At 39.6% G+C, this 72,089-nt stretch overlaps 1 protein-coding gene, 1 long non-coding RNA gene and 1 pseudogene across 2 annotated transcripts; 1 reads left to right on the plus strand and 2 right to left on the minus strand.

Annotated features, from left to right (window-relative positions):
* Nucleotides 1–15,612: 15,612 nt before the first annotated feature.
* LOC126613764 (DNA damage-binding protein 1-like) lies at nucleotides 15,613–19,560 on the minus strand (annotated as a pseudogene).
* A 4,075-nt stretch (nucleotides 19,561–23,635) lies between these two features.
* LOC126613765 (LRR receptor-like serine/threonine-protein kinase HSL2) lies at nucleotides 23,636–28,094 on the minus strand. Its single transcript, XM_050281354.1, has 2 exons — nucleotides 25,127–28,094; nucleotides 23,636–24,424 (listed from the first exon to the last, which is right to left on the minus strand). Exons 1-2 carry the CDS (start codon nucleotides 27,708–27,710, stop codon nucleotides 24,045–24,047), a joined length of 2,964 nt encoding a protein of 987 aa, XP_050137311.1. The 5' UTR covers nucleotides 27,711–28,094; the 3' UTR covers nucleotides 23,636–24,044.
* A 41,724-nt stretch (nucleotides 28,095–69,818) lies between these two features.
* On the plus strand, nucleotides 69,819–71,134 carry LOC126613766 (uncharacterized). Its single transcript, XR_007620186.1, has 2 exons — nucleotides 69,819–70,219; nucleotides 70,688–71,134. It is a non-coding gene; the product is annotated as an uncharacterized LOC126613766 (long non-coding RNA).
* Nucleotides 71,135–72,089: the final 955 nt, after the last annotated feature.

Here is a 72,089-nt window from a genome sequence, read left to right on the forward strand (position 1 = left end):
CCATTAAAGAGAGAGAGATTCATTTCTGCAAGTCAGTCTTTAGCCCAACAATGCAATGTGTGCATTTTAGAATGTGATCAACACTCTCTGTAAATCTTCAAATGCAGACTGCTTCAAGGCAAAAGAAAGATGGCTTCAAGCCAAAAGAAAGTGTGTTTGCTACTTTGTGTACAACTCTAAGCTAGACAGAGCTACCGAATAAGAAAATTGTAGGCAAACTTCAAGTCAAAAGAAAAAAAAAAACTGTATTGCTTCCATAACTAGTTTGATAATGGTGTAACATCGTTCTTGAACCAGAACAACTTTGTGCCCAATCCTCTAATTGACATAAGCAAGAAATATGACACCATTTTGCCGAGAAAAATGCATGCTAATGAAATCTCAAAACATGAACCAAGAGAGAAAACGAGCAGCAAAACATCAAAGATGCAGAACCTAGAGAGAATAAAGAACTATCTTGTATGGAGCAATTAGTCAAAACCATTAACAACCACAAAAAAAAACCTAGAAAAGATTCATTCTAATTGTTCAAGAATTTGGAGAAAAAGGACTGAAAACATAACCTTCACATGAAACTTTTAAGTTGGGCATTTCGACAAACACCTGGACTGCACCCATTGTTGTGTTCCTTTCAAGTGCAAATATAAGGATAGTATAATGGCACAAGTAAGGGTGTCGAACCACAGAGACTGATTAGAACTCTACAAATTACTAGCTTTATGAGAACTTTAACTACACAATGAAAATGCAAACTGAATTTAGACTTTTCAATTGAAAACTAAAATAACTTAAAAATGCAAGAAAGATAAAGATAAAGATAAAGATAAATGATAGGCTGATTAAGAAACGATGGGAATGGAACTAGAGATACCGATTTCACCATTAGAAGTCAATTCCATGAAAATTAAGTCAAAACGTATTTAACTCTCCAATCTACAACTAGGTTCATTTATTTATTTATGATCATCCATTTGATGTGTGGTTTTAATCAAGTACTCCTAATCTGCAACCTAGTTGTGATGTTCAACTTAGATTACCAAATAAGAATCCATTAAGAACAAGAAAACTTCCAAGAACCAAAGAAATCACATGACGGGATGTATGCATAGCAGTTTCTTCATTCATTCACATGTCCATCAAGATTAAGCATGATGTGTACTATAACCTTGATCAAATAATTCATAAGCAACCCTAATGGTGATCAAACATAAAGATTAACAAACAAATTATACTATAAAATCAATGAATGAAACAAGAACACAGATTGGTAGTTTGAATACTTTAACTTAATAACATAGAGTAGTTTTGCAAGGCTACATTGAAATCCCCAGCTATGAACTTAATTACACAACATGATTACAGAATATATAAATATCAAGAACAACATGAGTGAAATTAAAGTTCATAGAAGAAACCCTCTCGAAGCAATTCTGATGTTGAACTTCTCCAAGAACAGCGCGGCTACGTGGTTTCTTCGATGGCTGCAGATGGTGAATGGAAATAAGGTTTTGTTTCTGGAAGAAAGGCCAAAGAAAGAGATGAGAGAGAGCTCTGGGTGACCTCAAGGGGAAGCTTGTGTAAAAGTGGCTAAAACTCTCAGTTTTATAAGGTTAAAGAGGTTATTACAGATTGCCAATACATCCCAGTAATTAGGCATTTACCTCCCACATTGTTTTGCTATTATTGGTCTTATAAAGAGTCATATTCATCACCATATTCAGTTTCCACTTTTAATTCTTTGTCTACATCAGCATCCTTATTCAAATCTCTACTTTTAGCACCATTTTGCCTTATTTGTCCTCAACTGAGCTCCAAAATACGATTAGCTGCACACTAACACAAAAGAGGGTAAAATGTAACTAGTTTAACTCAAAAATATCACAAAGGGACTAAGGATGAATGGTATAAATGTATGAAATATATGAGTTATCACTTATGTCTGATTTTTCTTCCATACCAGAGAACAGGGTAGAGATCAAAGAATTCACTGACCCATTCTTTCAAATAGTTGGAATGCACATAATCATAACCTGAAGAGCTCCCAAGATTTGCAATCTTGAACAAACAACCACTAACTCCCGGTTTCTTCCTCCTCTGTTTTTCTCTCTGGATCCGATTTCGTCCAAGTTTTTCCCGATTTCAGCCAATGGTGATCTTCGAATGGCCTCGTTGTCCATAAGTCGACCCAAGTCCAAAGCTCACATGTGATGTGACAAAAAACTTGATTCCAAATCCTCCAAATGGGCAAGAACTTTCTCTAATTTCCAATTCTCTAAACATTCTAAGAGTCACAGAAAATCAAACCCAAAGAGAGAGAGAGAAAGAGAGAGATTCATATCTGTTTGGGCCCAAAATAATAGTTTGGGCCGAGTATAGAATCATTCTCGGCCCGGAAGGCCTTGCGACAAGAATACCATGGATCGTTTAGTACGTGGGCCTCCAAACCTAGGTCGGCTAGGTCATAACGCAAGAAGTCGAGTCTTAGTGCAATGAGGAGTCTCGGCAGGACCCGGAAGCGAATCCGGCTCGGTTAAGGACTAGGTTCACAATTCTAGTGAAAGTAGGACTGGTCGAGTTGGTGCTAATCAGGAGAAGAAGACCTAGTCCGAGTAGGTTTTTAACTCGACCTTGGGGGGAGCCGTTGCTATAAATAGAAGAGGCTGCGCATCATTCAAGAGCTCCAATTCAACACACAACTGCCCTGCGCAAACTCTCTCAACAACTGAGATTTTTATTTTCTCTTTTCGCTGACACATCTTCCGTTGGCATTAACAGCACTGTGAAAGCAATCGGTGATATCTTAAGTCGGCATAGATAGCTCTGTCACCGTAGAATCAGCTGGTCTCGCAGCATCTTCCGTTGGCATCAACAGCACTGCGGCGAGGACGGTTGATTACCTATCCAAGTCTCGGTCGAGAAGGATTTCTGAATCCTTATTGGTCGAGGTCATCTCATCAGCCTTCTCGGCAAAGTGAGGTGTTACAGTTATTACATTCGGCACATTGAAAGTTGAATTTGATATTGAACTTCGTAAGAATAGTAACCTTGTCTTTAGGTTCGAGAGCCCAAGAGGCCGAGACGTGTTCCTTTCTCGGCCGCAATCGCAAGACGTAGAAGTCAGCCGCGCACCCAACGTAATATCAACAAAATTTACTCCTCGGCCGAGCTCGACCGACGAGTTGGCACGCCCCGCATTCACCGAAAGACGTAGTTAGCTTATAGATTACTCGGCCTGCGCGCCACGTAGGCTTGGTAGTTTTTAGGGTCAACATTTTGGCACGCCCGGTGGGATCCAGTGCTAGACTACGAAGTTCATGCCAATTGAAACACGATCGGTAAAAAAGAAAACAGCTATGAGAAAGTTGACAGCCGATCTACCAAATCAGAACGCAAGACACCATGTGCCACAAGCGCAGAATCCCATCAGCGCCGTGACACCTGAGTCCACGAGCGCAACTCACCGAGAGAGGGAAGTTAATCTCGGCGGTCAGGTTTGCAGTCTTGAAATTCCCGACAGGAACACTTGCGTTCTCAATGAAAGAGTAATAGAAGATTGTGATGAAGATGGTGGCGAAGGATTCGATCCACCCACAAGGTCGTTTCTTCGAAAATGGCTTGACGAGCAATCTCGGACAGTTGAACAGACATTGAGTCGAGGAATCGATAAGCTTCATGACGTGATACGCAATTCCAGTGAAGCACAAACCAGATTACTCGAAATACTGGTTAGTAAGGTCAGCGATGGTAGAATTTTTGATCTTGCCCAGCATTTACCGCCAAAGAATAATCTATTATCAAGTGCACTGGCCGAGCCAATTCCTGCTCGGCTTAGGCCACTTCAATTGGAAAGAGGAGGAGGGTCGAATAGTAGGTCAGACAGATCCGACCAGAGAGCGGAAGTAACGCCCGTCGATATGACCGAAGTTCAACGGATGATCGATTCGGCCATGAAGAAAGGGCCGAAGTTCCCTAAGTTTATACACCCGTATCCAGCTTACGTGGAACAGGTCGAATACCCTAGAGGTTTCAAGATCCTGAATTTTAACCTTTTTGCCGGAGAATCATCCTTATCCTCGTTAGAACATGTAGCTCGCTTCACCGCACAGTGCGGAGACGTTAATAGTGACTTTCACAAGCTGCGACTTTTCAATTTTTCATTGACCGGCTCAGCGTTCGCTTGGTATATTAACCTCCCACCGAACTCCGTCCAGAGTTGGGAGGAGTTGGTCGAGAAATTTCATGAGTAGTTTTATCGGCCGGGAATGGAAATGTCAGTATCCTCACTAGCAAGGATGGCTCAGGCGTCCGACGAGTCACCAATGGATTATCTTACTAGATTCAAATCAGCTAGGAATTGGTGCCGAGTGCCTCTCCCCGAAGTTGAATTCGTCAGACTTGCTCTGAACGGTCTTGACGTCTAATACAAAAAGAAATTCTTGGGGGCAAACTTTCGGGATATGTACAAATTAGCCCAGCATGTCGAGCAATATGATTATTTGCTCCGCGAGGAAAAGATTTCGAAAGCTCAATCTCGGGGGACGATTTACAAGAATCCTACTGTCAGTTATGCATCAACCGAGGATGAATGCGTTAGTGTGGATGCAGCTGAGATAGTGATAGATAAGCCATACGTCTGCAAGGCACTGACTCAAGTTGATTCTAAGGAAGTCAAAACCCGCTCGGCTACTGAAGGAGCACTGAAACAGTCGAAAGTTTATACTTTTGAATTACAAAAGCCGATGCAAGTTTTGATCAACTCTTATCAGCAAGGATCATCAAACTTCGGCCTGGGCACAACATTCCCAAGGCCGAAGAGCTTAAAGGGAAGATATATTGCAAATACCACAATTCAAGCAAACACACGACAAACAATTGTGTCGTGTTTCGAGACAACGTCCAAAGCTGGATTGATAATGGCAAACTGAAATTTCCGGAGAAGAAGATGAGTGTTGATACTGACCCGTTCCCCACGACAACAGTAAATATGGTCGATGCGTGCCTACCTAAAGACAAAGGGAAATGGAAGGCCGAAGATGTTGCGACGCAACGCTTTCGGAATCAGAATTCTCGGCCACGTTTCATGGTCGATTTTCTTTCAAACAAACCGCCTACAGCTTTAACGGGACCCGCTATTGTCAAACCCATGATAGATTATACCACTGATGAAGACAGTGGGACAGCGGTTTTGTGCAGTAAATGTAGAGCAAAGGTCGGCAGTGAGTCAGAGGAGAAGCCCTCTTCGCTTATAACGGAACGACCTACGGCCGCAACCCAGCAGAAGGTTGCCGACGTAGGCCAACATCAAGGGGTTTTTGATAGGCTCGATCCCAAAGTGAGGATGGAAGAGGCACCCTCAGTCAGGCGGTGTCTTGATTTTAATGCTTCATTTTACGACGAGGACTACTATAAACGTAATTCTAGCAGTTCGGAGTCATCGCGGAGCCAAAAAACTTTCAAACCTCCCAAACCTAGCGATCAACGTTGGTATACATATCATTCTTCGAAAGGCGTTTACACCGCACTGTCCAAATCCCAGAAACGCCGGCACCAAAGGATAGATTGCATGGCCCGCCGACAAGCGGCCCAAGAAACTTCGGCTCCTCAATGGCGGCCGAAGGACACAATTGTTGCTGATGATGAACGACCACCTCTAGCTATTATGACAGAGTTGGTTCAAGGGAAACGGCTGGTCAACCGAGATATCGAAACCACGTTCGAAGAGGCTGATAAATGGATCAAACTTCTTCTTCGGCCGGGGGAGATGAAGGCACGCCTCGAGCATTTCAGGCAAGAGGCCGAAAGCAAATTACCCCCGTCGGCCATACAAGAACCTTTGATTAAAATTCGACGGAATTTGCACCCACCGTTCCTCGGGGAGGCTTTGGAGTACATGCAAGAATTCCATAAGAAACATTCGGCCAATGATTTGTATGGCTTGCCGAAGGCATGTCGGGATACAATTGATCTAGTCCTGATTTGTCCTGATGCCGAGCGAATCATTCAGAAGACCTCAGACCCAGGATTGAAAGCAAGATTCCAGCACATACGAGAAGCTCGTGTCCTTGGATTTGAAGTCGACCCATACACTGATATCGATGCAGCCGACCTTCCTTTCTCAATGGAGGACCTTCAGTATTTACGATATCACTTCGAAGTATTTTCGGTTGTTTCTCTCTTCGGCCTTACAACCGATGAAATAGCACGTGTTGCATGATTGGATGCTTATCTCGACACCAGGGATGCCTGGATACACTACCAGAAGCAGGTTCGGATCTTGACCCCAAGCACACTGTCGACCTCAACCTCACTTGAGGCAATCACGCAGAACCAACAAGCTGCCGAAGCAACAACACAGGATCAAACCCTTGAAGAATGAGCAGAAAAGTTTATTTGTCCAACTCTGACAACAACGGAAGCTGTAGTCGCCGACCAGACGAGAGATGAGGTTAACGAGGAGGATCCTAACCTGATGGGCCCATCCATCTTGGATAACATGGAAATCAGTATGGTCCATGTGTTACCCGCTGCTTTTCAATCCAGCACAGCTCAACCAAATTTCCTCGATGGTGATGTAGTCGCCGAGGAAGCCGGCCATGTTGATTTCGTATCCGTTGTTGAAGTTGACTCGACAACAAAAGATGACAATATCAAAGCAGCTTTGGCGGAATTATTTCATCGTTCACCATCGGCCAACCTCCATCATTTAAAGCCATTGTATGTGACGGCCCATATCGAGGGATATCCAGTTTCTAAAGTTTTTGTCGACTGTGAAGCTACCGTCAATATCATGCCTATGAACATCATAAAGGCCTTACGTCACTTTAATGACGAACTTATTCCGTCAGGGATCACAATGAGTAGTTTCGTCGGCGACAAATCCCAAACCAAAGGTGTCCTCCCGCTAACAGTGAATATTGCTGGCATTCACATGACCGCCTTTTTCGTGGTTGATTCTAAAATCGAGTATAATGCACTACTCGGTCGAGATTGGATTCACCAAACCAGCTGTATTCCTTCCTCATTGTATCAAGTGCTCATTTTTTGGGACGGCAAATTGGTCACTGTTCACCCGGCCGATAGCCAACCCTTCGAAACCAACATGATCCAAGCACGGTACTATGATGACCACGTCGGCTACATTACTTTGCAAGGCTTCAATGATGAAGGACGGCCGACTCGGATTTCTGTTCAGAAAGCTATCGAGGTTGGCGCCGAGACTGTCCACCAGGATTCGGCGAGACTCGGATTAGCCAACTTTCTCCCCGAAGCCGATGTTTGACACCGATCGGGAGGAACGTAGGGCCGCGGTTTCATCTACTATGGAACGACTGCTGGCCCATTGGTATACTATATGTCAACAACCGAATTCAGGCGTTAACCTCGTCGAGTTCCTTGCCGAAAGAAATAATGGTCCTGTCTTATCCCTTGACAAAGTTCGAGTCGCCCCGACCGAGCTCGAAGATCATCAGTGTTGGGACGGCCGACGACCCACGGCCTTTGTTTATTAGTGCATTACTTCCCCAACAAATGAAGGACAAACTTCGTGCCTTGCTTACAAAGTTCAAAGATTGTTTTGCTTGGAGCTACCATGAAATGCCGGGCTTAGATCGCACTCTTGTCGAGCATGAATTACGTATTAAGCCCGGATGTAAACCTTTTCGGCAACCACCTCGTCGATTCTCGACCGAAGTGCAACTCGGCATCAAGGACGAACTGGTTCGACTTTTGAAAGCCGGGTTCATTCGGACAGCTCGATATGTGGAATGGTTGGCGAATATCGTTCCTGTCTTAAAGAAGAATGGTGCACTGCGCATCTGCATCGATTTCAGAAATCTGAATCTGGCAACTCCCAAAGATGAGTATACAATGCCGATTTCAGATCTATTAATCGATGCCGCGGTGAATCATGCGATCTTATCCTTTATGGATGGACATGCAGGGTACAACCAAATTTTCATTGCCGAAGCCGATGTGCACAAAACTGCTTTCCGCTGCCCGGGGGCATTCGGCACTTACGAATGGGTTGTTATGCCATTCGGCCTCAAAAATGCCGGCGCCACATACCAACGGGCAATGAACACCATATTTCATGACTTAATTGGAACCATCGTCGAAGTCTATATTGACGATGTTGTAATTAAATCCAAATAACAGCGGACTCATGTGGATGATCTCCGACAGGCTTTCTTTCGTATGCGCCAACACAATCTCAAAATGAATCCTGCCAAATGTGCATTCGGTGTGTCAGCCGGTAATTTTCTCGGTTTCCTGGTACATCACCGTGGGATTGAAGTGGATGAAAATAAAGCACGTGCAATCATCAGTGCTCCACCCCCGACTACGAAGAATCAGCTGCAGTCCTTACTCGGCAAGATAAATTTTCCCCGCCGATTTATAGCTAACTCGGCAGGGAAAATGAAAGCGTTTTCAACGCTTTTGAAACTTAAGGACTCGGATACATTTACGTGGACGAACGAGCATCAGGCGGCGTTTACACAAATCAAAGTCTCCCTCACGACACCACCTGTTCTTGTTCCACCTCGGTGCGGTAAACCCCTCAAACTATATATCTCGGCGGCTGAAGAGTCCATCGGCTGCCTCCTTGCCCAAGACAATGATACCGGGAGAGAGCAGGCTATTTTTTTACCTCAGTCGAAATCTTAATCCACTGGAGATCAATTATTCCGCCGTTGAGAAGCTCTGTCTTGCCGTGTTCTTCGTCGCCTCCAAGCTCCGGCATTACATGCTTCCGTCAGTCACACAAGTCATTGCCCAGACCGACATTATCCGGTACATGCTTACCCGGCCAATCGTAAAAGGGAGAATTGGGAAGTGGACGATGGCGTTGTCCGAGTTTAGCCTGCAATACGTGCCCCAGAAAGCTGTCAAAGGCCAAGCATTGGCCGATTTCCTTGCTCACCACCCCTCCCCCTATGGTTTTGGGGACACTGATGTCGAAATCGGCATAGTTGAAACACGCGACAACTATTAGACGATGTATTTTGACGGGTCCAGTACTTCATCCTCGGCCGGCGTTGGAGTTGTCATTCAATCTCCCAATCACGATTGTTGGTATTTTTTGCTTAAGTTGGATTTTGACTGCACCAATAATCAGGCCGAATATGAAGGCCTAATCATCGGCCTTGGCCTCCTTCATGACTTGCGGGCCACCCGTGCCCTCGTCCTCGGCGACTCTGAGCTTGTGATTAACCAACTTAATGGGTCTTTCCGCTGCATGAGTTGTACCCTGGCACCCTACCACATGGTTGCCAGCTATTTGGCCGAGTCCTTCGACGGTATTACGTTCGAACATATTTCCCGGATCCATAATACCGACGCGGACGAGTTGGCTCAAATTGCCTCTGGTGCACAACTCCTGGGGGGCAAGCTAGGCCGGGAAATACCGGTGTTACGACAACTATACCCGACCTTGGTCAACCAGCAAATCCTCCGGCGCGACGATGTAATACGCACTCAGGTCATGTCTTTACCTTCGTTGCTAGACCGACAAGATACTATAGAGGTTTGTACCGTCAAGGCAACACCAGATGATTGGAGAAAACCCATTATGCAATACCTTGACAATCCCAATGGAAAACATAGTCGCAAGACACGAGTCCACGCCACGAACTATGTCACGTACCAAAACGAGTTATACCGAAAAGGGGAGGATGGATTGCTACTGCTATTCCTCGGCCCCCGAGAGGGTGCTCGGGCGATCATAGAAGTCCATGAAGGGGTTTGCGAAGCTCATCAATCCGGATGAAAAATACGATGGCTACTTTGACGACACGGTTACTTTTGGCCAAGAATACTAAAGGATTGTATCGAGTTTGCACGAGGATGCGTACAGTGCCAAATCCACGGACCTATACAAAGGGTCCCGGCCGAATCATTGCATTCGGTCATTATGGGCATTATGGGCATATCGAACATCGCCCCGATCGGCGACTGCGACAACCCCGTATGCATTAACCTACAGACACGATGCAATGTTACCAGTCGAGTTAAGCATAAATTCGTTGCGATTAATTGAACAAAGTAGTTTGTTTAGCGCCGAATACAATCAGTCCATGAGACAGGAATTAGAAGATTTGGAAGAAGCACGACTTGACGCTTATAACTTACTGGTGGCACAAAAACGTATTGCCGAGCGAGCCTATAATCAAAAGGTGCGTCAGAAAACATTCGGCGAGGGTGAATTGGTTTGGCAAACGGTGTTACCCGTAGGACTAAAAGACCCTAGGTTCGGCAAGTGGTCGCCAAATTGGGAGGGGTCGTTCGTTGTGCATAAAGTATACGGAAAAAGGGCATATCATCTCAAAGACCGGACCGGTGTAGTGCACAGATTACCAATCAATGGGAAGTTTTTAAAGAAATACTGTCCGGTCACATGGGAAATGCGGGAATAGAAAACCAATTCATTAAGATTGATAAGCATGTACAAAATGAGTAAGTCGATCGGTTTACATTCAAGTACATTCAAGGTGAAGAGGGTAGAAGAGTGCTGAGCAGGGCCTTCAACTCCAACCACCGCACCTCGCCCATGATAACCTCGGCTTGCCGGTTCCTCTTATCCAGCTTTAACCGCTCGACCCGTTTTGTGTTCGCCGCATACTTGGGTAGGCAATCTTTTCCGCCCGACTCGAAGTCCTTAGCAAGCTCGGAGGCAATGGCCGACCTACGTTTCGCTAGTTTGGCCATTTGACGGTCGAGCTCGGTCAGTGCTTCTCCTTTTACCTTTAAAGCGTCGATTTTCGGACGGAGAGTGTCTTGGACGGCCGTGGCAGCTTGCAGGTCTTGTTCGGCCTTTAGAGCGGTCTGGAAGATACTAAATGTCTCCCGAACCCACTCCAAGGTAGACGATGCCCGAACGATAGCATCTCCGCTCAGACGACCGTCAGCTCCGAGGTCGTTCAGACATGCACCGAGCAAATCAAGACCGTTGCGCTCGAGTACTTGCGACGCCGAAAGCGACAAGACTTCTCGCAACTGAGTTAGAGCGGTTGAATCGGCAGCTTCAGTCGCGGCGGCCGAAGGACCAGACCCTGCAGTTGTGCTGGAGAGGAGGGCTTTAAATTCGACCTCCCACAAAGCCTGCACACACAAATCAGGTTAAGCTCAAAAGAAGTCATGAAAAGGATAGCAAGAAGGTTTCATTTTTTTTTAACCTACCGAGAGGAGACCTCGGACATGTCTCCAGGATCGTTGCTCGAACCTAAATAACTCAATTACCGAGCCCAGTGTCTTAGACTGCTTCTCAGTTCACGCGGCCGATGGAGGTTATCTACGTTCGATGGCCACTGAGGCGGCCAAGAAATATAGATAACGCCCTTTAGCGTATAGAATTTTCGATGAAAATAGTGTATAGGCACCTGACATTTAGTATTTTCCTCGTTTAGAATTCTAAAGCAGAAAAGTTATCAAGGAAATACGGTGGAAGGTACTTACGAAGGCCGAAGTGGCTTCCTGGGAAGGAATATTGAGGTCCTGGTCCTGAGGATGAACGGGCGTTTTCGCCGTCGCCTCTAGCTCCTCGGCAGGTCGCTTGCCACGGTCGGCCGTGGAAGGGCCGACCGAGACAGCCGCTTCGAGTGCGAGATTGAGGTCTTGGTCCTGCGGAGGAGCATGCGTTTCCGTCACCGTTGTTGGCTCTCCGACCGGTCGTTTACCACGGTCGGCCGTGGAAGGACCGACTGGAACGGCCACCTTGGACGCAGGTAGAGGTCGACGATGGGGATAAGGGCGACTTGCCAATGGAATTTCATCGCTCCCCTCGCTCTCTTCCAGGATGAAAATCGAAGGTTTTGGATGTACGGGAGAAGTCCCCTCGGTCGCAGGGACTGCCTTTTCTAGGACAGGCGCAGTCTCGACCGATGGAGCTACAACGGGTGCCCCGACCTCAGAAACAGGTCGGGCTTGGACTGTTTCTGTGGTCGGAGTTGGCTGTTTCTCGACCAAGGTTTGGCCGACGGTGGGAGAAGAAGAAACACCGGGAGTCGTCTCCGTAGTGTGACTGGAGATGACGTGGATCTCCCGTGCTCCTTTCTTTGCCAGCTTTTTAACCCACTTGGCAGGCGGTGGAGGTTCGATGATCGGCTCGGCCTCTTAACGAGGCCGTTTGCGCAGCACAGCAGTTTTGGCCCTCTTAGCAACGACCGATTTCTTCTCGGCCGCAGCTGCAGCGACCACCTCCACCTTTCTCAACGGCCGACTACCTGAGAAAGTAAAAGCAAATCAGCAAGGCAAATTAACAAAAAAAAAAATTACCTTGAGCTTGGGGGGCCGAGGCCTTCTTAGGCCGGTCACCAAAGAGTTTGTTCAACTCACCTTCGACCGGAGCCCCAAAGAACTCCTGGGTATACTGTTCCCACCAGTCGCCGAAGGTGTCAGTGCAGAGGGTTTCAGGGGTGGCCGGTCGAAGGCGGAGACTTTGGCATTGCTCTTGGAATTCCCTCTTGGCGATGGTGCATTCCTTCTCCGAGGAGCCCGGTTCGCGCCCACGGCTTAAGACGGTGCAGGAGGAGAGAAGGGGGACCGGGCAGCCTTGGAGGTAGCCGAGCTGTCAAGCAAGGAAGTTAGGATGGTACACTTCCCAACCCGCTCGTTTCCCATCACAGCCGAGAGGAAGGTCGCGAGTGAGCACGAATGACCCCCAGGACTGACGAAGGTCGGCATCTTCGTCCGCGCCCCACATGGATATGGGTAGCCTGATGGAAGAAGGATAGTCTCGATGACGACATATCAGGAATTCGTCGTTGGAAATGTCATTAAGGGTGAAAAAGTACTTAAATACCTCTTCGGCTTGGTGAGGGGGTATCGGTCTGGAGGCCAGCTGAGGTCCGAGCGTTTCTGTTGGCGAGAAATCAACGATGGCCGGCCGAAGGGAGGCGAAGTAAACTTGCAGCCAAAGTTGGAAGACCCAGAGGGGACCATTCTGGTGTGGGTCGAAGTGACAGGAAGTGACCACTAGCCAGGGCCTCGGCTACCGGCATGTTCTCGACCAAGCATTTGTTCGACTTGGTACAACAAATGTACTTATTGTACCAATAGAAGAGGAAAGCTTCATGTTCCCCTTCTCGCAGGGCCTCTTCTCCTTGGCCGGCGAAATGGAGATAGAGGGTGTTGTAATTGAAGAAGTTCTTGTGGAGTTTCTGAACGTCTTCTTTCGACGGGATTTGACCCTCACGGCTCAACGTCTCAAAAGCCCGTCGATCAAAAAGCGTCTTCAGGTCAAGATTCGACGGGTACCCGGAGAGGGCCGCATCGATGGGGATTCCAGTTGCCGAGGTGCCCAAGATGGCGATGACATCAAGAATGGTGGGGCCGATGGGACTAATGGGGAGAACCATGGCATTGGTGGCCGAACACCAGAAGCACAGGGCGGCTAGGAGAAGCTCCTTGTCGAGAACGACATCCATAGATGAGAGGAGGATGGCATCGTAGATGCCGATGGCCTTCCATTGCTCGCCGAAGAGCTTTTCCATTCGAACAACCCAGGCTGCCTAGGTTGTAGTGGTCGAAGGCCAGGAGCCTTGAGGTTTCGCCGCATCCCATCTCGACCATTCAAACCCTTGGAGCAAGGGTGATAGGCAATGTTCCTGGAGAAGTCCAGTAATGGCTGACGGTACTGTCGCTTTGAAAAGAGGACCCAAGATTTGGTGAGAAGTGCTCATGTCACTTTCAAACCGTATGGTTTTGATTGAGCTTCGATCAAGAATCTTCTGACACTGATCACATTCCCTGGAAAGCTTAGAAATGAAGGAGGCCATTGTAGGAGGTTTAAAAGGTACGGTGGAAATGGGGTTTTTCTGGGTTGGGAGATTTGGAGACGAAGACCTGGAAAAAGAACTACGCTGGAAAACAAGGGCAAGAAATTTCAGAGAGATTTTGAAAGCGTAAAGTATGAATGAGGGATTCTCAGTATTTATAGGATTTTGGAAGGAAGGGCAATCGTTCGAATTTCAAAAACAAAGGGCAAAATCGACCGAAGGAATCGCTAATCATGATGAACATTTAGGAAATGCAGTTGAGAAGACCGAGGGTCTCAGGTTTTAGGGGCGCACGATTGCGTGTGATGGCGAGATTAATGGCGAAAGATGTTTCGACGTCTGCACGATGACAAGCGGCTCGTGGATTGAGGTAGAGTGGCTAGGTTCAGCCATAAGGTCATGATGGCACGACGGTTCAGGTAGCCACACGCCTTAGACGTCATTATTGGGGATTGGTCGTGTTAGAAGACGCCACGTGGCGAGTTGGTTAGCAGGATCAAGATCGTGCAATCGTGCTCAACAAATGAGCCTTGGAAATAGAACACTAGGGTTCTGAGGATTACATTTGCTTCTTCAAGGTCGAACCTCGGCCAACGAATTCAGGCCGAGAACCTCAGAAGCGAAGGGGCAATGTTTGGGCCCAAAATAATAGTTTGGGCCGAGTATAGAATCATTCTCGATTTCATCCAAGTTTTTCCCGATTTCAGCCAATGGTGATCTTCGAATGGCCTCGTTGTCCATAAGTCGACCCAAGTCCAAAGCTCACATGTGATGTGACAAAAAACTTGATTCCAAATCCTCCAAATGGGCAAGAACTTTCTCTAATTTCCAATTCTCCAAACATTCTAAGAGTCACAGAAAATCAAACCCAAAGAGAGAGAGAGAAAGAGAGAGATTCATATCTGTTTGGGCCCAAAATAATAGTTTGGGCCGAGTATAGAATCATTCTCGGCCCGGAAGGCCTTGCGACAAGAATACCATGGATCGTTTAGTACGTGGGCCTCCAAACCTAGGTCGGCTAGGTCATAACGCAAGAAGTCGAGTCTTAATGCAATGAGGAGTCTCGGCAGGACCCGGAAGCGAATCCGGCTCGGTTAAGGACTAGGTTCACAATTCTAGTGAAAGTATGACTGGTCGAGTTGGTGCTAATCAGGAGAAGAAGACCTAGTCCGAGTAGGTTTTTAACTCGACCTTGGGGGGAGCCGTTGCTATAAATAGAAGAGGTTGCGCATCATTCAAGAGCTCCAATTCAACACACAACTGCCCTGCGCAAACTCTCTCAACAACTGAGATTTTTATTTTCTCTTTTCGCTGACACATCTTCCGTTGGCATCAACAGCACTGTGAAAGCAATCAGTGATATCTTAAGTCGGCATAGATAGCTCTGTCACCGTAGAATCAGCCAGTCTCGCAGCATCTTCCGTTGGCATCAACAGCACTGCGGCGAGGACGGTTGATTACCTATCCAAGTCTCGGTCGAGAAGGATTTCTGAATCCTTATTGGTCGAGGTCATCTCATCAGCCTCTCGGCAAAGTGAGGTGTTACAGTTATTACATTCGGCACATTGAAAGCCGAATTTGATATTGAACTTCGTAAGAATAGTAACCTTGTCTTCAGGTTCGAGAGCCCAAGAGGCCGAGACGTGTTCCTTTCTCGACCGCAATCGCAAGACGCAGAAGTCAGTCGCGCACCCAACGCAACATCAACAAAATTTACTCCTCGGCCGAGCTCGACCGACGAGTTGGCACGCCCCGCATTCACCGAAGGACGTAGTTAGCTTATAGATTACTCGGCCTGCGCGCCACGTAGGCTTGGTAGTTTTTAGGGTCAACAATATCTTTAAGTAAATCTTCAGCAATAGTGATAACCATGGTGATTGCCATCCCCAGTGAAGAGAACTCAACCTCATTGTACTGTGTTATGTACCTCTTAGCAAGATTGACGTAGAAGAAGAGCGATTTCTTAGTGTTGGAGACCTAAATTATGTTCTTCGGTGCCTCAACTGATAACGGTGGTGGAGATATGACTCTTTGCATTTGCTCTACTGCCATTTTTCTCTGAAATTTTCTCTAACTTTCGATCTCTCTCTTTTGATCGGGAACGGGGAAACTCATAAATTTGATCGAAAAGAAATCAACCCAGAAGTCAAAGAACAATCGCGAAAGCACCTAGAAACTTATCCTAACATCTAATGAAAATTTGGAAATAAACTAAGTTAGAAACAGATGTAAAATAATGGAAAGTGGAACCACCAGAATCCATGGCGTAAGCTTGGTGGCTCTAATACCATGTTAGCTATATTGCAATATTTGGGAATTGAAGGGAAAATTAAGAAGAAATGATGAACACAAAGATATTAGAGAGAAAGAGTTTAGAGAGAAATAGGATTTGTATTGACTGACTAAATGAAGGTTACACACACTGTTTTTATAAGAGAAATCCTAACTACTCTCACCAAATACTAACAAACTTACTAACTGTATTGTTAACTGTATTACTGACTTGTACCCTTAATACCAAGAACTTCGTAGATGACAATCTACTTAAATACTTCCTTGATCTCAGCTACGAGAATATGAGTGAGATTCCATCCCTAATGGGTATTTCAAAGCACGAGCTGCACAATAAAGTGGTCGAGTTGGGACAACGCATCAATCAACTAATTGGCATCTAACCCTTCTCAAAATTTTTGGACTTTGCGTTTTTTACCAAAGGTAAACAACTTTTAGGGTTACATACAGTATTCTAAAAAGAGGGCTAGGCGGCTCCTAGGCGCTGGGCTGCCACGACCATTATTCCAAAAACGTTCAACAAATCAGCAAGGCGGCCTTGGTGGCGGACTAGACAGTTCTGTTAAAAAGTATATATACATACCTTTGTTTCACAGCATCACCTAAAAGAAGAGGCGTTCACATAATATTGAAGAGAGAGAGCGAGATAGCGAGAGAGTGAGAAAACATCATGGAAGAGAGAGCGATGCTAAATTAGAATAACAGATCTGCAATTGCAGGGATAAACAAGAAATTGACTTAGATAGTTGGGATTTCTTCGACTAAGCATGCAATTTTCTTCGATGCGCTTGAGGTTTTGGGAAATTTTACAAAGGAAAAAGAAGATGGGCGAAGCAGGGAAATTTTGCAAAGGAAGAAGAAGATGGGCAGAGCAATCGAAGGCGAGGAAGAGGAAACGGAAAAGATAAAGGCCTTCGCGTTTTCCAAGGCCTCAATAACCCATCTCATCTTTTTGACCGGTGTCCACTACTTTCCACTATTAATTACCCACCTTTAGTCTCTAATTAATTACCCACTACCAACTTATAATTATAATAAAGTAAAATAAAAATAGTTACCCTTTCCACTGGTAAATATGTTGTATATTGGTAATGTTAGAGAGACTAAATCTTATCCATAAATTTCATACAAGTATAATTTTTTGTAAGTGTCAATATGCACTTATTTACAAGATATACAAGAAAATTACCTAAATCCGCCTAGACCCCTCCGCCTAGCCGCCTAGGCGGAAGACGCCAGCCCGTTGCCCGACTAGCGCCTAACGTTTTTTAGAACCTTGGTTACATATGATGTTATTGAATTGAGTTCTATGTATTAAGGCTTTAACCTTTCATTGAGCTCTATTTTTTAAGGAAAACTAATAAAAATGGTTAAAAACTTTGAGTTTTAATGATAAGGACAAAATAAATGGTAAAGTGAATAGTACCAGGATTGACTTTTTAGTGTAAAAATGTGGTTTTTCGTTAAAATGAACAGTAGGATGAGCTTTTCGTTAAGGTTCCTTATTTTTTAAGGCTTTAACCTACAATTGATACAAGTGTGCTTCAATAGCAGTTGTCAATAAAACATGTCATATAAGTAATTAAAACATCAACAGGCCCTACCATTTTTGTAGGTGGTGCTATACAAGACCAACTTTTCCACATCTTTCTCAATTTTCGGTCATTGGATTGAATAAATTGGAAATGAGCAGAGAACAAGAATTAACGAGTGTATGAAATGTAAACATGGGTGTGTGGATAACACCACATTTTTTAATGATGGCATCTCTAAGACATGGAAAATTACGAGGGAAAAGAAAACCTTGGAAAGAGTTGCCGTGACAACGTGAATCTTACGGCCTGCTGCTGCTGGGAGAACCCATTCTTGATTTAGCTCCCCAAATGAACTGACGAGTCTTACAGAACGTTCAGTGAGCTGAAATGTTATTTAATCAACCAGCATGAACTTAGAATCCAAATGAATCATTATAACCAGAAAGTATTGAATTCAGGACTAAACGATCTAACAGTTTAACACTGAACCCATTTCTAACGCAACATACCCCAAATCGACCAGACTAGTTGGTTCATCATGACTACCATGTAAGGGCCTAGACATGTCGAATTGAAATTTAAATTAGAAAGCGAGGATAAATTCGATAACTTACTTGCACAACTTGATCCGCAATAGCATTATGGCAAAGGAAATCTCTCCAGAACCCAATCTCTTATCTTATATTCTTCTACGTTACCTTGAGAATCTATTTCAAAAACTTGTGCTGTCCTATGTAGCAGCTTACAACCAGGACTGTGTCATACGGATCGATTGTGACATAGGACCACATCCCTACAATGTCTCCCAACCCACGATACAAAGCCTAGCCAGAGGCATATGATAAAGAACAAGTAATTTGTATCAGTGTGGGAACAAAATGCAGATGTTCAAAAGAAATTAAATGCTAAAATAAGACAAACCAGTTCTTTTACTTCAATTTGATCTCGAACTAGGCGTAAAGAACTATCCTTTTGAGCTCCTGAGCAAGTTACAACCCGACATCGACCTTCCATCCCAACATAACGACACAGATTGGCATAGGTTTTTACAATTGTTATACATACAGCAATTGCATCCGTCCTTTGATGTAGCTCTACAAGCTGTGTTTGCATAACAATGGGACGTCAACATCTATTACTGCAAATTAACTTTTAATACCAAAAAAAAAAAAAAAAAAAATTAGAATCAATGTGCTTAATTCAGTTAAAACCTCATAAATAATGGAAATAAAAACATACAACAAGTATGAATGTAATACCTGTGAGCCCCCAGAACTTGATCCCACATAGACAAGCCCACTGTCTAGGCATCAAATTGAAGATGCAGCAGATATCTCCCCCAAAGGCTCAGTATGGAGTCCACTACATCATACGAAAGTGAATCTTTGAGATGATCAAAGCATCAAACAAGATCCACAACACAATAATTTTTTTTTTTCTACTCACGTTTCATTTTCATGCTCTAATCTTACGCGTATAAGTTGGCCACATGTGGTACCAATCATGTACGCATATCCATCTCCATTCACTTTTTGCAAACGCCGTCCCATAATACTATAATTAAATGAAATACATAATTAACTAATTCTAACATGAATTTCTAATTCAAACCAATATTTGTAACTTACAGGTTTCTGGTTTTCCGTATTATCTCTGGTTCGACGACGGTAAAGGATTTTGCTTTGTCCCTAAACAATAACTCCATAAAGTGGCCCAGAAACTGGAATCAGAAACTGAGCTCCGTCAAGCTTATTCCAGGACCAAAGAGTGTTAGAAAATTTGTTCTCATCCTGAGTAAACTCGTATGTTCTGAACTTGATACCATCGTGCATCATTGTTGCTATCACCATTACAGTCCTGCATTAATCAATTAGAAGGCTATTAAAATCAAGGACTTTATCCAGAAATAACTCAAACACCAAACGGAACAAATAATTAATTATTTCCCTAATCAATTATTTCAAATATAAGTTAAAAGCATATCATTACAACAAACCTAATAATGTTTAAAAAAGGCGAAAAACTCTCTTAATCATATACCCAACTATGAAATTGAAACAATCTTAATTCTTAATAGCATTCAACCTAGAAAAACAATATTAAAAAGATTACATTTTTTAATAATTTTTTTCTATTTTCCTTATTTTTTCTATTTTTTTATAATTTTTTAATGTTGGATTAATTATATCCGTTGATTATCAAATTGATTTGGAATCGGACGCACCAGATTGGGTCACGTGGCGCAATGTTAATAATTTTAAATTTTTGCCGTTGAAAAACCAATGGTTTACAATTCGCCATTTCAGCAAGCCGTTTGAGGGTTCTATTTTGTCTCCCACTCTCCTTGCCCAATGGCAATAGGCCAGGCTTAAGAAGGCTGGGCACTTGGGCTAGCAGTAGTTGGCCCACCACTTGCTTTTGGTTTATTGGACTATTGGAAAGGGTTTTTTGGGTTAGACGGCAACATTGTTGCCTTTGCCCCTCCCTGCCACCGACTAGTGGAGATGCTCTAAAATTGGTTTGCAGCAGTACCTCAAAGAGACACCTATGTACCTAAATTATGTATTTCAACAACTTGATGAAGTTTTGCATGAATCTAAACCCTTACACTATGTTTGGATGAGGGAAATAAATTTGAAATTTTGACAAAAGTCAGAATTTATAAATTGACATGCACCAATTTCCTTATTTAGATTCATAGAAATAGAAATTTACAATTTCCTCGTGAAAAAACAAAAAAAAAAACTTAGAATTTGGGACCTCCAATTTTCAAGTTTAAATTATATGGAAATAAGTCTCATTTCCAAATTTTTATGAGTGTGAGTTCAAAATATCAAATTTCATACTCAACTTCCATTGTTTTTCAGGTTAACCACATAAGAAAATTTAAAAATTCTAGAAATTAAAATTCTATCATTTTAAAATTCCTCAGTAATTTTAAATATTTTCATCCAAACAAAGTGTTAAAGAACCTGAAAATTTTGTTGAATTTCAAATCTCAAAATTCAAAATTCAAACTTTCAAAATTTCAAAAGTATAATGATACAGTGTAGTGTGATCCACACAAACTTACACTATCAAGTTGACTACTACTTTTGTGAATCAAATCCAAACACTTTCTCTAACTCATAAAGAACATGATGAACATGAAGAACACTCATAGGAAAACCCATAAGAGTCTCATGACATTTTAACTCATATTTTGACCATTTTAACACGTTTAACAAAACTACCAACTAAGTAGCTACCTTAGGGGTTCTTATGTCAACTTAATTCTCAATTAACAAGACAATAGGAGCCCAAATTTAAGCAAAAGAAGTGGAGAACCTTATATAGTTTGGAATTGCAATGCAATAGGGTTCTTTTGTATATCATTACTCTTGATCACATTGTTTAGTTACTAGTTTATTCATATTTGCAATCCAATGTGATTCTCTTGTCGATATGATTACTTTGAATGTGATTTGGAACGTATTTCCTAAATCGTATTCATATATTTTGGCAAGAGATTCTTACTCATATCATAGAGTATTCTCCGTCAACTGTTTGATTGTTAAATATCCCTTGTTGTACACTCATATACCTCCATGATTAGGTAGCTTAACCCCAACGATATCGTGGACACCCTCGCAATGAATGAATATAGCAAGATATATATATAATTTGATAATGTAAAAGCAATGAACAAAATGTATCTAAAACTAACAATAAAATACAAAAGCTGATTACAAAATACAGTATATTTAGCAAATAACTTTAAAAAAATAAAAAAAACATCTGGAATTTTTTATCGAAATAAGTTCAGAAAATTTCGAATCAGAAATTCAAAATTTTTGGAATTCTAAATTCTAATTTTCATTCCACCTTTTTAGAAAAATTCCGATTCATAAATTTTCAGGTTTAGATCAAGAAAGTTTAATGTCGGAATCAGAAACACCATTCTGACTTGCGCACTTAAATATATAGACAATGAGATTTTGCATACAAATTCTTTAGAGCACTTCAGTGTGTAAGAGCCCCTTTGGTAATAGGTAATTCAATTCCTTCAAGTAAATAATAACCATCTTTAATAACTCTCCCCTCAGGCACTCGAGCCTTAGACTTCCGCTTGACCTCTCCCAAGGGCTCCCTTCAGCCCAATTGCCCGACTGGGCTGGCATGACTGTAGGGGGCATTCGGCTTGCAATTGTTGCCCCCAGGTCTATTGCCCACAGTGGACTTGCTAGCAGATGTGATGGAAAGAAAGTGGGACAACCACATCCAAAATCACTATTAAAAGAAAAATATACGGACACAAAGTTTGTTGGAAGTTAGAAAATGTAACTTTGAAAAGGGTTGGAAAAAATTCTCGAAAATCCCAAACCAAACCAAAAAAATTCCGATTTCAAACCAAAATTCCTAAAATTTTCGAGATGAAATACCAAATTGATCCTGAAATTTCGATACAAGATTCGGTATTGTCTACTCAATCTTTCGGTAATCCCATATTGAACCGAAAATAAATAATATAATTATATATATATATATATATATATATATATTTATATATTATATACATTTGAATTGTTGCTAAGTACTAGTAGCAATATAATTGGTGTGGTCTACAAATAGTAATCATAACCCTTTATGGCCACATCTGCCGGTACGAACCTTCCACAAATGTGTCTATTTCTTCAACACGAAATCAAAAAATTGTATTGTTAGTTTTCAAACTTATTAGGTTTGTTACTTATTTTATTTTGGTTGCATGTTAATTTAACTTGGTATGAATGATTGTTATTTCAATTTGTATGAAATTTGGGAATACCAAACCATCCCGAAATATCGAAAATATTTCGGGAATCCCGAAATTGGGAATACCGAAATTTCAGTTTGGTATTGATCTTCAAATTCCCATCCCAAAAATTTTCGATTAGGAATTCAGGATCCCATTTTCGATTTCGGATCCCATACCAAACAACCCCTACCTTTCAATATGAGCATATGGAGGACTAAACTCAAACCGTACAAACTTCACTGAGAAAAATTCCATCTGATTGTATTTGTGGAGCCTACTTAAGCTTCTTTGAGTGTTCTTTAAATTTCTCCCACATCTAAAAGGAGGAAGAAAAGAAACATACATAACACAAAAGAGTAGGTTTTATAGCCAACTCGACTAAACTCGTATTTATTGTTGCTAAAGTAATGATACTATTATATCTAATTTGACTAAACTCATGTTTGTCTAGAATGGCAAGCAAGACTAATTTTTTTTTTTTCAAAACATCCGTGGTACAAGAGGCAAAAACTTGATAAAAATAAATATGTGATCTTTCTTTTTTTCTAGTTCATACATTATAAGGGATGACCAACGGTTACGGCAGGGTAACCGTGGTTATTTATCCATAACCGTTTATATTCATACCTGAATAGCTGTTTATACAATGGGTGTTTGCATAAACGGTTATACACATACCCATAACCGTTTATAAACGGTTAATCATGTACATAACCGCATACCTATTTAACCGTAACCGTTTAGTACCCGTTTACCCATTTACCCTTTTTAACCTGCTTATCCTTTCTTTTTTACTACTTACCCCTTTTTCATCTGTCTATATGTTTTTTTTTTAACAAATTGAAAATTAAAAAAGAAAAATTTGTCATTTGACAATTGAGGAGTCTACATGTATTTTCAACACAAATATAATATGTTCCACTTTGCTGCAGAAAATCTCATCTAACTGTTATGTTGGTGTATGGATCTAATGAATCAGACCCATCTGCATCATATATTAATTGTAACCAAAATTTGAACAACTGAATTAAACAAAAATCTTAGAGAGAGAGAGAGAGAGAGAGATAGCTTGTTGCTTACATGATAATATGAAGGAGTTGATGAGAGAGAAGATGAAAAGCAAGAGCTGTTTCATCTTTTCTCCAAATTAAAAATTTCCAAATTGCACTACACTAGCATATATCCAGACACTTGTAGTGAGATGATATATTCTCAAACTGTGCTGAGTCTATATTATATTAGCTACAGAAACCATGCACTACAGTCAATAGCATTGATTTAAGTTTTGTTTGATAGAGAACATAATTTGTGTTAATTTTACATATATAAAATAAACGGGTAAACGGTTATCCATTTATAATTGCAGCTAATACCCATAATCACCTATTTAAATTTCACAGATAAACGGTTATACCCATAACCGTTTATTTATTTAAACGGTTACTCATAACCGTAACCATGAAATTTAAATGGACGGATAACTGCAGTTACCCATAAGCTATGGATATTTGCCCATCCCTAATTATAACTGCTGAAAACGACCCATAATCTAAACCAGGGTGAATAATTTTTGATCCACCAATCCGGTAATACACTTATCACAATGATTGCTGAAAATTTCCCCATAGACTGAGTTACTGAGCTATGCAACAATGAATCAAAGGCTTATCATTTTGGACGGTCGGAGGGTTTCTGATCTCTAAGCAATTCAACCACCCTTCTCATGGAGGGCCTGTTGATGGGGAATGCAGAGGTACAAAGAAGAGCCACCTTCAAAACCTTCTCAATCTTTTCGTAATCACGCGTCGACAGATCAATCCTTGGATCAATAATCTGGCAGAGATTGGCGCCGGAGAAACCGTTGTCATTGCTGCTTTCTTCTTCTCCTTCAGGAGTAGACATGGCAGCCTCTCTAACCCACTTGACAATGTCTGTGTTCTCACCAAAGGACGCGTCATTCGGACTCTTGCCGGTTATCAGTTCCAACAGCACCACACCGAAGCTGTAGACATCACTCTTCTCAGTGACTTTAAGAGTGTATGCGTACTCTGCAAACCAAACACAATGTGATTTAGTATACATGTTCATATAATGTTCCTTTAAACCTAAACAATCAAATTACAATTAGTCCCAACATATGTGATCATGAACTAAACGAAACAAACTAAAATACATCAACAGTTAACAATTGTTCACGTCAACATTTCTAATGAAAGCATACAGTAAGAATAAATGCAAAGTAAAAACATTTTTTTTTGCCGAAAAAACAAAAACCAAGTCATGATCATGTTGGTTGAGAAGCAATTAACTGTAACTCGGTGGATTAAAAGCATTAAACCGTACTCCCGAGATCTCAAATCCAGTGCCATAACACATAGCGGGAAAAGTAAAACTACCACAGTGATATAGAAATATATTTAGTTGACTATAAGTCAGCAAAGGGCAGTCACCAACCAAAGCTGTATATCCATGTTGGAAGCTAGTGTTTGTTGGCTCCCCCTAGCAATTTAGCCACTTGTATATATGCACAAGAAAGACTAGACACTAACGAAGACGACGGCCACAGGAACTTGGAGTGTGACTTTCAAATTCAGACAATCTAAACCATACTTTTTCTAAGTTCAATCTTAACGTAAAAAACTATTTGGGTTGCCATCACGGATAGTGAGACACTCGGAGAATCTATCAAGACACCCAAAAAGAAAAATTTAGCAACCAACCAATTTGTTTTTTTTTTTGAAAAAACTCACCCGGCGCGATATATCCGTAGGACCCAGCAATCTGTGACATGGTACCACATCCGGCCGCCACGTCACGCTGCAAAGTCTTGGCGAGTCCGAAATCAGCCACCCGTGGGGTCCAGTCCTCGTCCAACAGTATGTTATTACTCTTTACGTCCCGGTGAACGATGGGCGGAGCACAGTCGTGGTGGAGGTAGGCCAAGCCGTAGGCCGACCCGACCGCGATGTTGAATCTTTTGGCCCAATCCTCCAAAGGCCCAACCTTTTCTCCATGCAAACAATCACCCAAGCTCCCATTCTCCATGTACTCATAACCCAAAATTCTACTTTCCTCACCACTACAACAAAACACCAATTTTACAATATTGCCATGTCGGATCCGACCCAACGTCTCCACTTCGGAGCTAAAAACGGATTCAGTTTCGGGTTTTCTTGCCCCGCCCCATAGCTTCTTAACCGCCACGGTCTGCCCTGTCTTCAGTTGCACTTTGTACACATGACCCGACCCACCCGTTGCAATCAGATTCTCCTCCGATAATGATTGCATCACCTCCTCTTCGTTAAACCCGACCCGCTGGAATGTGGTGAGCCTGTAGAGCCGCTTCGTTTTACCGCCAAGTGCTTTGGATCGATATTTCAAAAACGAAAGAACCGACCCGACGACCAGAACAACACAAACGGATAAAATGACTATCAAAATTGGGGTAGGAGATTTGGGTTTGGAGCAGGTTGGGAAGTGATCCAGATCCGGACTGCACAAGTTCGGGTTACCCAGTAGACCCGAGCTGAAGGGACTGTAATCGAAACCCGTAGGTATTTTTCCGTACAGTTTATTATTCGAGACGTTGAACTGATTGAGCCTGAGCTTGGTCAACTCCGCCGGAATCTCACCGGTGAGTAAATTTTCCGAGAGATCCAAGTAATTCAATACCGGCAAGTAGCCGAGTTGCGGTGGGATCCCACCCGATAAGCGGTTGTGAGATAGGTTCAGCTCCGTCAACTGGGTCCACGAACTCACTGAACTCGGAATCTGACCGGAGAACATGTTCTCCTCCAGTTTTAGCTTCTGCAAAATCTTCAGCTCCGTCATGCACGACGGCAAGTCGCCGGAGAATTGGTTGTTGCTCACGTCGAGGGTCGAGAGGTTCGTAAGCTTACAAATCGCCGACGGAAGTGCGCCGGAAAATTCATTGCTGGAGATCGTAAGCGTCGAGAATCTCGTAGCCGCCGAAATCGACGGAGAGACGCTGCCGTTGAATCTGTTGTTATTCATCGTCAGGAAATATAGCCCAGGCAGACCCCAAAACATGCCCGAAACGACGCCGTCGAGCTCATTGAATTCGATTCGAACGTATTCCAGAGAATGACACTTGTTTAACGTATCGGGTAAATTTCCGGAGAACTGGTTCTCCATAACTATCAAATTCCAGAGCTTTTTCCGGTAACAGAGGAACTTCGGCAGCTCGCCGGAAAACTTGTTCGTCGATACATCGAGGTCTGCCAAATCGGAATATCGGCCGAGATTTTCCGGGAGGGAGCCGGAGAAGCTGTTGTTGAAGATTTTGAACTGCTGCAAGTTGGGATTGGAAGCCAAGATCGGAGGAAGCTCGCCGGAGAAGAAATTGTCGTTGAGATTCAGAGACTCCAATTGCAATTGTGCAATTTTTTCTGGGAATTTTCCGGTGAAGCCGTTCATAGAGAGATCTAAGTACTGGAGAAAAGTCAGGTTTCCTATGCTCTCGGGCAGTTCGCCGAACATCTGGTTTGCGAATAGCTCGATCTGCGTCACGCTTGCCAATCCGCCGATGCTCGCCGGAATCGGACCGGATAGCGAATTCGTAGACAAATCGAGGTTCGTAAGAGACGCCAGGTTTCCGATGGAGTCCGGTATACGGCCTCTGAGGTTGCATTGGGGGGCAAAGAGGTTCTGGAGCTTCGTCAAGTTTCCGATTTCGGAAGGTAGCTCGCCGGGCTTCATCAATGGATTGATAGCGAGTTCCAAGTGAGTCAACTCACTGAGATTGCCCAAGAACTTGGGGATTGTGCCGGTGAGCAAGTTCCCGGAAAGCATCAGGACCTGCAAGGCGGGAAACCGGCCGAAACTCGCCGGAATGTCGCCGGTGAAGTTGTTGTCCATGAAGTTCAGGATTCGCAAGTCGGTGAACTCCGGCTGAAACTCCGGCAATGTTCCGACGAAGAGGTTGTTGTCGAGCTCGAGAACATGGAGGTGGGAGCAGAGAGAGAGGGTGTGGGTTTGGAGAGAGCCGCCGATGGAGTTGACGGACAGAGAGAGGTTCTGGAGGGTCCGAATGCTACAAAACCCGAACGGAAACCCGCCGGAAACGTTAAGCCCGGATAAGTTTACAGCAAGAACAGAGTCGATCTTCGGGTCGCATGTAATTCCCGTCCAGTTGCATGGATTGGGATCCGTGCTCGGGACCCAGTCGTCGAGATTTCCGTCCGGGTCGGACAGTTGGGCCTTGACCTGAATCAAGTGCTGAGTATCGCCGGCCAAAGAGGCAGCGACGGTTAAAACGCATGCCAGCGCGGAAAATAATACTAAAACGGGCTTTACAGCTGCTAATTGTGTCATCCTAATAAATTTTTGGATACAGAAGTTAAGGTTTGAAGAGTGAGGAAATGAAATTCATGCTCTAAGCACAGGTAACGGTTTGAGAGAATGAGAGGGAGATATAATTTTCAAAGGGCTTCACGTGGAAGGTGCTTCATTTCTTCATCTTTTGGGATATTGTGAGAGAAAGTAGGTTTTGATTGGTGAATCGAAACTGTGAGCGATAGATTTTGAGATTTTTCAATGTATCGAAAACAGTTGAAGAGGCGGTTTAATTATATTTGGGAGGATATTATCGCTAAGTGGAGCAAATGAAACGTGATTCGATTTGGCTTTTTTAGGAGACGGTGACAACATTTAGTGTTGAGTTGGAACTTGGCAAAGTGTATTTAAAAGTGGAAGAGCAAGATTGATAGGCGATTGATGGGGCCATTGTATTTGTTCTAGAAGATGGAGAGATTTATTGGCTAGTTTGGTTTCTTAATTCTGTTTTGGGAGGGACATTGGATTTGGAGCAGAGGACGAAAGGAAATTAGGAATGGGAATCAAATAGGGAGAATTTTCCATATTTTCGTGGCTCGGAAAATAATGTGATGTTTGTGGAGGATGGGAATTGATGCTTTTTGGTAAAGCCAATTAAGCATCAAGGACTACTATTTGGAATTTGTTAAGCATCAAGGACTAGTATTTGGAATTTGAGACGAACAATGTGTGATATTTGTGAAGGATAAAGCCAGCTTCAGCAGCAAGCATGGCAAGAAGTTTTGGTTGAAGTCACTTATAGAATCCACACTACTCGTGGATGCTACTTAGTATTACGGTAAATAAAAGTTTATTTGCCGAAGTCAAAGGTATTTCACACCCTAGAGAATAGGACTAATTTTTAGTAGGGTCCAGAAAGGCTAAAGGCATTTCAATTCATTATTGATCATGGTCAAATGACATACGTCCTCTCAAATCTTTCAATCAAAAAATCATTTGTGTTTTTGTCAGTTTCGTGTCTCAAACTCTAGAATAGAGAGCAAACCTGACTTGGAATTCGAACGCAATTCCACTGGACCACTAAGAGGTCACCAACCTTATTGATGTATCAACAAAAAAAAAAGTGCGTGTAGTCACATTAACCAGAGCAAATGTGCTTCCCGTAAGAATTAATCTCATGATTAAGTAGTGCTTAATCTGTCAATGTGAACACTTATATAGATGGAGGAGGAATAGTGGAGGATCTTCTTAGAAGAATAACCTTTCGTTGGATGACAGTAGTGAGTTTCTTTGACTGAATTCCAAAAACAAGTGGTTGTGTCTAAAGGTAGCAGACTTGAATTATGGTGGTGGTTGCAATAATTAATTGCTTCTAAGAAAAACACGACAACAAATAGTTACAACATCAAAGAATGAAAGCTAGTATATCGAGACAATGAGTAGTATTTCTATTAATTAATGAAATTTTTTTGTCAATCAAAAGAGAGTGAAAAGACTACTTAGTCTTCTATTAAAAAAAATAATGGGTAATAATGTAATTTCACAGGTCCAAATTTTACTATTTTTTATTGAAGCCTCACCTACAGGTTGTAACATCTCACATTGACCAACGAAGAGGAGGTGATGTACCTTATATGTACATGCCCACCTCCTATAGCACGAGACCTTTTGGGAACTCACTGGCTTCGGGTTCCATCGGAACTCTGAAGTTAAGCAAGTTCGGGCGAGAGCAATCCTAGGATGTGTGCCCCACTAGGAAGTTCTCGTCTAAGTTCTTAGAAACAAAACCGTGAGAACGTGACCGGGGCCCACAGCAGACAATATCGTATTACGACGGAGTTGAGACTGAGATGTGACAGAATGGTATCAGAGCCACTCTGCCGTTCAGTGCAAGTGTGCCGACGAGGATGTCGGGCCCTTAAGGGGGGTGGATTGTGACATCCCACATCAACCAACGGAGAGGGGGTGATGTGCCTTATATGTACATGCCCACCTCTTATAGCACGAGGCTTTTTAGAAACTCACTGGCTTCATATTCCATCGGAACTCCGAAGTTAAGTGAGTTCGGGTAAGAGCAATCCCAGGATGGGTGATCCACTATGAAGTTCTCGTTTGAGTTCCCACAAACAAAATCATAAGAGCGTGGTCGGGGCCCAAAGCGGACAATATCTTGTTACGGCGGAGCCAATCTGGAATGTGACACAGGTGATGTTAAAATACCTCCAATATTAAAAAAAATAAAAAAAAAATAAAAAAACCAAAACCTCTCACTCCCCCCACGTTCTCTCTCTCCTTCTCATTTTCTAAAAAAATATGTTTTGTGTGTAGGAAAATGCTAGTGTTAATAATTAAAAGCGCTTTTAGAGAATATTTTTTAGTTTCAAAATTACTTAAAGTACTTCATTCAAGAGGCGTCAGCTATGTGATTCTTATAGGAAACAGTTCAAATGTTTTTTCAGGTTCACTTGCATTTTTACTAAAGATTAGTTCTAGTAATATTTTCACAAAAACTCATTTTAAAAACAGTTCCAAACGAGCCTATAACAATTAGAAATGTTTTTATGGTTCACTTTCATTTTTATTAAAAATTGGTTCCAAAAACGTTTTTACAAAAAACACTTTCATTCATTTTAAAAGTAGTTCTAAACGAGCTCTATAACAATTAAAAATGCTCTTATGGTCACTAGCTGACTAAGGAACTCATTATCACTTATCATTAAATTTAATATCAATAATAGATAATAATTGGATGTGTTTTTAAAGTTTTAATCTCAACATTTGATATCAAATTCAAGTATGAGTGACAAAAATTCTTCAGTTACTAGGTGACAAAGAGAACGAAACTCCCCTATTAGTGTGGTAAAATATAAAATTAAACCGACAAATTATGTATGATATTTGTATTGTAGGAGTTATTAAAAATGGTTGTTTCTAAAATATTTAACGAGCGAGTTATATTTGTTGTCACATTATCATGTAGAAATGTATTATCAAAATGTGTTACACATATACATCTCTTATTAAGTAGAAAACTTTCTTAGGCAATTTTATTAAGAAATGAAAATTTAAAATGTAAAAATTATATTTACATCCATTTCCTTTAAAGCATATCCAATGAAAAGATGCAATTTTGAAATGTTAAAATTATATTTACATCCATTTACATAACATTTACATTTTCTGGAAGTTCCAAGGATTGGAATTTCCTGGACGTGCCTCAACTCAAGTTGTGTCTCAACTCAATGGGTGGAGAGATTCTTTTCTGTACACCCAAAGCACAAGTCAGTAGTCAACATATCATGATATAATCGGAGAAAAAATATATTTTTCAACATCCTTTCACTTGTATTATAACACATACGCAATGTACCGATCGACTCGTGTTTTGAATACCTTGAAAAATCTCTCCACAAGTGAAGCCTAAACAACTAGGAACCTGTGTCCCGAGTCCTTCGTGACTTTAATGTTTGCTCAATTCTCAAAACCTAATGGATAGGGATCCCATAACGCATGCACATTGTGCATGGAGCTAATTATAATTAACAAATTTTTGTGGTTCCAACTATTTACATTTCAGGGAGCACATATAGCATTTTTTGGTCAAAGGGCATATATATATAGCGGAGTGAGGTTACATTTGGATGAAAAATGTAAGGAAAACTATATTTTTAGACTATATTTTGTAAACAAAATAATGCGGCGGATGATGGTTAATTTAGGTACATATTTTATCAACCGTCACATGATGTGATTTACAAATATGATCTAAGATGATCTCTCTAACATTACTCTGTTTGAATGTACGTACATACTTGTTGGATAAATTAGACATGGTTGATGCATGGGAAGTTGCAGACACCAGCAGCCATGCAGTGAAACAGGATCTATAATGTCGCCGTGAAGACTCGGTTGTTTGGGTTCGAAGCTGTCGAAACTTTATGTTTCCCAAAGTCACCCCCACGTTGAATTATTTGATGTAAGAAATCAAACCCAAGAATTTGCCAACAGTTGTGCAAATTATGCGTGCCTTCAGAGTGACCTGAGTGAATCTGATGGCTCATCTGCAGCATTCCTCAAATTTACACACACGAATTAGGGTTGATGCAGCTCATCTGAAGGCTCATATTACCAGTATAATATTTTAATAAAAACAACTTCAAACGATTGGTGCGACTAGAAACCAAACTGAGGACCCAATTGTATTGAAATTTGAAGCTTATATAAACCGCTAATTAGATCGCCATTTGTACTACAATACATTTATCTTCTTCGGTAAATGAGATGTCTTATAGTCGATTTTGATGAATGATAAATTCATTACTAATCTATTATGTTGATTCATTATTTGACTTAAGTCAAATCTCCTTCTCCTATAGTATAGAATATCATTATATATAAAAAAAAAACTGATAATTAAATTATATCCATCGGTTGGTTATTATGTAGAATTCAATAAAAAAGACTTTCATTATTTTGGTATGTTACTAAATATAATTTAGTTGAACATACATGAATGTAGAGTAATATTTTTTTGTCAAATTAATTATATTCTTAAGATGTGAATTTAATTACTAGTTGCATATACAACCGTTAAACAATGAATAAATTAAATAAATGTATGTATTCTAGCTAGGTTCGTGAATATATACAGGTTAAGATGTGAATTTATTTCCTAACGAACATATATATAGGTGGACCAATTTTGTTGGTGATCTATATAATTATATTGTATTTATCGTTATACATGAGCCATCACATTCTAGTGCCTAGCAGTGGGGGACTGATTCCTGGTGACAAAGCCAGGGTAGTTGAGCTAACACACCCATTTGGGTCTTATCCATTTCACTGTTAGGGTCCAAGTTTCCAAATCACGTTATAGCTTCAGCTAATCATATTTTAATTGCATCCATCATAATGTAAATTATCATATTACTATTGCTGCTACAAACAAATATTACGTGGACAATGACGGAGGCAGATAAGGCCCACCTGGAGCAGTTGTCCCCATTGAAGTTTTGTGTAGAGGAAAAAAATCACGATGCTTATTGAAGTTAAATTTATGATATTTAAGTACTTTAACCGATCAAAGGAAATTTTCAAATATGCATAATAAGCTTGAAAAAATATTTACAAGTTGGCTGAACGAAATTTGAGAAGAAAAAGAAAAATAATAAAATTATAGAAGAAATTTTACTATTATGAATTTTTTTCTCTCAATTATAATTGAAGGTTAAAATCGCTTATACTATAAGAAATTTTTAACTCTGTCGTTGTATGTGTGCTCTTTTTATTGCAACATTTTTTTCCTACGTTTTGCGTATATGTCCTCCTTGTTTGGACTCCTCTTTTTTCCTTTTTAATAAATTTTGGTAAGTTTGTTGTTTAGGTCTTACCTCTAGCTCATGCCTGTGCCGGATTAAAAAAATAAATAGTAAAAAAAAGGGAAAACTAATGAAAATAAATTGAAAACTTTGAGTTTTAATTATAAGGAAAAAATAAAGGGTAAAGTGAATAGTACCAGGATTGATTTTTTAGTGTAAAAATATGATTTTTCGTTAAAATGAACAGTACCGAGTGCTTTTCGTTAAAGTTCCAAAAAAAAAAAGATCACTTGGACTCTCTAGTCAAGCAGTCCAACTGTAAGCAGTAGGGTGGTGACCCATTTGACTTCTATGCAGAAAATGATCGATCGTGTGTACTTTATGGACTGCTTTAGCATATTTGACTGATTAATTGGGCCGGCAGCAGACAAGAGGTGTGTGGTGTCAGATGCAATAAGGTAGATAATCATTATCAATTTTTGTAATTTATGGTCGTCCTCGTACCATTTCTAATAGTTGAACTAAAAGTCAAATATTTTAGCTTAGAAAATTTAACTTTAAGCCAAGAAATGATTTTTCTGTTTCAACCGTTCTAGTTTAAAATTTTAGCCCATAATTATTAAAGAATGAACTTAAGTGATTTTTTTTCTTAAATTAAATTTAAAAAAATAAATAAATATGTAGACTATCGTAAATTAATTTTATAAACATTTTAATCTAAAAAATTTTTAATTCCGATAAATATTGAAAAATCACTAAATTTTTCACAAAGCAAGCCTTCAACTTTCACCAATTTTTCAACCTTGTGCTAACTTTCAATTCACCAACCATTTAACACCAAATTTTCAATTCACCAACCATGCCAACCACGGCTCTCTCCAAGCTCCATTTCATAAAGTGCATGCTTTGTTCATAGTCTTCCACTAATCATAAACACCACCATCATCCCGTCCGCCGCCATTACATTTTTCTTGAAACTTTGCAATGATTTTATCCCACAAAACCTTCTTATTTTGATTTGTGCCAACTGTACCATCTTCGCTAACAGAAACTCATGCCAAGCATAAAGCAACATCTTCTTCACATGTCCAATTACGACCTCTAATATGCTCTCTTGCCATGTTGAACAATTTGGAAATGGAAAGAAATGGTAGAAAGATAAATTGGAAGAATTGTAGGAGAAAATTGAGTTTTGTGTGGATGTTTGAACAAATACATAGGTATTTATAGAGTTTTTGGGTTAATTTTGAGTTAAATAATTTAAAAAAATTATTTTACCCATTAGATTTAAATTTGGGCCGTTAGATCTTTTTTTTTACCATGAGATTTTATTATATTCGATATCAGCATTTGGATTCAATGTATTTTAAAATAACATATTTAAAAAAAATTAAATTTGAATCTGGACCGTTGGTCCATTAAACCAAGCCCTTGGATTCAAATTATAGCCGTTGGGATTTTTGGGTGGCCGACAAACGACTGACAGCGGGGCCCACCCCTGTCGGGAAAGGTTTGCAAGCGCACCGCGTGGGGCCCATTAGAGCATGATCGGGCCTAAACTGGCCCAATTGCCAACGAGTCTAGTCGCACCGGGGGGGGGATTTTAGTGGGTATTTGGCACAGCTTTAACATTTGACATTTAACCCAATGTTTTAGCATGGGTTGAAGATTGTTTGGGAGGGAATTTGGGGGGTAATTTAGCATTTAGTTCATCATTGGAGATGATCACATAGAGTGTAATTTTTGACACCTGTATCTAGGCCTTTGGCTAGCCATGATGTGGTCAATGCTGCCGAACTGACGACGTATTTACCGGCACATTTGCATTCATCCATATAATTGTTGTTATTATTGTTAAAGTAAACTGCCGATTTTTTTTTTTGAATTTTTATTTAACTTTTGATTTTTCTTTAAACATTTTAATTGAAAAATTAAGTACTTAAATTAAATTTTTTTTTGTCGATTTCCCCCTAATGTTAGCTTTTCATTCATTTCATCCAAATTTCTGTTAAATAGAAGCAGGTTCATAACATAGGAGGGTAGTTCGGTTGCTTTATTCTTTAAAATAATTGAACACCCTAGATTTCTAAGATGCCGACTTGTGCAAATCTGTGTGATTCTATAGTTTTGATGTTTGAAGGTCTAGCAAAATGACACTTTTGTCCTTAAATGAGTGTCACGTGGTGTGCATGTGATAAGAGTTAACGTTAATTTAGATGAAATCTATGAAAACCTAACGGTAAAGGGAAATTGGCCAAAAAATTAGTTTAAGTCCTTAGTTTTCGAATCCAAAAGTTTAGGAGGGAAATTTGGTGTGAAAATTAACTTGACACACAAATTAAACCCTATTGATGACAATTGTAGTAATGATGCAAGTAGGGATCGTTCTAGACCGGGGATTAACTAAGGATGCTAATCAACACAAATAAGACTCAAAAACACTAAACTAGACTCTATAGACTCAAAACTAACTCAAAACACTCAAAACAGCAAATAACAATAAAAAAAGACTCAATTCTGGACCTAACAAGTGATTTGGACGAAAATAGAACTTCAAAGACTCAAAAGACTTAAAGGAAACAAGTTTTGACTCTAAAAACAAGACTTAAAAGCAAGGGGTTTGGTTTTGACGAATTTGAACTTTTAAAACATAAACTTTGAAATCAAACTTAAAGACTCACGAAATTGATGAAATAGAATGGTGAAAGGCTAGTTAGAGGGTTCCTTCTCCACACATGAAGCATATGCATACGATTCGATTTCCAGTTACTCTTTCAACAAACCATGAATGACAATGCCCCAAATTAACTAGATTGCACCAATTAATTCTCAGATTTCCTTAGATTCATTAAATTGAATGGAATACGCATTACAACCAAATTATTCTTATCAAGGACCCTAACTATGGAATACGCATGATAGAGACAGATATCAAAGATCATTAAGTTCCATGGAAATCATAAGCATTGACAAGGCATTCATAACTATGGAATACGCATGTTACTCTTGCCAATGATTTACTTAACACAATCGTGACTAGCGACTTTTACTACTCATGAATATAAGTTCATAACGATTAGGTGAAATTCCCTTATACTCTAGCATCAAATTCATGCATGCAAACTAAGTGTCGACCCTCAATCAACATACATAAACATGTTATCAATCAAATAGATAAGTAAACCACATTCACGATTTATGAAATCATAACTGGAGGAAATCAAGTCATATAAAACATATGATCATGGCTTTGAATTCCCCTCTAACTATAAAGGAATTAGTTCCTCATGTTCGCAAATAAACAAAGATAAATAAATTTAAACATTGACATAAAGATAGAAAACACCTAGAAACGCTCCAACAATCCAAGCTCCTTGAATGGCATGCACGGCTCCAAGAGTCTCATTCCTTCTCCTTTGCAAACTCACGGCACAAGAGGGATGTTTGGGTGAATGGTGTAGTGAAAATATGGTAGAGGGTGGTGACTAAATGGTGCAGCAAAGGATGGTATTTATTGGCTGAAATTCGCAGCCCCTATGTAGCAAAGGAAAAGGATTTAAAGGCCTAATTTGTATAGGATAATAACACACAATCCTTGAAGGAAAAGGCTAAGGCTTTTAGATACCAAGGGGGAAAGGAATAATCAGGTTTCTAGAAGTTCTAGAAAGGTTTGGGGCGTCACTTTTGTAGGACAAGGGATAAGGCCTTCTAGAAAGGTTGTTTTGTGGCTGATTTCTAGAAAAACAAGGGATAAGGTGTGACACCTTTGTAGGAAGGGATAAGGCTTCTAGAAATCAGGTTTTAAGTCTCCAAATAGGAAAAGAAATCCCTTTTGTAGCTGAAATATAGGTCGATTAGGATTAGGATAAGATAGGATAGGATAAGGTTATGGATAATGTTTTGGATAAGGTTTCTTCACTTGAGCTGATTCTTTGGCTTTTAACTTTCCTTCTTCAAGTAGGAAACCTTGTTTGAGTAGGAATCTTTAATCTTCTAGAAATCCAACTTCAACTAGGAATCATTCTTCAACTAGGAATCCATTGTTGACTAGGATTTCATCTTCAATTAGGCACTTTCCTACTTCAATTAGGAAACTTTGCATCTTCAATTCTTCAACTTTGAAACACATTCCTAGCTTCTTCAATCCTTCAAATTCGTCCATTCTTTGTGCTCCACATGCATGAGCTCCATTCTAGCTCAATTTTGCTCCAAAATGCTCCAAATTGCATCTTTTTGCTTACTTTGTCCTTAAAACCTGAAAACACATGAAAATAGCTTAAAAGACTAACTTAACTAAGAAAACACAACATAAATGCATAAGAACTAGCTAACTAAGGCGCATAAATATGCTCCTATCAAAATTGAAAGCTAAGTAAAAGTTCAGCGGAAAATTAGTAGTTTACTCTTATTATTATTAGAGTTTTTATTACAAATGATCTTTAAAATTGATCTAATTCATCATTTTTTTAATACATCGATATTTTTACACTAGGGGATGGGGAGTTCGGCTAAGCCACACAATGGGCAGCCTAATTTGGTATCAAATTCGCCATCTACGAGATTCGAACCTAAAACCTCTTATTTCTAAGCGAAGAGGAATATCACCAGACCGTAGTACTGGGTGACTATCTAATTCATCATTTTGGTCACTTAATTTGAAAATCGATAATTTCGTCTCTAAAATTCACTTAACATGTCAATTTGGTCTCTTCTGTCTAATTTCATTAAATTTCTGTTAGTTTGTTGATGTGGCATGATGTGAGAACCACAATAAAACTCATATCGACACATGGATTAAACTAAAAAATTTATTTTTTCATCCAATTTTAAATACCATAGTTTACTAAATAAAAAAGAAGAAAGGAAAGACAAATAAAATCCAACAAAAATGACGAGAAAAACTAGTGTAGGACTTGACTTGCCACTATATCATATTGAGTGGCACTACTGCGTATTCAAAACTTGTCATCTGTTAAACCAAATTAATGGAGGACGCTCCTTATTAAATTTAGTTTTAAAATAAAAAAAATTAAAAATTACAGCATAATTGATTAGTTAATTAAAATCGAAAAACAAAAGTAAAGAGCCTTTCTCAAGTGCACCGCATCTCTATCCTTCTCGTCCTCACCCACCTACCCCCATGATTTACATCAATCAATACCCAGATACCCAGAAATATATATCTTCGATTCATTAAACCTATAAAACCTGTTAAAAAAACCTTAGAAATCATACCCAAATTAAACATATTAAATCCCTAATCTTGATGCACGTAATTGTCTGTATATTTGATGAAATTTTTTTTCTAGTTAATCTCTCCCCCCTCTCTCTTCTTCTTCCTCTTCCTATCGCCGATTGATTCGTAGAGACGCTCGCTGGCCATTTTCGATCCCACAGAAAATGCAAGAGCTTGGACGGAGGGGGTGGCTCAGGTGGGATTTTTGGGCATGGCGGCGGTCTCCGGGAAGGTGGGAGTGGGGTGGGGGGGGTTGCGTGGCTTGGGTGGGATTTCCCTTCTGTAAGTTGCTTGTAGCATGAATTATCGTTTCGATTGCAGATTTTTGGGTCTCTATTGAATTGAAATCAAATTCTAGTTTTTGTTGAGTGGATGCAAAAGGGTTCTGTTAAAGCTCCAGTTTGCACCTTTGTACCTTTTCAACGGATATGATAAACGGTTAAAATTTTGTGGGGTGGGATGTGATGGGATGGGCTGTCTGGGTTGTAAGGAAGGGGGAGGGTCGGAGGGTTGTGGGTTTGTTTGGTTTTTTCCTTTTTTTTATATTTTTAAATAGGATAAATATTATTATATTTTAAATGCTTAAAAATTATTATTTTTGTCACATGGCATAAATTTGACAGCCACGTCAGTACAAATGTGGATCCCATATTTGCCACGTCATCATTTAACGGTTTACTTAATGGATTTTGTAACAAATGTATGAAATTGAAATAAAATGATAAGTAAATGTATGAAATTGAAATGTTTGAAAGATGATGTAAGAAATTGAAATTGAACCCAAACCTGGGGGGTAAAATGTAATTAACCCTAAAATAAAAAACAAAATTAATCAAAACAATAATAGGTCCTCAAAGCTTGGTTTGGTTTGAACTGAGATGTAAACTGGGAATTTGGTTTCTGGGTTTTCAACGAAGAACTCAAGCGATTCAAAGTTGCGAGATGGCTGGATCTCAAGCTGATCTTTGAGCTCCTACAGGGCCGACCCTGAGAATTTGGGGACCCTAGGTGAGCCTTCGAAATGGGACCTTAGAGTTCTTTGACTCCTGACCCTTTGTACATTGACATATGTAAAAAAAAAAAATTCACTAAATACATCAAAATTCTATTTCTACATCAAATATCATTAAAACTAACATAAAAAGAAGAAAGATATACAAATATTACTCAAATATTACCCGTCTCACGTTTTGAGATGCAAATGCACTTATTAAGTTTACATAATCTAATTTTTCAACCAATTCAAACCGAAAGAGAAGTCCCTACCCAATACACCAAATTCCAATTATTTTTCTATTGTTACAATGTTACTTATTACATTCAATAAATGAATGAATGATTGGATTACAGAGACAAAATCTTACAACCAGGAAAAATACTAGAGTGAAGAGGATAATAGTTTCCGTATATGCGCCTAGGCGGACGAAACGGATTTGAATAATTTATTATATATTATATAAACTAATTAATTTGAACATTAAATAATGTCATTTTTCAAACAGGAGCCTTTTAGGTACATAATAAAGATATATGTGGTGTGATCTTAAAATAGGGTAATAAAACCCCATAAAAATAAACATAAAGGTGATATTTAAGAGAGAAGCAAAAAAGTAAAAATAAGATGGTAGAGACTATTTAAAAGGGAGAAGATGTGCATCTATAAAAAAAAGGATGGTGGGACCATCTTAAGTAAAATCGTACAATTAAAATGATGTTGGGAATAAGGTTGTTTTCTTCCTCGAGCGAGGCCGACCCTGCAACAAAAGATTTCTAAATTCCGGCATTTACATATAAGCCCGCATAGCTCCCATCCATCCTCGTCCAGACCCGCCTAGCTCCGCCTAAAAATTGGGGGCCCTAGGCGGGCACCTACTCCAGCTACCCTCAAGGCTGGCTCTGAGCTATTGTGTGCACTAGAGTGAACTACAATTTCTGGTGTAGTGGTGTAACACAATGGGAACAAGGAAAATTCAAAAAGCTTGTAAGTATTGTGACAAGTTGCATTATAGTACTTGTTGGTTCAACAACAACTCTAAATGTCGTAGGTGTAAGCTTCAATGTTCTATGCATGAAATTCTGCAAAAGTGATGAAAAACAAGCCTAGTGTCTAGTATATTGAAAGTGGGCGTATTAGCCAGACAACAGTTCAAAAGTCTCTTTAGATCAATGTTGACAAGTCTGTAACATTCAAGGTGAAAATGAGAAATGGGGAACTAGTGCAAGCTACTAGTAAAGGAACCTTGGTGATTGAAACCAAGAATGAGACTAGATACTTCAAGGAACTATGGCTAGTGCCAGGTTTAGAAGAAAATTTGTTGGGTATATATAGTGTAGGACATATGATTCAACATGGATATTTTCTTTTGTTTGGTGATTGTGGAGCCAAAAATTATGGAGCTGACATGTGGATTATTTCCCAAGAAAGACAAGACTGCCTCTATTAAATGAGCAGGGAGCAGCCTCATTCACCACGTGCAGCTGAGGCAGAACATGCAAAAATCGACGACTGCTCAAAGCACCCTTGCCCGTAGGAAAAGTCAAAGGTATTTATGATAAAATAATCCCTTATTCTTATCATAAATACATTCCTAATCAGAAAAGACCTATTTCAAGTAAGTTATCATAATTCCATTTATTTAGGATATTTACGTATTTATTCTAAGATATTTATTTACACAAATATCTTAGAATATTCTCACCCAAATGCCACCCTGGTCACCTCTAAACCATAGAGGGCCGACCCATCTCCTAATTTTCTCTTACAAATACTCCATTTATCTCCAAAATTCAGTAAGCTTTAGCTACCCCTAAAGAGGCTTTTTGCTTCCCACAAACACTAAAACACATTATTTACATAATTCTAACTTTGACATTGGAGATTTTTCGGCCAACGTTGTCGCTCATTGAGGCTTACCATGGCAAAAACTTCACCTTTGCCACCATGAGGTACTGTGGCCATGCCAGCAGCAGCAACCTCAATTATAATGGCCTAAAGGGTAGCCTCCACTCGACGTGAGGAAACCCTAGGGCAGGAAGCCCACGGTGCAAGCAGTCAGTAGGTGCAGACCCATGTAGATGCTCGCTCTCGACAGTAGCCTTTGGTGCCTGCCACCTTCACTTGGACGCGAGCTACCCATACTGAGGTAGCCCAAGCCATGCCAACCAAGGTGGGCCAGCGTCTATGCGCCTGACCTTAAACCAAGGGTATTTTCACCTACCTTACTGCAGATTGGACCCATTCTGGCTCAAGCTTTACACCCGGAGTCCATTACACTTCCACAACTTAAGCAGATGTCTACCATCCTAACTCTTCTACTTCAAATGACGAACAACATCTATCCCGATAGGTTGTCAAACTGACAAGTACCTTCGCACAATAGACTACCTTGGTGAATCAGCTCATGCAGTGCACCAAGATGCAGCATGCCCCAGACGAGGTGTCTCGAAGTAGGACAAAGGCAAGCAATAATGTTTCTCTCTAACGCATCCCGGTAAGTAACCCCTTGACTAGTGACGAATCGAGCATTCTGGCAATGTACACTCCCGTCTGGGCCCCCGAGATAACGTAGACTCTCGTCTTAGAGCGCGAAGAAGTGTGCATTCTCAATTATGCCCCTGGATGAGCATACATTCATGGTTGGGGCCATACTCCGATAATCAACATGGACAACCTTCCAGGCAAAGTGTTCATACATGACTAGGCCCACAAGAAGCATCATTGACCTCACATTGAAGTAGGCAGCATGATGAACGGGGAGAAGCAGTCGCACAATTCGGCTCAAGTTAAACGGGCAGCCTACAAGTAATCCGCTCGCCTGCCAAGAATATACTACATGCATAACAGCCGCGATATAGACGAGCCAAGCATATGGAAGAGTAACCGAGACTAGTAAGTCATGATTGGAGGCAGCCGGAAGCCCCGCTGCTCTAATAAAAGCAAATTTAAGAAGAAGTAGAGAGGCTTTTAACTGAGCGATTGCGTGAATTCCAATGCATCGAGACCATAAAAGAAGCCCTTCGTAGTGACGTAATTCACATAGGCAAATCACATTTCATAGACGAGATTGAGTAGACGGAGCCCCTATGTAAGTATAATACGCTATATTTCACCCTATTCAAGGGAGATGAAGACTCGAAAAGGTACTTGAAGCACTACTGCAGTGCGATCATTCTCTACAGGGCAAACGATGCCTTAATGTGTAAGATATTCTCCACTACTTTGTAGGGCGAGTAGCATGATTGGTTCCATACCATGCCTCCATAGTCAAGAAGAAGTTTGATCATCTCTTCAACATCAAGAAGAATCCAAATGAGACACCTCCAAGCTGGATCACACCAAATATTGTGCGTTCCACTGAGGTCCTAGTCACATGACCAACACTTGCTATACCTAAAGGGACTACCTAGAGAATATGGTGAAATAGGGTAAATGAGATATATACTTAGACAAGCTAGCTGCGTAGCCTAGAAGGAATACAGACGCAGATAAGGAACCGTTTGCCAAGACTATAAGAATCAATGGCATCATCGCTGAGTCCGAATACTTGGGGGCCACAAACAACTAGCGCACGTTATAGTCGACATAGTGATAATGGAAAATGGCAGCACAGTAAATCTACTTCAGTTATCCGTCATTCAGAACATGGGCCTGGAAAACACGATAATACACCGAGTAGAGGTACTCACCGGATTCAATGAATACACCTCAACTGCTATTGGTAACATAACACTCGATGTGAGAACACCACTAGTAGTCTAAAAGCATACATTCATTATAGTCAGCGACTCGTCTCCTTATAACATGATTATGGGAAGGCCCTGGCTAGTGAAACTGGGTGCCATAACCTCTATTGAGTACCAGAAAATCTAATTCTGCATCCTGAGATGAGGACTCAAAGAGATCAAGACTGACCAGACCACATCCCGACGATGCATGGTGCAAATGCTGAATAAGTCAAAGAAGAAGTTCTTCACCCCCGTAGGAACTACTGAACGAGCGTGAGAAAGCATTTCAAGATTATAAGAGATATTTGACATCCCCTCTGTTACTATTTAAGCCGGAAGCAGCCGAGGAATTATACATCTACTTGGCAGTCTCAAAAGTAGCAGTAAGCTCCGTCCTTATACGAGAAGAGCTGGGGGCCCAACTGTCAATATTCTACATTTCTAAAGCTTTCCTCGATGCGGAAACAAGATACCTGAGGATTGAAAAGCTAATTTTGGCGCTAATTGTTACAGTTCGGAACCTCAGACAATACTTTTGGGTGCATACGGTCGTTATCATGACTCGGTTTCCCTTACGATCTATCCTACATGGTCCAGAAGCTTCTCAATGAATGAGGAAGTGGGCGTTGGAACTCGGCCAATACGGCTTGGTTTGCTGACCCCGTAAGACTATAAAAGCTCAAGCCTTGGCAGACATCATGGCAGAGTTCAATCCCGACCTAGAAAACGTAACAGCATAGCCCAAAGGCACCCCTGAAGCAGCCGAGCATACCCTGGCTGCACTAACCCTTTCTGACAAAGACTTTTGGCACTTGCACGTCGACGATTCATCTAATTGCAATGGTTCTAGAGCAGGCTTGGTTCTCGCCACTTCAGATGGCTTGATGCTTGAGCAAGCAATCACTATAGGATTCAAGGCATCAAACAACGAAGTAGAGTACAAGGCTTTATTGGTAGGCCTCTGAATGACATTAGATCTGGCAGTCAAAAAGCTCACAATTCATTCTAATTCTTAGCTTATCACTAGCCAGACTACCGGGAAGTATACAGCAAAGCATCCAAGGATGGCATAATACCTCGAGAAGGTACGAAAATAGCTTAAGGCGTTTTAGACTTGCACCCTCACATAGGTGTCATGGGCAAACAACGCTCATGCAAACGCCCTAGCAGCCTTAGGCTCCGCTTTGGACTACCAGTTTAGACGTTCCATCCTGATCGAGTATTTGGGAAAGCCAAGTATAGAAGAAGAACAAGCAGCCAAGGTGTTACAAGTCAATACAACCCTAAGCTAGCAAGATCTCATCATCGATAACCTAGTCAATAAGACACTTCTTGCAGAAAGATTGGAACCTAGGAAGCTCCAAATAAAGGTAGCATGATACTACATGTGGAATGACATTCTCGTCCAAATGTCATTTTTAGGCCCACATCTCCGCTGCCAAGCGCCTCCTGATGACTTAAAAGTTCTGAGCTTGATCCACGAAGGAGTTTGTGGAAACCACTCAAGACCCCGATCCTTAGCACAGAAGGTCTTCAACGTCGGCTGCTATTGGCCCACCATACATCAAGACGTTAAGAAATTTGTTCAAAAGTGCGACAGCTGCCATTACTTCAAGCCTGTACCCGCACTACCTGCCAATGAGCTCTACCTGCAGACAAGCCCAAGGCTATTCATGTAGTGGGCAATCGACCTGTAAATAAAAGTTTATTTGCCGAAGCTAAAGGCATTTCAGCCCACTATTGATCACAGTTAAATGACATATGTCTTCTTAAATCTTTCAACCAGAGAATCATTTATGTTTTTGTCAATTTCGTGCCTCAAACTCAAGAATAGAGAGCAAACCTGACTTGGAAATTGAACGCAATTCCATTGGACCATTAAGAGGTCACTAACTTTATTGATGTATCAAAAGAAAAAGAAAAAAAAAAGTAAAAGTGGGTGCAATCATATTAACTAGAGCAAATGTGATTCCCGTATGAATTAATCTGATGATTAATAGTGCATAATCTGTCAATGTGAACACTTATATAGATGGATGAGGTATAATGAAGGATCTTCTGAGAAGACACTATTACAAAAATCACTTTGCGTGACGAAATAAGATTTGTTGCACAAAATAAGATTTCGTCACTCAAAATCGTATGCGATGAAATTTTTGTCGCGCAAAGCTCATGAAGATAAGGTTTGCGCGACGAAAATTAATCTTCGTCGCACGAAGGTACTTTGCACGATGAAATATTTCATTGTGCAAAGTTTTTGATTTTTGATTTTATTATTTAATTAAATTAATTTAATATTTTGCACGACGAAATATTTGGTAAAAGTTTTTTGTTTTTATTTTTTATTTAATTAAATTGACTTTCTGTTTTATTATTTTTATTATTTAATTTAATTATTATTTGGTAGCGTAAGATTTTTTGAATTTTTACTTTTTGAATTTAATTTAATTGTATGGCTTTATTTTTTCATTACTTTAATTTAAATTGACATATTCAAAATAAAATTACATATGAAAAATAGTGATCAAATTATCCATAATATACATTTTATTAAAAATGTACATATAAATTAACAAATTACAATAATAAAATCCTAATACAAGTCTACTATGGTGGTCGTGGTGGGGGATATGGTTCGATAGCGTCATAATCCTCAACTCCTCAACTTTCACCGTCAAAGTCCCAACGATTCCCTACAAAAAAAAAAAAAAAAAAACAACATAAAATAATACCAAAAAATGGGCATAACCTCCCCTAAAATCGGCATACCCCAAATTCAACCCCAAACTCCACCCCTCACCCTACACCCGACCCTAAACCCCACCCAAACCCAAAATTAACTCCAAAAAAACATATTAATGAAAAACAAATTAAAATTTAGAGTGAAAATACCTTTTGGCAAGATTGAGAACGAGTGAGAGATAGGGAGGTAGGAGTAAGTGAGAGATAGGGAGAGAGGAGAGAGTGTGAGAGAGTGAGAAGAGATAGTGAGAGAGTGAGTGAGAATGAGAGATAGAGAGAGGAGAGATTAAGTGTAAGAGATGGGGTTGGATTTGGGGAGAGGGAAAGAGAGGAGAGGTAAGAGAACTAGAGAGATACATTAAAATTGTGGAGGAGTTATTTTGGTTTTAAAAACCATATCACTTTTCACGACGAAAGATTGGTTGCACAAAGTCTTTAAAAAAACTTTCAAAAAAAATTCTCGTGCCCCATTTTTGGCTTCTACCCAAATTTTTAGGGTTCTGTGTGATGAAACATTTGTTTGTCGCGCAAAAACTTTGCGCGACGAAAGATTGGTAGCGCAAAGTTTTAAAAATTAAATTTCCTGCATCCCATTCTCGGCACCCGCCCAAATTTAACAATTTTGCACCACAAAATATTGGTTCATTGCGCAAAATTTATAGAAATAAATTTTATTAGACAAGTTAAAATAAAAAATAAAATAAAAAATAAAATAAACAGAGTTTATACGACAAAATATAAGTATTCGCGCACAAAGAAAATAATAAAAATAAAGAAAATCATTTAGGTTAACAATATAAATTATAAAATATAAAATAAAATAAAAATAAAATAAATAGGTTTTAGGCGACAATATATTAAAATTCGTTGCGCAAAGTTAAAAAAAAAAACTAAGAAAATAATTTATTTTACAATTTAAAATATAAAAATAAATTGGATTTAGGTGACGAAATATTTTGATTTCCTCGTGCAAAGTCACGATGTGTGTTTCATCTCGCAATGGGTTATTTTTACCAGTGAGAATAACCTTTTGTTGGATGACAATAGTGAGTTTCTTTGACTGAATTCGAAAAACAAGTGGTTGTGTCTAAAGGTAGCACACTTGAATTATGGTGGTGGTTGCGGTAATTAATTGCTACTAAGAAAAACACAACAAATAGTTGCAACATCAAAGAATGAAAGCTGGTATATACGAGACTATAAGTAGTATATGTTAATAACTAAAAACGCTTTTAGAGAAAATGTTTTTGAGTTCCAAACTTATTTAAAGAACTTCGCGCAAGAGGTGCTTGTTATGTGCTTCTTGTAGGAAGCACTTCAAATGCCTTTTTAGGTTTACTTGCATTTTTATTAAAAATTGATTCCAAAAACATTTTCACAAAAAACATTTTCATTTATTTTAAAAGAAGTTCCAAACAAGCCTTATTACAATTAGAAATGTTCTTATGGTCACTAGCTGACTAAGGAACTCATGATCACTTATCACTAAATTTAATATCAAGAATAGAGAATAATTGAATGTGTTTTTAATGTTTTAATCTCAATTCTTGATATCAAATTCAAAAATGTGAGTGACAAAAAATCTTCAATCACTGGGTGACAAAGAGAACAAAACTCCTCTAATAGTGTAGTAAAATATAAAATTAAACCGACAAATCATTTATGATATTTGTATTGTAGGAGTTATTAAAAATGCTTGTTTCTAAGATATTTAATGCCCGAGTTATATTTGTTGTCACATTATCATTTAGAACTGTATTATCAAAATGTGTTACACATATACATCTCTTGTTAACTAGAAAACTCTCTTTAGGCCATTTTATTGAGAAATGCAAACTTAAAATTTACAAATTACATTTACATCCACTTCCCCTATAGCATATCCAATTAAAAGATGCAAATTTGAGGTGTTAAAATTATATTTACATCCATTTGCATAACATTTACATTTTCTGGAAGTTCCAAGGATTGGAATTTCCTGGACATGCCTCAACTCAATGGGTGGAGAGATTTTTTTCTGTACCTGAAGCACAAGTAGGAAGCCAACATATCATGATATAGTTAGAGAGAGAATATATTTTTTTAACATCCTTTCACTTGTATTATACCACATACGTACTGGCTCTTGTTTTGAAGACTTTAAAAATCTCTCCAACAAGTGAAGCCTAACCTGTTTCCTGAATCCTTCGTGACTTTAATGTCTGCTCAATTCTCTTCAGGGAGCAGATATAGGTTTTTTTGGTCAAGGGGCATATATATAGCGGAATGAGGTTATATTTGGATGAAAAATATTAGGGAAACTATCTTTTTAGACTATTTTTTGTAAACAAAATGATGCGGCGAATGATGGTTGGTTTAGGTATATATTTTGTCAACCGTCGTATGATGTGACCTACAAATATGGTCTAACATGGTCTCTCTAACATCACTTTATTAGAATGTACGTACATATTTGTTGAATAAATTAGACATGGTTGCTGCATGGGAAGTTGCAGACACTAGCAGCCATGTAGGTGAAACAGAATCTTTAACGTCGCCGTGAAGACTCGGTTGTTTGGGTTCAAAGCTGTCGAAACTTTATGTTTCCCAGAGTCACCCCCACGTTGAATTATATTACGTAAGAAATCAAACCCTAGAATTTGCCTAGTGTTGCACAAATTATGTGTCCCTTCAGAGTGACCTGAGTGAATCTGAAGGCTCATCTGCAGCATGCCTCAAATTTACACACACGAATTAGGGTTGATGCAGCTCATCTGAAGGCTGATATTACCCGTATAATATTTTAATAAGAAAAACTTCAAACGATTGATGCGCCTAGAACCAAACTAAGGACCCAAATGTATTGAAATTTGAAGCTTATATAAGCCGCTAATTAGATTGCCATTAGTACTACAATACATTTATCTTCTTCGGTAAGTGAGATGTCTTATAGTCGATTTTGATGAATAACGAATTCGTTACTAATACATTATGTTGATTCATTGTGTAACTTAAATCAAATCTCCTTCTCCTTTAGTATGCTAATTAAATTATATCGATTGGTTAATTAGTATGTAGAATTCAATAAAAAAGACTTTCATTATTCTGGTATGTTACTAAATAGAATTTAGTTGAACATACATGAATATAGAGTAATATTTTTTTGTCGGATTAATTATATTCTTAAGATGTGAATTTAATTACTAATTGCATATATAACTGTTAAACAATGAATATATTAAATAAATGCATGTATTAGTATATACAGGTTAAAAACGTCTTCCCAGATATATTATTTCCTAACGAACATATATATATATAGGTGGACCAACTTTTGTTGGTGATTTATACAATTATATTGTATCTATGGTTATAGGGGTGGGGACTGATTCCCGGTGACAAAGCCAAGGTAGTTGAGCTAACACACCCATTTGGGTCTTATCCATTTCACTGTTAGGGTCCAAGTTTCCAAATCACGTTATAGCTTCAGCTAATCATATTTTAATTGCATCCATCATAATGTAAATTATCATATTACTATTGCTGCTACAAACAAATATTACGTGAACAATTAAGAAGGCAGCTAAGGCCCCGCCTAGGGCAGTTGTCGTCCTCACTGAAATTTTGTGAAAAAAATCATGATGCTTATAAAACTTAAATTTATAATATTTAAATACTTTAACCGATTAATTAAAATTCTTAAATAATATGCATAACAACTTTGGAAAAATGTATACAAGTTGGTTGAACAAAATTTGAGAAGAAAATGAAAAACGTAAAATTATAGAAGAAATTTTACTATCAGAATTTTTTTTCTTCAAATATAACTAGAGGTTAAAATCGTTTTCACTAAAAAAAATATTTAATTTCGTCCTTGTATATGGACTCTTTTATTGTAACATTTTTTTTTCCAAGCTTTTGCCTATATGTCCTCCTTGTTTGTACTCCTCTCTTTTCCTTTTTAATAAATTTTGGTAAGTTTGTTGTCTAGGTCTTACCTCCAGCTCATGCCCGTGCCGGATTTTAAAAAAAAAAAAAGTAAAAAAAAAAAAGATTACTTGGACGCTCTAGTCAAGCAGTCCAACCGCAAGCGTAGGGTGGTGACCCATTTGACTTCTATGAAGAAAATGATCGATGGTGCGTACTTTATGGACTGCTTTAGCATGTTTGACTGATGAATTGGGCCGGCAGGCAAGCGGTGTGTGGTGTCAGATCCAATAAGGTAGATAATTAATATCAATTTTTGTATTTGTGGTCGTCAGTGTAATTTTTGACACCTCTGGACTGAGAATTGCATGGCTGAAATGGTGGTATCCGGGCCTTTGGCTAGCTATGATTAGGTCGATGTCTGTCGAACTGACGACGTGTATTTACCGACATATCTGCATTCATCCATATGCTATTGTCGTTATTGCTGTTATTATCAGAGTAAAGTGCCAATTTTCTTTTTGAATTTTTACTTAACTTTTGATTTCCTCTTTAAACATGTTAATTGAAAAATTAAGTACTCAAACTTTTTTTTTGGCTGATTTTCCCTTTGTTGTTAGTTTTCATTCATTTCATCCAAATTTCTGTTAATAGAAGCACGTGCACAACATGTAAAGGTAGTTCAGCCGCTTCATTCTTTAAAATAATTGAAAACCCTAGATTTTCTAAAATGTCGACCTGTATAAATCTGTGTGATTTACGGAAATTTGAAGACCAATTCCAAACCAAAATTTCAATATTCCCAAAGTTTAAAAATTTCGAAATGTTTTCAGTATTTCAGGACAAATCGAGACTAAATTTTGATTTTGGCAAAAAACGCAAACCGGCTAGAAATGCTGATATTGTTCTTACAGTTGCATCAATTCCTCCTTCCTTCCATGCGTCCCCACTCATGTAAAATACATGCAGACAAATGTATGAATGATCACAAATTCAGAAATAAAACCTTTTATAAAATCTCTAGATAGATAAACATTAAAAATTATCGCATATAGATGTTGTTATCACTTCAAGACCGTCAAACATTAACAAAACAATATTAAGTCGATGAAGAACATAAAGATCCCTATGGCATTCACACACAGTTAAATATGCAATCATAGTTTTTCTCCAACATCACAAGTGACTGAAACGTAAAAAAAGAGCATCATAATTCATAAAAAGAGTTCGAAGACATAATTTCGAGACAAGTCAAATCTGTAAAACTTAGAACATAAAGAATCAGAATTTTCAAGAAATTATCAGGTTATAAGAGAGAGAATCCTAAGTGAGAGGAAATCGCGAGAGAGAGAGAGAGGTGGCTCTATGTGGAGAAGGAAGGCTCGACAGTCAGAGACAGTAGTAATAGTATGGTGTGGTGGTGGGCTGGTGACTGGCCGGAGTTGAGCTTCGAATTCGAGACGGAGAGGAGAGGGCCCGGTGGTTGAGGGAGGGAGGATGGCTTCGACTGAAATGAAAGTTATGAACGAAAAATGGAGAAAAAGTAGGCTGGAAAACCCTAACAATAAAGACGGCACAGATCCATTTGAAACAATCCAATGACTGAAATTAACTGACATACCCCTAACCCGGAATGTTCGCCTGGACTCTGAATCGAGCTATGCTGGTCGACACCAGGAGGGTGACGAAGCCATAAAGTGTAGTGATGTGGAAAAAGTGAGGGAATTTAAACCTAAAAGTGCCTAAATGTAAAAGTGCGCTTATGAGTGGGAATGAACCCATTTCACACGTGATGTCAGAGCATAAGTAAAGTACAATAAGGTAGGATGAGAATTATACCATCGAAGGTAATCTCCAGCACCAAGATTGCCAAAAATCCTTGTCGATACGAAAGTACAACTGCTAAAACCTGGAAGGGCGAAAAAACAAGGGTGAGTGGGCCTAAAAATAAAGCTTTATAAAAACCTTTTTGAAAACATTATAACCCCTCGCCGTAAAACAAGTATAGTTTCCAAAATATACATACTACGTTTAGTATAAAAATGCTTACCATAGCCAACAGTATTTCAAGGATGCCAAACGTCACAACCTTCGTAAATAAAAACTTGACGTTTGTAATCACATATTTTTGTGTAAATGAACATATCAAATTGAGTGCTCATTGACACATGCTGACACACGAGTTCATGCAGAGATATTTTGACATAAACAGGACTGGGTGTAACAATAATATACGCTCTAGTACTACAATCACGTGAAGACTGGCGCTATGCGCGGCACATACGAGTTCTAATTGCCTATAGCAATTTAGGACAGGATTGTCACCTACAATGGATCCAAAGTGAGCATACGGTGCGATGTACACATACACGTAAAAGACTATCCCTGGCCCCGGCGAGTACTAACACCGGTGCAGCAAACGATGAGCAGTTAACACAAATATAATCATGCCACAATGATTCGATAATTCTAGTCGACATAACATCATTCATAGTCGTAAGTTTAGCTAAGGTATCCCGTAGGATTTATAATGATTTCCAAATTCTCGTTGTCACGTCATTTTCTATAAATGTTAATTTAATTACAACAATCATATAGAAAATTCATTATTAGATGTATATATGGAAACTAAATAAATATATGTATATATCAAAGAAAAACCCACTCACAATTCATGTCGTCGAGTCAAACCCGCCTCGTAGTATCGAGAGTCCTTGTGATGTGTTTCCCCTAAAAATGAAACCATTTATGTAAATACGTAACATACTAACGTATAAACGCATTTTCGTACAAAGTATGACTAATAAAAGAACTATTTTAAAACGGTCGAATTTTGGAAAACGGATAGCAAATTCGGATTTGGTATATCGAGAGACCTAAGGAGGAACCTTGGGTTCCTCCACGCGTCGTCACACGTTGCCACGAGGTGGCTACACTGGCAGCCACGCTCCTCACACTCTCTCACCACGCGCGTTTCACGAAAATCATACCAAAATCAATGATTCAAAAGTCATTTTGAAGTTGGAAATGTAGGGAATAAAATCATACCAAAGTGGGGCCGAGTTAAGATCGGTGTTGGCTTGAAAAATGGCATGAAAATGGCCAAGTTGTCACAATTTTATTTTTTTTCCAGAAATCTAGGGAGTCTCCTTGAGGTGTTTCCTATTACAAACAAGCCTAAAAGTCATATATCATGCCTAGAAGTGATTCTAAACATTGAGATGAGTTCGTTTAATGTGTTTTCAAGTTCACCATCACTAATATCGGTGAGATTCATACCGGAGGTCGTCAGAGAAACGTTGAGCAGTGGTGGTTCCCACTGAATGGGAAGAAGTCCTCAAGCCAGGGTGTCATGAGTAAAATGACAGGAGGGAGATGGTGGTCCATTGCTGCAGGATGGTGGTGATCGTGTGGTTTTCCAGTCACAAGAATGGTGATGGTGATCATGGTTTGAAGAGGAAAGAGGGACGAGAAAGCCTGGGGGTTTTTCCTCCGCTTCTAGGTTTCGTGGAGTTCGTCTAGGCAATGCGATAGCGGTGGTGGTTCATGTGTAGTTCGCCAAAGAGGTGGCGAGGTGGTGGTTGTTGCTCGACTCCACCGTTTATTACAGAAAGAAGAGAGAGATGAGAGATGAGAGGGAGAAGGATGAGAGGGTTAAAGGGAAAGAATGAGTTGCTAGCCAATGAGTGGTGGAAGTGAGGTGAAGGAATATTTAAAAAAAAATGAGATTGTCCCAAGAGATAGGGAACACTGGAGAGAGGTGGAGGAATGGGGCGTGGGCCCCACATGGTACACAGATCAAGGCTAAAAGACAAAATCAAATTATCTCCCGTAAACGTGAAATTACTAAAACACCATTCACGATCGTAGTTTCGTAAAATTTTAACCGTAGTTCCGATTCCGATTCCACTTGCGCTTACATGTTAGTCGTGACGAGTTCTACGAGGATACGCTAAAAGAATGAGTCATATGTCTCTCCAAATAATGATCAACGGAAGTCAAAATCCTTGCCTTTAGGGGCATTTTCATGAATTCACACTTTTAAAATTAATAAAATCGTAAAAGTAGGGACGAGTTGTCACATTAACTCTAACTATAATTAAAAAATAATAGATATAATATATATGTATAAATATATATATATATATATAATAAATTCATAATATACATTTTCGGTTTGATATGGGATTCCCGAAATATTGAGAAGACAATCCCAAATCCCGTACCAAAATTTCAGGATCGGTTTGGGATAGCATCACTAAAATTTCAGGAATTTCGATTGGGACATTTTTGGTTTGGATTGAAATTTTTTAGGTTCAGTTCGGGATTTTTGGAAATTTTTTCCAGCCTAGATTCTATAACTTTTGTGTCTGAACGTCTAGCGAAATGACACTTTATCCTCAAAGGAGTGTCACATGGTGTGCAGTGATAGGAGTTAACATTAATTTAGATGGAATCTATGAGAAACTAACAATATGGGGGAAATCGGCTAAAACATTATTTTAAGTCCTTAATTTTCCATTTAAAAAGTTTAGGAGGAAATCGAAAGCTAAGTAAAAGTTCAGGAAGAAGTTGACAGTTTACTCTTATTATTATTAGAGTTTTCATTACAAATCGTCTTTAAAATTGATCTAATTCATCATTTTGGTCTCTTAATTTGAAAATTGACCATTTTCCTCTTTAAAATTGACTTAACACGCCAATTTGGTCTATGCCGTCTAATTTTGTTAAATTTTCTGTTAGTTTGTTGATGTGGCATGATGTGGGAACCACAATAACACTCATATATCGCCACATGGATTCAACAAAGAAATTCAATTTTTATCCAAATTTAAATACCATAGTTTACTAAATAAAAAAGAAGAAATGTAGGACAAAAAAATAAAAATAAAATGTCATAAGGACGAGAAAAACTGGTGTAGGGCTTGATTTGCCACTGGATCATGTTGAGTGGCACTACCACCAGTTCAAAACTTGCCATCTATTAAGCCAAACTGATGGAAGACTCTCCTTATTTATTTTTATTTTTTTTAACAAACGATATTATCTATACTCAGGAGGTGGGAAAGTTGGCTAAACCTCATAATGGGTTAGCAATAATGTGGTTTAAATTCGCATTTGGCGAGAATCGAACATGTGACCTCTCACTTACAAGTGAAGAGAAATATCATTAGAATATTGTAAATAGTGACAAAAGCCACCAATTATAGTTAAATTTCTTTCTCTCCGTACTAAATTTAGTTTTAAAATTTAAAAAAAAAAATTAAAAATTACAACATAATTAATTAGTTAATTAAAATCGAAAAACAAAAGTAAAATGACTTTCTCAAGTGGACCTCATCCCTCTCCTTTTAAGTCCTCACCAACCGATCCCCATGATTTACACCAATCAAAACCCACACACATAGAAATACATATATCTTCCACTCATTAAACCTATAAAAACCTGTTAAAAAACCTTAGAAATCATACCCAAATCAAACGTATTAAATCGCTAATCTTGATGCACGTAATTCTCTGTATATTTGATAAAAATAAAAAATAAAATCCTGTTAAACATACACAGTAACAAAGATTATATCAAACAAATCTAGCAATTTTTTCATATTTTTCTTTTTCAATCACATCTCACAAAACATTTAAATGAGTCAAAGTAGCAAACCCTTGCCAAGTATAGAGACAGAGTGTATAGGCCAATAGAAGCCTTATACAAATGAAAGGAAGACCATAAATGAATGGGGAGGGAGCAAACGAGGCCGAGGTAATAAGAATAAGAAAAATCTACAGGTGCGATTCCGATGGAAAGGGAGAGGTTTGGTAGTGGGATTGCCATGGAGGTGGACTGGAGGTAGGGTTTGTGTTTCATTTTTTTTATTTTTAGTTAGATTTAAATAATCATTTTAGGTTTTTATGTTAATATTCTAAAACTTCTAATCTAACAAATGGTGAGTGTTTTTGTTTTTGTTTTTTTTATAATTTTTTTTTAATGCAATAACAGCTATTTCATTGAAAAGGGAGCAAAGCCAAAAAGCCTTCAACCTAATAAGCGAGTATTACTAGATGAGACAGTCCAAGGAAAAACCGAATTACAAAAGATCCTTGAGAAGAAGGTCATCAATGAAAAGCGAAGGACTGTCAAACCCGTCACTGATCTGCAATACTCAAACTAAAATGGGCAAGGCAATGAGCTACGGTGTTTGCTTGGCGACGAATATGGGTACTAACTTCTTCGGTGATTGTGGGAAGCCAATGCTTTACATCATCCATAATATGTCCAATGGTAGACAAATTTGGAGAAGCATCGGCGAGAGCCCCAACAATCTGAAGAGAATCACCTTCAACAACAATCTTATGAAAACCCCTTATCGCCGCCCAAACAACACTGTCTTTAAGAGCTAACGTCTCCGCCTGAATGGGTGAAAAAACGTCCCTGAAATTTTTGCAAAAACCCGCAACAAACTTCCCTGTATCATCTCTGATAACAACACCAGCACCACCAATCTTTTCAGCCTCATTCCATGTCCCATCAAAGTTCATATTTAGACGTCCAGTAGGAGGCAGGGACCATTTGGTGGAGCCGAGAGTGGACATCGAGGACACCCAGGTGTGGAGTTAATTCTGGTGTACTCCTGTCACCAAGTGATAGTCTTCGCAACACATAAGCTTGGAGAGTCCCAAGTATCATTCCAAAGCTTGGAATTTCTGCACTTCCAAATAGCCCAAGTAATCTTGAGAACCATCCCAAAATTAGTTGTTGAAAGATTATCAGCAAGATTGAGAGCCAATCAATCATGGATGAAGGCTCGAGAAAACGCGGTAGAGCTCCTAATAAGTAGGAGATCCAAGAGCATCTTGCAAAATGACAGTCTCGAAAGAGGTGGAGGCTAGATTCCGTGTCTGAGTTACACAAAACACCCGATGTATCCAGCGGATCCTTTTTTTTTTTTGGGAGAGATTTAGACTTGTAGGGATGAGCTCCCTGCACAACCGCCAAGCAAACAAACGTACTTTGGGGGTATTTTGGCATTCCAAATCCTGGACCACAATGCCGAAGAGGAATTCACGATAGCTGAAGTGGAAGCACCTTTCATGGGTGGAAAAAGACGGCCCCTAGCAAAATGGAAAAAAAACCTTTTGGCTCAAAATGCCAAATAAATTGATCATCCACATCCTCAAAACTAAGGGGAATAGACCGAATCAAGTCAATCTCAGTGTGAGAGAAAAGAGAGACCGAGTTTGCAGATTCCACGATTTGCAATCAGGATCCATGAGCTTATAGACATACTCCACATGGCACCCCGAAGGCTTAAAAAAGAAGATCCTAAACGAGATAGGAAAAGTGTTAACTACATTGTAATATTTGGGAATTGAAAGAAAATCAATAAGAAAGATGAAGAGAAGAAAGATCAATACAGAGAGTTTGAGAGAGAGATTTAGAGAGAGAGAAATATGCTTTTGTATTGATTTATAGAATGAAGGTTACACAACTGTTTTTATAAGAGAAAGCCTAACTACTCTAACCAACTTACTAACTGTATTGCTAACTGTATTGCTGACTTGTATGCTTAATACTCCCCCTCAATCTCAACTGGGTTATCCTAGTTTGAGATTGCAACAAAGTCCTCAAATAGCAAACACTGAAATATGGACAAATGGATGCACTGCAGAGTGTTCTTGTTTCGGGTTGACTTTGGTGATGCTTTCTGATTGAAAAAGGTTTTGTTGCCCTGAGATTTCCCTGAGATTGCAGTAATGTGAGCTCGCATTGCTCCTCAGTTGTCTATCAAGACATAGAGACTTGAGGAATTGGCAATCAAGCAATCAAGGCAATTAATTCCAGTGACACCTTCAATGCCCAAAGCTTCTGTTCTTAATTCTTCTGACAAATCAAAGCCACAAAGTTCTGCTCACTGATAACACTTGTTGGTAAAATACACAGATGCTACTTGCTCATATAAAAGTCCAATATTCCCATCCAAAACATCCAATATTTCACTGCCTCTCATAGGAGCTTCAATCAAAGAACATCTCTTATAAAATTGTAACACACCCTCATGCCGGTTAAAACAGTCTGTTTAACATTGGCTTCGGCCTTTAAAAACAGACAAATAACAAACTATAGTGTGGCATCGGCCTTAACTATAGCACCACGGGATCGCCCTTTGTGGATTTTACCAAAAAAAAAAAAAAAAACCAACTTCATTGAACAATGACATCGGCCTTCACAATTTCAACAACTGAAAATCAACATCTATGTAGGATTACCCTTCGTGGGATTTACCTACTCAAAACACGGGATTACCCTTCGTGGGATTTACCGTTAACAACTTCTTCACACTTCATCTATAACCGGACTTACTGTAGATTCATACTAACAATTGAGTTGGTTAGACTCGACATTATAGGTTGTGAAAAGAAATATACTGCATAAACTCCTGCATCTGGACAAGAATTATCCCCAGGTTTCCTGGCCATATCCATTGACAAGGATACTGAAGCAAAATTCTCAATTGATTCGATCACTAGAGCAACTCAACAAATTCAACAAATGCTACTCAATATACGTAACAAATTCACCAACTTTCTGACCTCAACCTTCTTCAATTATCAACTTCAACGAATACTATATAATCAAACATTTTTGGCATCAACCTTATCAATTCTCAATTCATAAAACTCATAAACTTCAACAATTTACAACTCTCTGAACAAGCAACTTCATAAATTTCTTCAACTACCAACATTTCTTGCAATCAGCCTTAATCATATACGCAAACCCCGAAACAGATCATATAAAATTCACACCAACACTGCATAAAATTTCATTGACCCAAAAACACAAACACCTTATGTGCAAAATTGAAGAACCAAAGAAATGTAACGACCTGATTCCAACAATGCCACCAGAAAAGATTATAGCAAGAGCACCAATCCAAGAACAGCAACTAGACTCCAAGAACTTCAAGAACCATACCCAAATCCAGTGCAAATTCAGTGAAACATTATGAAAGGAAGAAGCAAAGAACCATACCATAATCTGCAGAAAGAGCAGAGAGTGAGACCTTTCTGCTCAAACTAAAACTCTGAAAGCTGAATCGTTTCTTCCCCAAGAGAGACAAAGAGGTTTTGATTAGGGACCCGTATCTTGTTCTTGCCCAAAAACTCTACAAAACCCAAAAGTACTTCTTCTCCAATCACTTTCGAAAATAAAAACACAACAATGCTTCATCTCTGATCTTGGGCTCTGTTTCTTTAAGTGCACCAATGCAGTGACAGATTGCAACGGCATGACAACCCAGAGTGCACCAATGCAGGCAGATTCACGATCTGCTTGATATTGGTCTGCATGTCGAGGAACGCTTTCGACTCTCATTCTCATTTGTGAGAGCCTCTCTTTCTTCAATTTCTTCGATTTCTTCGGTTTCGTTTCGCGGTTTCGATCGGCAAAGATGAGGGAGTGCATTTCGATCCACATCGGATTGGAGCAGGGAGCGAGTGATCTCGTTGATTCACCCAGTCGATTACGGTCGCATTGCTCATCTACTGGAGAGCAGAAGTACCGAAGAACTTGATGGAAATTTCAAGAAAATTTGAAGAGAAAACCTAATGAAAATAAAAACGATGAAAATGACGAAATCTAATTAAAACCGGAACCACCAGAATCAAATGCGTGAGCCTGGTGGCTCTGATACCATGTTAACTACATTGTAATATTTGGGAATTGAAAGAAAATCAATAAGAAAGATGAAGAGAAGAAAAATCAATACAGAGAGTTTGAGAGAGAGATTTAGATAGAGAGAAATATGCTTTTGTATTGATTTATAGAATGAAGGTTACACAACTGTTTTTATAAGAGAAAGCCTAACTACTCTAACCAACTTACTAACTGTATTGCTAACTGTATTGCTGACTTGTATGCTTAATAAAAAGATATCCAAGGGTCTCCCTAAATTTTGACTGAGCTACCATTTCCTTTCCTCCATCTGGCACCACACTTGATAACATCCCTTGCAGCACACATACTTCGCCAACTGTAAGAACAATTGGGTTTTACTAGAGTTTCCATGAATGAAGAGGATAGGAAATATTTGGCCTTTAGTACCCGGGCTACTAATGAGTTTAGTTTAAAGTCCTCCATCAGACTTAGGAACGCAAAGTTTATCCCACACCAGCCAATGGATTTTGCGTTGTCCCTTAGATCCGTTCCACTAGAAATTAGCCACCAATCGATTCAAATCGTCACAAAAGTGTTTCGGGAGAAGAAAACAACTCATAAGGTATATGGGAATAGACTGAGCCACAAGCTTCACAAGAAGGTCCAAGGTGGCACACAGGCTAGATGACACAAATTCTGGAGAAAAATTGTATAATACATTCATCCTAGAGATAGCTCACAAGCTAATAGCTCTAAGATGAAGAAAACTTGGAAGAACAAAGATAAGAAAGGTAGTTTTAAATCTGGTGATAAAATTGTTGTAGTGGTGTAACACAATGGGAACACGGAAAATTCAAAAGAAGCTTGTAAGTATTGTGACAAGTTGCATTATGGTACTTGTTGGTTCAACGACAAATCTAAGTGTCGTAGGTGTGACAAGTTTGGTCCCCTAGCTAATAACTAGATGAATCAACTTGAAAATCATGCTAAAAATATAAAGGGGGAAGCTTCGATGTTCTATGCATGCAATTTCGTAAAAGTGGTGAAAAACAAGCCTAGTGTCTAGCATATTGAAAGTGGGCGGACTAGCCACATGACAGCTCAAAGTCATTTTTGATCAGTGTTGATGAGTCTATAACATTCAAGGTGAAAAATGAGAAATGGTGAACTAGTGCAAGCTACTAGTAAAGGAAACTTGGAGATTGAAACCAAGAATGGGACTAGATACTTCAAGGAAGTATGGCTAGTACTAGGTTTAGAAGAACATTTGTTGAGTATAGTGTAGGACATACGATTCAACATGTATATATTTTCTTTTGTTTGGTGATGATATGTTTGGCACTTTTGAACAGACAGCTGGTGTACTTGGTAGCAATAGTTCCAATAAGTGGTAGTAGGTGTTTTCCATTACTTATATGAAAAATGTAAACCCACCTACAAGGAAGGCTAGAATTCAAGATGATGCTTGGAATTGGAATAGAAGGCTAGGGCATTTGAACTCTGTTGGTACCATATTATATTGGGCCTCGTTACTTGGACTTCCAGACATTGAGCCCATGATTCATGTAAAAGGGGAGGAGCCCTTAGTCTATAAAAGGGCATCCTCACCTTCACAATCCAGAGGTCTCATCCTCACATACAAAGCCATAAGGCTCACAAACAGAGAAACTCTCTCAAACTCTCTTTTTCTCTAGGGGACTCCCCCTTACACTTGTAATCCATACATACAGTTACAGAGAAATACAATCAACATCAGTGTGGATGTAGCCCAAACATTGGGATGAACCACGATACATCTTGTGTTCTTTGCTTTCTTGCAGATTCACGGTTGAATTTACATTATTCCAAGACCCCTCCGGTTTTGTGCATCAACATTTGGCGCCATCTGTAGGAAACGATACGAAAAGTTGTGTTGGTTTTCTTTCATTTTTTTTCACCTCCACCGTGAATCTGCAAAATCACAAAAACCCAAGAAACCAGTCCCATTTCTCTCTCTCCGCCTAAATTTAATAGTCCACCACCAGCAGAAGCGGAGGAGGCCCAGTCTGTCCGTTTAATTACTCTCTCTCTGAAAGAATCAAGCATGCTTCCCTTTTGCTCCCGCAGTTGCTCTCCCCATAAGCATCAACTGATAAGATGTGAGCTGCGCGCTTTCTACAGTGCCTCTTCTTTTCCGTTGCCAAACCAAAGATCGTGGTTCACCTAGATCAGGCAAAATGGCTTTTGTCGACCTCTCATTAACCCACACAGAAGACACCAAGCTCGGAGCCAGAACTCAATGCCACGGCCCAGATCGCTTTAGTTGCCATCCGTCCGATTCCATACACCTCTTTTTCTTCCTCTGCCTCTTCGCCAACTCATCTCCCGAATCAGCACCAAATACGAGGACTTCCACCTCCGCTCCTTCGACAGCCTCTTCAATCAAATTACAGCTCGAAGCAAAATCTTACCAATTTTTTGAGGGTTTGGAAATTTTATGGAAAAAAGATTTTGAGATGCGAAGAGAAGAGAAGATAAGTCTCGAGAGAAGGATTTGTGTCTCTCGCCCGAATTGGGAAATGACAGATGCAGGACCAATCAAAGAGCGAGTGGCTGCCACGAACTAACCAGCTTATTTCTCTCCGGTTAGATTCGAAGGCGCTTATTCGTTACTATTTGGATTATTCAGTTTTTGGGCTGTCAGGCCTTGCAAAGCAACATGGGTAGGCAAAGAATGAGAAAGGAGATCAAGAAAAGCAAATGGGTGGTGTCGAAAAGGTTGTCCAAGTAGCTGTCACTTTAGAGAAAGGAATATTGCTCTTTTACAGCTGGAGTATACTGACCTTTACAACTAACAAGCGGAAAAGGAAAAGCAACAAAAAAGATGCTCACACTTTCATCATGCATGTTCCCATTTTCTGAGAAAGCAAAAGTAAAAAAAAAGAAAAAAAAAAGAAAAAGGGAAAAGATGACTGGAGATGGAGAAAAGCTGAGGAGGAAGTGGAAAGCATGGCACACCCATACCCATTGCCATTGATGAATATTTTATTAAGTTGTCTTCTGCAAACTGGAGCAATTATTTTATAGTTATACTGATGTGTAAAGAATGCAGCATGCCCAAAAAAAAAAAAGGCTGGAATGTTATGTGGAGGGCGAAAACCCATATGCCCAAAAGAGCTAGGCCCTATGGCTTCAAACTCCAATTTCCATCCCTCCAATTAAGGTTCACCCTCTATTATCACCAACCAAGTGATCAAAAGTACGTCCAGTACTTTAAAATTATTCGGCAGCTTGCCACTATTATCACCAACCAGATGATTAAAAGTACGTCTAGTACTCCAAAATTATTCGGCAGCCTGCTGCTATTATCACCAACCAGGTGATCAAAAGTACATCCAGTACTTCAAAATTATACATGAGCATCACTCATGTCAATCATACATAAACATTCATGAGCATCACTCATGTCAACATTCATAAGCATCACTCATATCAACATTCATGAGCATCACTCATTTCAATCAGATTCGAAAGCTTCATTTACAGAGCTCTAGCTTCGAGAGCTCTATTTACAAGAGCTCTAGCTTCGAAAGCTTCATTTACAAAAGCTCCGACTTCAAAGTTTCATATACAAAAGCTTCAGCTGCAAAGCTTCACTTTCAAAACTTCACCTACAAAGCTTCAGTGCATGGTATACAAAGACCGCCTCCGAGCAACCGCCACTTCAACTCATACATGGATTGAATTTGAAGTTTCCAGCCAACAGCCTCTATTGACTGAAGACTTGGGGGACTACACTATGTACCATATATTGGGTTTCCGCATCTGGGCCTCATGAAAAATACTTGGGGGACTTAGCCCATTATTTATGTACTAAGGAGCAAACCCTTATTTTATAAAAGGGACTCCCTCACTTTCATTAGAGAGCACCCATTATTTATATACTGAGGAGCGAACCCTTATTCTATAAAAGAGATTCCCCCACTTTCATTAAAGAGCACCAATTATTCATGTATTGAGGAGCGAGCCCTTATTCTATAAAAAGGGACTCCCTTACCATCATTAGAAAGCATCGCCGCCTGCTGAGCAACCGCTTCACCGCGAGCATCAACTCGAGCCCATTACTTATGTATTGAGGGGCGAGCCCTTCTTCTATTAAAGGGACTCCCTCACCATCATTAGAGAGCATCGCTGCCTAGGGATGGGCAAACGGGTATAGGAACCGCGGGTCGGGATGCGTAATCACGATTCGGGGCAGGTACGGGCCGATTCTTAATATTTTAGAAAATAAACGGGGTGGGCCCTTTTCATTTACTGGGTGGGCCGGGTCCAGATACTTAGAAAAACGGGTACCCGGACCGACCTGTTTCAAATTATAATAAACGGCTGAGATTAAATGATAACCTATCATTCAATCTCAACCATTAGTTTCTACTTAGGTTGACCCGAGTCCAAGCCAAGTTCCAGAATCATCACTCTCTCAAGTTTCAGCCGCCTCTCTAATCTCTATCCCTCTCTCTTGCTTCTCTTTTTCCCTCTTGCTCCATATCTTTCCCTTTCGACTCCATCACAGTGTCACTGGAATGGAGGCCCCGATTGCCTCGTACAGAGACTCGTCGTCAGTCTCAGACTCTAAGTCGCCGGCATCACCTACATCACCACCTCCGGAGCTCAACAACCCTTAAGAATATACCCTTGTGCTGCCTGTAGTACAGATAATGTTGTCAAGTGTTTCCCCTTCCTCCTTTACTTCACTCTCTAGAAATCGTCGGCCCGAGTTCGAATTAAATTGAAACTGAAAGCTCGGATTTTTATCACTAAATGGGTACAGTCACTATCCACCAGCTTGATCTTTTATTTATTTATTTTTTCTTGATCAGAGCTTTTTATTTATTTATTTTTTGGTTTTTTGTTTTAAATTTTGATGTTTTGGGGTGGTTTCAGCGGCGGCGAATCCGTTTTAGAAGATACTGATGGCGCTGGAGAAGCCGGACGGCGACGAATTCGGCAAATACTACAGGTTGCCGCTCTCAACGATCCCAGAATCGGTTTGTTTGTTTCTCTGATTGGTTTTACTGTATTTTCTGTTTGGTTGCCGAGAAAGTGTGGGAAATGAGTAGAAAGTTTGAATCTTTGTGGTTTGTGTTTGTGGAAAGTAGTTGCTTTTGGATTACTGCAGGGAAACAAAGTGTTAATTTTGTTTATTTCACTTGAAAGTGGGTGTAGACATCGAAATTTCGGTAAAATAAATGTTGATCAATAATTAAAATTTCAATGTTTATGTGTCACATAAATTTTACACATAGCATGTGAATAAACGAAAAATCAAAATAAATCGAAAAAGTCATCAAACGGGACACGTGTCAACACCTGGCAGAAATGATTTATTTCATCTAATATTTAAATCCAAAAAAATCAAGCTTTGGAATTCTATAAATAGGAGGCCAAGGCATTCATTTTGGGACACCAATTCATAACCAATTCACCTCACACCAAAACCTTGAAGCTTTGAAACTCCAAAACTCCTAAGCAAATCCCGAAGAATCAAGAAAGCCCTCTTCGTTCTTCGTCAACTCAACCTTCAAGATCAAGCCCCAACGGCCCTTGAAGAACTTCCATCAATTCAAGATCAAGCCCCGATGGCCCTTGAAGAAAGTGTCCATCGTTCATCACTCGTTCATCCCTAGATCAAGCCCCGACGGCCCCTTGGATCCACGACGTCAACAAATCTGCACAACTGTTTATCCCAAGATCAAGCCCCGACGGCCCTTTGGACCAACAAATCCACCCATTGCAAAGATAGAATCAGAGGCTAAATTTGTAGAAGAGATTGTAACCCCTAAATCATCAATACAAATATTATTTTGTACACGTGTTTCTTGTCTCGTTCATCGCAGGAAATTCCGTGTTTACAGTGGGAAAATTTGTGGTGAAGTTTACTATGGTATTGGTGTTATATGTTGCAGAGAACCTACCATTCTCGATTAAGATCCTTCTCGAATCCGCTATTCGTAACTGTGATGAGTTTCAAGTAGATGTTGTAAGATCAGAAAATGCGGTACAGACAAATATGGAACTTGAGTTCCAACGAAACAAAGAACGGTTTGGTTTTCTGAAATGGGAATCAAATGCATTCCATAAAATGCAGATCGACACCATTCCAAAACCCAAAAAAATAAAAAAGTAATCGCACCCGGGGACCGGTCCCGAACCAGCCCGTTTGAAACAGGCTGGGTTAGGTCTGGTTCCTAAAATCAAAATACTTCTACCCGGTCCGGCCCTGCCCGTTACATATTAAAACAGGTAGGGCCAGGTTCCTCCAAATTTAGGCCCGGCCCGGCCCATGCCCAGCCCTATCGCTGCCTGCTGAGCAACCGCTTCGCCACGAGCATCAACTCTAGCCCATTATTTATGTATTGAGGATTGGGCCCTTATTCTATAAAAGGGACTCCCTCACCTTCAACGCCGCAAGCTGAGCCAACCAAGGCAACATAAGCCACAAGCCGAGCAGCCTCGCAACATGTGTTACTTCTAGTTGAGCATCATTTCACATTGAGCACCGCCCCATATCGAGTATCAGTTCTAGACGACATCTAGTTACTTCGGCCCACACATGGACTGAATTTCAAGTCTCCAGCCAAAAGACTCTCTTGACTGAAGACTTGGGGGAGTACTGTTGGTACTATATTATATTGGGCCTCGTTACTTGGGCTTTCAGACATTGAGCCCATGATTCATGTAAAAGGGGAGGAGCCCTTAGTCTATAAAAGGGCCTCCTTACCTTCACAATCCAGAGGTCTCATCCTCACATACAAAGCCACAAGGCTCACAAACAGAGAAACTTTCTCAAACTCTCTCTTTCTCTAGGGGACTCCCCCTCACACTTGTAATCCATACATACAGTTACAGAGAAATATGATCAACATCAGTGTGGACGTAGCCCAAACATTGGGGTGAACCACGATACATCTTGTGTTCTTTACTTTCTTGCAGATTCACGGTCAGATTTACGTTGTTCCAAGACCCCTCCGGTTTTATGCATCAACAAACTCCAATATCCAATTATTAAAACAGAAGGAAATGGTATATGGACTTCCAGAATTGATAAAAGAAGTTGGAGTCTGTGCAGAATGTGCAACTGGAAAGCAGGATAGAGAAGCATTCGGTAGAGAATCAACATGGAGAGTAGATATGGAGATATATGAATGTGTAACAAGGTATCATCTTTGTGGTAATTGTTCAATAAAAAGAGATATTTCTAGAAGTCACTTGAAAATTCATCTCGAAAATATTTAGCCAGAGTATTTATTGCTATCGTTTTTTAGAACCACTTCAACATGAAATGCATCATGGCGATAAAAAATATTCAAATGTGATTTGGCAGTTTTTTTCAAATCACTTGATCGATATAGGGTTGATAAAAGAACCGAATGGCATTGTAATACAATCAAGGTCTAAAAGAGTATCATGATTATATTACGTATACCTCTATCTAATCTAGGTAGCCATGACATGTTTCCAAGTGTCACTCATGACTTGTGAAATTAAATTAATTTCATTACCTGCTAAGGAATCTTGTAAGTAAACCTTTTTTGACTTCATTCTTTGTTGCATTATTAATTTACAACCATTTGGATATGTAATTGGAATAGTAACATGTATGTTGGCGACTTTCTTAGACATGTCTGTTAGAGGGATATTGATTACCTTTGGCCAGTCGGCCTTGGGTTAGAATTCTTAGGATTATCAAGAATATGTAAACTTATTTCACCTCTATAACGGTTATCTGTATTTAAAAGAGAACATATTAAAGAGAAAGGGTATGACTGGATTTCGTTTGAGTTTGAGAGATGAAATGCAAGAAGGTGACGATGCTAAATTACCACAAATGGTGAACCTTCTCCTCATTCTCCCTAAAGATCTCAAGAAATAAAGGGTGGAAAAGTTGTTCCGATTGATCATGTATAAAACTTTAAATGGTTTTATTTTAAATTAATGTGCATTTTGGTTTTAGAATGATATTTTCTTTGAACTTGAATTAAGTTTTAGATCATGATGTTTTCACATTGCCAAATTAACAATATTATTATGTGCAAACAAAATTTTATCTAGTGCTTTTGACAAATGGTTCTATTTCTAACGTTGTATATGTTGCGAGTTATATATTAGCTAAAATGTAAATATTAGTTTGTTGTCCTACATTGGCGGAAGTGCATAGGTAATACCAATTGTAACTCCTATATATACTCCACTTTGGAGATTAATAAATATACAAGAAATTCTCAAATATTGTCATATATTTTTGGTATTTACCATATTTAATTTTACTTGTTGTTGCAGTGTGTGAACAGTGATTTGCTACAGTGCTGTGAATAGTGATCTGCTACAGTGTTCTGGTAAATTGTCTTAATTCCGCTACGTATCTTTTGTGCCTTTATTGTTTATGGTTTAGCTAAATGGCTCAATATAATCATAGTGTTGTTATGCATCTTGGTGGAACAATATATAGATAATTGATACTAGGGCCACTAATCATGTAACTGGCAATCCCAGAGTGTTTGATGAGTTACATGACTATGTTCGTGATCCATATATTACTAGTGCAAATGGAGCACCTTCCCTTGTGAAGGGTGAAGGCATTATCTATCTTACTCCAACCTTATCACCGGTCTATACTTTACTTGTTCCTGATGTTAAGTGCAATCTTTTGTCGATAGGAAAACTACCACGTATTGTTATTTTCAAGACATTCAAACTCAGAAGATAATTGGGTGATTCTGAAGCTTCTTTGCCATTTGATTTGATACATTCTAATGTGTGGGGTCCGACAAAGGTTACTTCTAATGGATTTCGTTGGTTTGTTACTTTTATTGATGACTATACTCGATTAACTTGGGTGTTCTTGATGAAGAATAAGAGTGATATCCCTTTGCTTCGTCAAGAATTTTGTGCAATGGTGTCTACTCAGTTTTTTACCAAAGTTAAGGTTTTTAGGTCTGATAACAACAGAGAATATATGAATCACACTTTGGCATGCTTTTTCCGTGATCAGGGTATTATTCACTAGATGACTACTTCGTTTACACCCCCAACAAAATGGTGTGTCCGAACGAAAGAATCGTCAAATAATGGAGGTTGCTTGCTCCTTGATGTTGGATAAATGTATTCCTAATCATTTGTGGGGTTATGTTGTCTTGGCTAATGTGTATTTGATAAATCGTGTTTCAAGTAGGGTTTTTGATTTTCAAACATCGCTTGATGTGCTACAACAACATGTTTCTCCTGTTTCTGTATCTAAACTTGCTCCAAATGTGTTTGGGTTTATGGCGTATTTGCATGTCTACTCTTATCAGTGGAGTAAACTTGATGCATATGCTCTCCGATGTGTATTTATTGGGTATGCTAACAATTAGAAAGGCTATAAGTGTTATCATTATCCAAGTCAAAAAACTTATATTACCATAGATGTCACCTTCCACGAGGAAGTTCCGTATTTTGTGAAGCCCTCTTCCTACTCTCCATTTCAAGGAGAGAAGAGGAGTGAAGTGCAGATTTGAAGAGATAGTATGGATGATGTGTTACAGGTAAAGTTGGGGATAGAACATTGCGTAACACTGACCAGTCGGCTATAGGTAGTGATCGGTCAACTGTCATTCCCAAGACTATTTCTATCGAGGACCGATCGGATGTGCCAACGAGTTGCCTGTTGTTGGTATGTTTAACGAATTGCCTTCTGATGACCAGTTGCTTGTTGTTGGTATGTCTAACGAGTTGCCTGATGATGGTTCATCGAGTGATGACTTTTCTAATGGTTTTGGTACAAGATGGTGACACACATGAGGTAAATTTTGATGATTTTTCTACTTATCAGTTGCCTTCACAAGCTAATCGTGGAAAACCAAAAGTACAATATGAGTCTAATATGCATGCCAAAGTCAAGTATCCTATCAACAATTATGTGTCCACTCATTGTTTGTTCAAACCATATGCATCTTACATATGTCAGCTATCTAGTGTGTCAGTTCCAACAAAATTGCAGGCTGCTTTGTCTGACTGTAAGTGGGTTAATGCTATGAATGTTGAGATGGAAGCTTTAGAAAAGAATTCCACTTGGGATTTGGTTCCTTTTCCAAACGGGAAGAAAGTTGTTAGATGTAGATGGGCGTTCACTATTAAGCGTAAAGCAGATGGTTCTATTGACCGGTACAAAGCCAGATTAGTTGCTAAGGGCTATACTTAAACCTATGGGGTGAACTATCAAGAGACTTTTGCTCCTGTTGCCAAACTTAATATTGTGTGTTCTTTGTCCTTAGCAACAAACCAGGATTGGCCCCTATTGCATTTTGATGTTAAGAATGCTTTCCTTCATGGTGATCTCAAGGAGGAAGTTTATACGGATCTCCCACCTGGTATCAGAATATCTCTTGAAAAATATGTTGTGTGCAGATTGCAAGTTCAATGAAGAAGTTTGGATATTTCTAGAGTCATTCAGATTAGGGCTGGGCAAACGGGTCCTGGACCCGCGGGTAGGGGCGGGGCGGGGCGGGTAATTGAAGTTTTAGGGGCGGGCCGGTTCTAAAATTATAGGATCCGCGGGTACCCGGACCGGCCCGTTTGTGTTAGATTGGACGGACGAGATTTAATATCATCTCTCCATCCAATCTCAACCGTCGGTTTAAGTTTTCAACTTTCAACCCTAGCCAACTTCCCCGTGTCCCGAGTTCCAGAAGCACCTCCCTCAACCTCAGCAGCCTCAGACCTCAGTCTCTCGGATTCTCAGAGACTCTCCCTCCTCGACTCCCTCTCCCTGAGTCCCTCTCCCTATCCCTCTCCCTCGAATCCCTCTCCCTATCCCTTCCCTCGACTCCGACTCACAGTGCTCACCCCACCACTCTCACAGCGCTGTCGCGAGTCGCGACCAACATCATCACCCCCCATCACCACCTCTGAGGAAGATCGCGTTCGATTGGCTGCCGTTCGCACGGTGAGCTTTGCTAATCACATTGAATGATTGATATCTCTGTTTCCTTTGCGATTTTGTGTGCTAAGTGCTAACTTTGTTTACGCATTGCGCATTGTGTATTTTGTTTTACGTTTAATCAATCCGGGGTCTGTTTGGTTGATGAGAAAGTGAAGAAAAAGAAAATATGGGCTGAAGGAATAGTTTTTTTGAGAGTGTAGTTTTTAATTGTGCAATTGAAAATCTTTTTTCTTTTCTTTTGTGTAATTCCTATGGGTTTTTTTTTTCATTAGATTTTCTGCTCCCAATCCAATATAAGTATTGAGTTTAAAGATGCTATTGAATCACTCAAGTTTTAATATCTGGAAGAAGAAGAAGAAATGAATAAAGCAATTTGCTCTTGGAATTGTTTTGATTCTGTTTGATAATTACTTGATTAGCATAGAATTTAGTTTTCTGCTTCTGGGTTTTGTTGATGATGCATTGTTGCAGAGGTTAGTTCAACACCAGCCGAGAGTTGAGCATTGGTAAAATCAAGTTCAAGGCTTTTGATTTGGGTGGACATGTCAGATACTCATCTCAGATATCTATCTTATTCAATAGTTTTGTCGTAGTTCATTCGAAATAACTGAATGGGTTCACAAAGGACGCACTGTTGTAAGATGATTTAACCTTTCCTTTGTTGTTCTTTATTTACTTTTTGGTCATGCCTAGTAAGCTATGAGCTATACCATGTACATACATTAGACTTGAATTTTGTTTGACTGTAAACGATGTATCATGCGTCCCCATAAAGAGTGTATTGTCATCAAGTTAATTTATAGCAGTAAAGTCTGTCATATGTGCTCAATAAATGCGTTTTGGAATTTCATTGTATCTAGATACTCTTTGTTGATGATCTTTATACATATCTGGGAGCAGCCACATCCTTTATTCCTTTTTCCTTTTCAACTCTACCTGGAGCAGAAGGTTTAAAACTGCATTAAATTGCAATCACTATGTTAGGTTGGTTAGATTGTGAATTGTTCCTTTTTTCCGTTTTCCTGGGATAAATTGAAAACTGAAATGCGAGGCCACTGCTATATCTTAGTCATAATCGAAGCCAACTTCTTGGTTCTTGCTGGTATTTGCTTAGATTTCACATGAGTAACGGTTTAATCACTATGTTAGATGGCGTCCTGTTTTCTTCAAACTTGTATGATTTTCCTTGCTGTTTGCAAAATGCTGTTTCAATGATACGTTGCTAAAACTACCTTATTGATCCTTGGGCCCCTTTTTTAAAAATGGCATCAATCTGTGCAGTAAAAAACTGCAATCTGCAATCTGTGCAGTTTTTCAATCTGTGCTGCAATCTGTGCAGTTTTTCAATCTGTGCAGTAAAAAAACTGCAATCTGTGCAGTTTGTGAGAAACTGCAAAAAACTGCAATCTGTGCAGTTTGTGAGAAACTGCAATCTGTGCAGTTTTTTCAAACTGCAATTTGTGTGCAGGAAACATTTTTAAACAGGAAAAAAAAAAAACCCGTGTACCCGGACCGAACCGGCCCGTTTCAACCAGGCCGGTAAGGTCCGGTTCCTATTTTTAAAATTGTAAACCCCGGCCCAGCCCGCCTCGTCTCCTTTAATTACGGGTCCGGTCCGGTCCCTTCAAAAATGGGCCCGGCCCGGCCCGTGCCCAGCCCTAATTCAGATCATACTTTGTTTCTAAAGCGACAAAATAGTAAACTAACTGCATTGATTATTTATGTTGATGACATGATAGTGATTAGTGATGATCAAAAGGAAATATATGCAACGCCTTCAAAATACCTAGCTACTGAATTTGAGATGAAAGAATTGGGTGAATTGAAGTATTTTCTTGGAATCGAGGTTGCACGATCCAAGTATGGTATTTTT

The sequence above is a fragment of the Malus sylvestris genome, chromosome 2, assembly GCF_916048215.2.
Source record: "Malus sylvestris chromosome 2, drMalSylv7.2, whole genome shotgun sequence".
NCBI lineage: Eukaryota > Viridiplantae > Streptophyta > Magnoliopsida > Rosales > Rosaceae > Malus > Malus sylvestris.

What these genes read in the sequence shown, in the direction of transcription:
- LOC126613765 (XM_050281354.1), bottom strand. Translation starts at nt 27,710, where the DNA reads ATGACACAATTAGCAGCTGTAAAGCCCGTTTTAGTATTATTTTCCGCG. An exon ending in CTACGGATATATCGCGCCGG is followed by an intron (nt 24,425 to 25,126) that starts GTGAGTTTTTTC and finishes TTTGGTTTGCAG; the next exon opens with AGTACGCATACACTCTTAAA.